The 72,089-nt window shown below is 35.5% G+C and overlaps 3 protein-coding genes across 3 annotated transcripts; 1 reads left to right on the top strand and 2 right to left on the bottom strand.

Moving 5' to 3' along the window:
* Positions 1 to 16,390: 16,390 nt before the first annotated feature.
* LOC141724528 (acetyl-CoA-benzylalcohol acetyltransferase-like) lies at positions 16,391 to 17,863 on the top strand. Its single transcript, XM_074526700.1, has one exon. The coding sequence runs from the start codon at positions 16,481 to 16,483 to the stop codon at positions 17,786 to 17,788; it is 1,308 nt and encodes a 435-aa protein (XP_074382801.1). The 5' UTR covers positions 16,391 to 16,480; the 3' UTR covers positions 17,789 to 17,863.
* Positions 17,864 to 17,994: 131 nt separating this feature from the next.
* Positions 17,995 to 21,987, bottom strand: LOC141724527 (protein INCREASED PETAL GROWTH ANISOTROPY 1-like). Its single transcript, XM_074526699.1, has 6 exons — positions 20,775 to 21,987; positions 20,406 to 20,537; positions 20,121 to 20,302; positions 19,918 to 20,029; positions 18,520 to 18,654; positions 17,995 to 18,424 (listed from the first exon to the last, which is right to left on the bottom strand). Exons 1-6 carry the CDS (start codon positions 21,762 to 21,764, stop codon positions 18,332 to 18,334), a joined length of 1,644 nt encoding a protein of 547 aa, XP_074382800.1. The 5' UTR covers positions 21,765 to 21,987; the 3' UTR covers positions 17,995 to 18,331.
* Positions 21,988 to 28,911: 6,924 nt separating this feature from the next.
* Positions 28,912 to 30,182, bottom strand: LOC141660402 (uncharacterized). The gene is made up of 2 exons (XM_074467386.1): positions 29,701 to 30,182; positions 28,912 to 29,356 (listed from the first exon to the last, which is right to left on the bottom strand). The coding sequence occupies exons 1-2, from the start codon at positions 30,180 to 30,182 to the stop codon at positions 28,912 to 28,914; spliced, it is 927 nt and encodes a 308-aa protein (XP_074323487.1).
* Between the last annotated feature and the right edge of the window lie 41,907 nt (positions 30,183 to 72,089).

Below are 72,089 nucleotides of genomic sequence, written 5' to 3'. Positions count from 1 at the left end.
TAATAGAACTTGATTGTGGTTGGTTGAGATGAAGAATCTGGAGAATAAGGACTGGTATAGTATTATTTAGTTGAGGTTTTGATATGTTAATAATTGTGGGTTGTTTGGTGAGGTTTTGGTGTAGTGAGAAACTTGGAAAACTCGTAAACATAGTCGTCGTAATGCCCGTTTTTCTTAGACTGTTGTACATGAATCTCGGACCAGATAACTCACTGACCAATCTGTAAATTTTCCATTTTTAGCTAGATCATGTCGTAAGCTTCATTTTGGTATGTGGTTCGCTTAGATCCGATTTACGGTTTAGGAGAAACGACCGTTTTAAGTTATGGTGTTTCGCGAACGAACCTTTACCCCTCGCTTAATTTTGAAACCTTGTTTAAGGCCCTTAAAAGACTAATTGGATTACGAAACAATTATGTAAGGTGGTTAGACATTTGGTAGAGTATTCGCGAAAGAGTCGCCTTAAAATTCGTAACGGTTAATTTATTAAAATTGGTGGAGATGAGGGTACGCAAGCGATTAATGCAAATCGTTAAGTGTATAAGCGACCGTAAGCGACCGTTAGGGTATGAGTGAGTTTTGACTAGTTTCTTAAGCGACCGTGGTCTAATTCCGGATTATGTTGTTGTTCATAGGTTACCGGACCCAGTCTAAGCTAAGTCTATCCCGGAACACTCAGGCAAGTTTTCTACCTGTTATACTGTTGTTGTGATGTAATATATTGATGCATTATCTTGAGATAAGTGCATGGTTATTATTAGCAAAGTCTTGCGATATATTGGAGCATGTGATATGATATTTATATGCATGCCGGTTTTGTAATCTTGATATTCTATTATCATTTCAAATGCTTATAAGTTGTATAATACCTATGCTAAAGATAAGCAGTAGTTGCATATACCCTTAGTATAGGGGACCCAAAGGTGAACAATTTTCTAAACCGGGAGTCGATGTTCCCGAGTATAATATATATATATATATATTATATATATATATAGTTTTCTATAACTAGTAATCGAATAAGGTATATTCGATAGTTTTGAATAATAAGCAAACTTATTTCGATTATTCCAATAAAGATTGTACTTTCGTATAAGTATATCTTTTGTTATTTTTTATTCATTTCAAGTATGAGTTTTAAAACTTCTACTTCAAATATTTTTATAAAGATTATCCTTATGGGAATATTATTTAAATAATAATATTCAGATATTTCCTAATATATCGGGATTGATTTAATTTTTTTTATCATCATTACTCTAAACATTCTTTAAAATGTTTTCGAGTCTTCAAAATGATTTTAAAAGTTAGAGCGGATCCCAAAACTCATTTTCAAATTTAATATCTTCCTTTCGAAGGGGACTTGAATACTCGCTCAAAAAATCTGAGGGATCCGGCTCTGTGGTGTATTTTATATTCGCAACGAGGTTTTTGTTTTGAGAAAACAATTTGATTACTTGCCCAACGTTCGGTAATTAAGTCCATCTAATTGAGTCGGCATAAGCGATAGGCCGGGGTACGGTCTATGAAGGTGTAAGAGGCTGGGTGACAGTCCATCCACGCGTGAGTAGCCGGTTAACGGTCTAGCGCGAGGTCCTAATGCGGCCAGGGTGATGACCGGCGAGAAATTCATCCATCTACAGTAGAAAAGGTTACTTAATGGGTATCTTTGCCTGATCAGCAAGATATCGGGTTTATGCCAAAATTCTTTTCTTTCCAAATTCATTGGATATTACAACTCTGTTCTTACTTTACATGACAGAGGTTTTCAGGAAATGTATGAGAGATATATATGGATATATATATCGGGACTTAATGAAGTATCTCATAACTTCATTTCTTTCAAATGATATTTCAAAGATTGGATCTATTCAAGTCTTATCTTGTAGTCCCATCTATGTGATAAACTTTTGAAACTAATTATAACTTGAACGGTGGTAGTTTAAGTAGTATTCGGAAGAGATATAAGTATATTGGAGTATCTTGTAACTTCATCTTTTCAACTTATATCTAGTAAATGATTATCTTATGCATGACAAAGATTTTCAGAAAAATGTTGAGACAAGGTTAGATATATGAGATCACCTTGCAACGATATTTTATACAGTTATAAACTGGAACTTTATGTATATTATACATGTCAGAGGATTTTAAAAATTTGAGAAGTATATATGTATATATATACTGAATATTTTGCGACTTCGTCGCATTAAGATATCAAACTTGGTTCATTTCTTCTTGACCAAGACTTTTATGAGTACTATGAGAATGCTCATATATTGTTAGTTACTATACATATTATTTCGGTGGGTTTGTTGCTCACCCTTGATTTCTTCTTTCATCATACAATAACAGATAGACAAGATGAACAAGATCAAGCTCCCAATTCGTGAGCGGTTAGGAAACGTTCCGCAGTTTCCTGTAGGCGTTGATGCCGTTGTAGCTGAGGTAGGAACTACCAATAGGCTAGGATTTCAACTTTTGTTGTGCCAGACTTATGTATATTTATGAATTGTAATAATGGCAAGGAATATGTAAATTTATTTAGAAACCCTTTGAGGTGTAATGGCTTATAATTATGGAATAAAATGACTTGTGTTATTTTTGGATATTCATCTCTGAGACTATAACTTGTGGTGTGTGTGTATATTGTGAGGTCACAGTACGTAGTAGTTGGTTGATTATTAAGATTAAGTATTATTAACGGAAATGGAACTCGTGACAACCCGGATCCCCGACCCCGGATTTGGGGGTGTTACAGAAATGGTATCAGAGCTAAGCGTTATAAACCTCAGAGATGAAGTGACGTTAAAATAATAAGTTCACTAAGATAATAAGAACTCTTGCCAAGTTCATAGTCGGACTACCTAACATAGTACTGATAGTTAAAACCCTTATGGGAACCCTTATAAATATTGTGATAGAAGCGTAATTCATTATCGTATATGGTAGCGGGATTCCGAACCCTGAGGTTGAGGAGCAACAACACGATGATGTTTTATTAGTTATTGGAGATCAGATTGTGGATCTGATAGAGCGTCCTAACACGGGACTGGATGATGTTCATATTGAGGATATAGCGGTTGAGGATGTTGTCCTAGAAGGGATTATTGCTGAGAAGGATCTCGTGGAGGATCCTGACAAGAATGAATAAGGGACCACTGAGGAATTGATGACCATGGTTAGGGCGACTACCAGAGGTAGGATTGGCAGGTCACTACCGGAGGTTCGTTCAAGTTTGTAAAGATAGTAGCCCCTTTAACGCGGCTTACTCATAAGACTGAGAAGTTCGAATGGACAGAGAAATGCGAGAACAACTTTTAAGAACTAAATCAAAGGTTGGTGATGGCCCCTATGTTGGCGTTGCCGGATGGAAAAGGAGATTTTGTGATGTGTAGTGATGTTTCGCATAAGGAATTAGGGTGCTTCTTATACAGCACAGCAAGGTAATCGCGTACGCGTCAAGAAAATTAAGGGAATATAAAATTCGATGTCCCCACCCATGAGCTTGGGCTCGTGGCAATAGTTTTGCCCTAAGGATTGGAGGCACTACTTGTATGGAGAGAAGTGCGAGATTTACACAAGACATAAGTGCTCTAGTGCATTTTCATGCAGAAAGAGCTCAACATGCGCCAGAGTAGGTGGTTAGAGCTAATCAAGGATTTCGATTATGAGATTCTTTATCATCCAGGGAAAGCCAAAATGGTGGCTAATGCCCTTAGTATAAAAGAGAGACTCAAGATGAAAATGTCTTTGGGAGAGTTGATAAGATATTTTGAGAAAATGAAAATAGAAGTGAAGGTAACCGGAGCCGGTACCGAAAAGCTGTTTGAGATTGCAATACAGCCCGAATTATTGGAAAAGATCATATTGTACCAAGAAAAAGTGATGAATGAAGGCAGAGAGCCAACAAATAGAGAAGAGATTAATACCGAGAAAGATGATAAGGGAATAATGAGGTATTCTTACAGAATTTGGGTTCCAAACGTTCAAGAGTTTAAGGACGGAATCTTAGATGATAGCCATAGTTTGAGGAATAAGATTAAGGGAAAACCCTGAATGTGATAATCAGGGAGGTCGCAATCAAGATGTAAGGAACCCAGAACATAATGAAGTGGAAAACAAGGATTTTTAACGTATAAGATAACCCTAATTATGGGAGAAGGATGAAACATTTCATACTGACAAAACAGAAGTCGAGTAAGGAAAGGAGACCCGAGACGGTACTCATATACGGCAATTCATGGACCTGTCTAAACAGAACTTAGACTATTATCCCCAACGACCACCCTGAGGAAACAATGCGGTGGGAAATTCTTTCAGGACCTTTAAGTCGCTAAGCTCTCAGAGTTCCAAGGAACAAGTTGACCCAGTCGAGGCAAGAGCCTGGTCAAAGGAAATAGAGGAATTAATTGAGATTCTAAATGATTGAAGGAGCGCAAAAGACTATTTTTCCACTCACCTTCCTAAGAGAGAGGCCACCCGCTGGTGAAAGGCCAAGGAAGGCACGGAGCCAGAGGTTATAATTAACTGATTAAAGTTCAGTCAATTGTTTTCGGGAAAGTTCTTCCCAAGGATAAGGAGATAGTGTAAAAGCTTTAGAGCTGGAATAAAGGCGGACAAGTATGATGAATCATGAATCTAGGTTGTGAAAGTCATCAAGGTTCGTCTAAAGGACACGAATCCAGAATGACAGGATGTTTGAAATCAATGCTTATATTGTGTTGGTTCATGAAATGATGGTAAGAGAAAGGAAAATAAAAAGAAACTGAAGTGGAATGGAATATAAAGGCAATAGAGTTTGAGGAATGATAAGGGAGTTGGGTATGAGGAAACCCTAAAGACTCATAGCAATAGAAATAGAAAAGTATGTAATCGTCAGGATGAGCGTGATTCACCATGAGTTAAAATTGATGGTTGAAGGCATAAGAGATACATATATTTTATCCCCTTTAAGTTGGGAGGACTCGAGGAAACTTTGAGATAGATCAATGGATTAATAGGGAAACACGAATGGACTGAGGAGACATGATAACAAGAAATAGGAAAATGGGATGAAGGAAGTGACCTTCAAGAATGTGAAGTGTATGTAAGACCTGTGACTTGATGCCCAAAAAGAGAAACACCAAGTATAGAAGATATCTCAACATTGAGATGACTGTTGAGATAAACAACAAAAATAAATGAGGATTTAGTGAAAATAAGTTCACATTGAACACGACCAATATCTTCCAGAACGTCCCTGCTATCATTACCAAATTGAGCAAGAAAAGTGAATAACCATTGTTATCTTTTGGAGGCCATATGGATTTACCTCATTTTGAATAAGGATGTTATTGTGAAATTAGGCATAGACTATCAAGGTGAGAATGATTCAATAAGATACCCTTATCAGGGATATATGACTTGAATTATCTATGGAATGATGCAAGTACCTTTTAAAGGTGGAATTAAGGATAGAACCTCGATAACTTGAGATGAACCATGGGGGGAATGCATAAAGGTTGGCATTTCACCCTTAATAGGGACATTATGAGTTTGGGTAGTACAGAATGAATTATAAGGAGAAAGGTAATATTCAAAATTCTGAAGAATATAAATTTTGATAAAGTAAATATTACGTAATTATAATAATGCCAGGTGGGGCACGTGTTGAACCATAAGAAAGTATAGATCGACCCAATGAGGGTTGAGATTGGTGAAAAGAAGAAGGACCCAAGATAAGAGATGTCCTAAGTATGATCGAGAGTCAGTCGTGGGAATGCTCACATCTAAGCAGTGATTGAAATGAGGTAAAAAATTTAGTTGGAGGTGGTTAAAATGACATTGATTGTAAGGAAATTTTACTATCAGGAAAGGCCAAAGAGGTGGCCGACACTCTAAGTATAAGAGAGCAATTATAGGCGCTCATGCCAAAAAATACAGTGATGATTGTTAAAGCCGTGAAGGTTGTAATATAGTGTGAAAGATTGACATTCCTTCTGATGATTGTGCGATACTCAACCGTAATAGTAGTTTGGTAAAGATTTAATTCTTGTAATCGCCGTGAGCGGGCTATCTATCTTAGAAGGTCCTATCTACTGAATAAGCCAGGACCATGTTACGAAAGGACTAAATGAACCGTTGAGCTTCATGTCTCCTAATAAAGATATATGGTTAATAATGGTATTAACCTGCTATCGTTGCTTTCATTGAAACTCTTCTGTAATTTTATCTGCTTCATGTCATATGTACATCAAGTTCAGGAGTGTTCTTCATGAATCATGAACGGTGATCAGGTTACCTCCTTAGAAGAATTCAATATGACAGGTATGGACTCCGTATGGTTAGCTATTAAGATTCCAAGGAAAACGAATGATTACAGTAGGTCAACGGTGGACCATAGTAATGCAGCAATGATTCTACGAGTAATGAGCCGATTACAACCGTGAGAGTTATTTAGGAATGGATGTTGAGATTGAGTACCACTAATCGGGTCGTGGTGATATATAAGTCATCATTGATGGACTAATTAAGTCGATTATCTACCTATGATATATTTATTCCTTCTTATCGATAAAGAGTAGTATTACTATACGAAGAAGGTTGCGGTATAGAAATGGATTCTAGTAACGATGATGTCTAGAATGAAATCCCAGATTCGATTTTCACTGTCGAGGGAGTTTCAACGGTGATTGTTTATAAGCTCGAGCAAGAGCATGGGTTCATAGAATGATGGACGGAATAGCAAAAATATTCAGGCACGTGAATTGCGATGCGATAATACTGGATATTGATATAGATACTTATGTTTCATTCTCCTTTGATAAACCTCTATAGTTCAGAGGTAGATTCCAAGCCAGATATTTTGTGGGAGTATATTTTTTATATAATGCTCTTAAATTCGTTCTTTTCTCTCCTTTTCATTTTGTATAAGCTGAGAAGAACAACCCTTCCAGAAGGGGAGGTATTGCCGAATGACTATCTATCTGTGTGATAGAAGCCTAGTAGGATACCATCTATTATTTAATTGCTTGTCAAGTACTAAAGGCTGGCCACCTTCTGTACTAACTATGCGATGTAACAAGTGTTCATGATCATAGTGATCTCTCAATAAATTCTTTTACTTTTATATGATTGATGAAACTTTGGAAGATGGAGGCAGCTAGAGATGAAGTGGTATTAGTACGGTGGTATTCCAAATCTAACGCGTTCGTGATACTAAGGTTGACGCGGTTATTAAAAGGTTATAGAACACTAATGAGCAAAAGTGTAACCAGTATAATATTAGGTACGAAAGATAGTAACAATTACGAACTGGAAAAGAGTGGGTATTGAGAAGCAAAAGCTATAATGCTAGAAGCTATGATGAGAGTCTGTGCAATAGACTTGAAAGAATTTGGAATGATCACTTAACGCGGATTGAGTTTTCTCACGATAATAGATCGTATGTCAGGTATCGAGATGTCGCCTTATGAGATCCTTGAGGGAAGACAATGTCGATCTCCCTTATGTTAGGGTGAAGTTGTAGAGCGCAAGATGCTCAGACCAGCAGTGGTCCAAAGGACCAAGGATATAAAAGATCTAATCAGAGGAAGGCTGGTAGTAGCCCAAGATGGACATAAAAAGTATGATGATTTGACACGAGAGGACAAAGAGTATGAAATAGGGGACCTAGTGTTGTTAAAGGTATTCCCTTGGAAAGGATTGATGAGGTCTAGAAAGAAAGGAAAACTAAGTCCACAATTTGTTGGACCCTTGGAGATATTAAGACGTATTGTGAAGTTAGCATATGAGCTAGCCCTACCCCTGAACCTGCAGCAAGTTCATAACATATTCCACGTATCAATGTTAAGGAAGTGTAATCCGGATGCCAGACAAATAGGGGCATATGAGCGCATAGACATGCAACCAGACGTAACCTATATGGAGCAACCAGGAAGGGTTATAGATCAAAAAGGAACAAGTGCTTAAGAGAAGGGTTATCAAACTAGTCAGAGTTTGGTGGTAGAACCACAATGTGGAAAATTTACTTGAGAGTTAGAAAGTGCAATGCTAAGAGAGTATCCCTCTTCATTTTCTATTTGATTCCGGGACGGAATCCTTTTAAGGAGGGGAGATTGTAATAACCCCAAAAATTTTGAACTTTTTGTAACCCTTATGAATAATGATCTTGTTGATTATGCTGATTAAGAAAACTTTTCATGCCACACTATGTAGGAGTTCTTTTATTGATATTCTGAGATCTTATTAGTACTCCATATGGTATATAAGTGTATGTAAATATCGTCAGAATCCAAATTCGAACACTTTGATTTTTCCCGAAAATCTACCAGATACCGAAAGAATTGAATATAAGGTAACATGATTAAAAGGATTTAAATTCAAGGATTATAAGAGAGGATCATAAAAGAAATATAAAAGATTGTAAAAGGTTTAGGGGAACCCAAGTAATGAGATCTCGGATATGATCCTTCAAACGATCAATGAGAACGAGAGTTAAGCGAACCGTAAAACAAATAGATGACCAAGGGGAAAGCACATACAAGTAGAATGGGTAGGAATCTTCCAAGAGAAGCTAAAATATGTGGTTAAAGGTTAAGACACCCTTACACCACAAGAAGTGGACATGTGGCATATTGATGATGCAAGCAATGATGTAATCAAAAAGTAAAAGCAAGACATTTTGCAAGGTTGATTTACAACCAAGTAAATTCATCTCACTTTCCAAAAAATCAACCAAGCACCATTCATCTTCTCTCCCCCATTCCAAGCTCCAAAGCTCTCGGCCAAAATAAACCCAGCAACTTCAAACTATCATATATCCTTCAATACTCACTCAAATGTTGTGTTCTATAGCTCGTTGGAAAGGTATTGAGATGGCCTACAACTCTTGTTCACAAGTCTCGTCCAAATAAGCATGTTAAGACCCTCATTTTTACAGTTATTTCAATCATACTTTTAGAAACTTCAAAACCTAACTTTGTGTTCTTGATTTCTTTGGAAAGATCAAGCTTGTAGGAGGCTCCCTAAGGTTTCCTAGCAACTTAACACCTCCCAAGGAAGGTATAAAATTCAAACCATAGCCTTTACTTTTATTATTAGTGAGTTTGATGGTTGGTTTTCTAAATGAGAAACATGATCTTTGATTATTAGTAGTTTGATTTGAATTTGGAGTGATTTGGTGAATGAATCTTGTTATAGTTAATAGAACTTGATTGTGGTTGGTTGAGATGAAGAATCTGTAGAATAAGGACTGGTATAGTATTATTTAGTTGAGGTTTTGATGTGTTAATAATTGTGGGTTGTTTGGTGAGGTTTTGGTGTAGTGAGAAACTTGGAAAACTCGTAAACAAAGCCGTCGTAATGCCCGATTTTCTTAGACTGTTGTACATGAATCTCGGATCAGATAACTCACTGACCAATCTGTAAATTTGCCATGTTTAGCTAGATCATGTCGTAAGCTTTATTTTGGTATGTGGTTCTCTTAGATCGGATTTACGGTTTAGGAGAAACGACCGTTTTAAGTTACGGTATTTCGCGAACGAACATTTACCCCTCGCTTAACTTTGAAACCTTGTTTAAGGCCCTTAAAAGACTAATTGGATTACGAAACAATTATGTAAGGTGGGTTAGGCAGTTGGTAGAGTATTCACGAAAGAGTCACCTTAAAATTCGTAACGGTTAATTTATTAAAATTGGTGGAGCCGAGGGTACACAAGCGATTAATGCAAATCGTTAAGTGTATAAGCGACCGTAAGCGAACGTTAGGGTATGAGTGAGTTTTGACTAGTTTCTTAAGCGACCGTGGTCTAATTCCGGATTATGTTGTTGTTCATAGGTTACCGGACCCAGTCTAAGCTAAGTCTATCCCGGAACACTCAGGCAAGTTTTCTACCCGTTATACTGTTGTTGTGATGTAATATATTGATGCATTATCTTGAGATAAGTGCATGGTTATTATTAGCAAAGTCTTGCGATATATTGGAGCATGTGATATGATATTTATATGCATGCCTGTTTCGTAATCTTGATATTCTATTGTCATTTCAAATGCTTATAAGTTGCATAATACCTATGCTAAAGATAAGCAGTAGTTGCATATACCCTTAGTATAAGGGACCCAAAGGTGAACATTTTTCTAAACTAGGAGTCGATGTTTCCGAGTATAATATATATCGAATAAGGTATATTCGATAGTTTTGAATAATAATCAAACTTATTTCGATTATTCCAATAAATATCGTACTTTCGTATAAGTATATCTTTTGTTATTTATTATTCATTTCAAGTATGAGTTTTAAAACTTCTACTTCAAATATTTTTATAAAGATTATCCTTATGGGAATATTATTTAAATAATAATATTCAGATATTTCCTAATATATCAGGATTGATTTATTTTATTAAATCATCATTACTCTAAACATTCTTTAAAATGTTTTCGAGTCTTCAAAATGATTTTAAAAGTTAGAGCGGATCCCAAAACTCATTTTCAAATTTAAGATCTTCCTTTCGAAGGGGACTTGAATACTCGCTCAAAAAATCTGAGGGATCCGGATTTGGTGTATTTTATATTCGCAACGAGGTTGCTGTTTTGAGAAAACAATTTGATTACTTGCCAAACGTTCGGGAAGTAAGTCCATCTAATTGAGTCGGCATAAGCGATAGGCCGGGGTACGGTCTATGAAGGTGTAAGAGGCTGAGTAACAGTCCATCTACGCGTGAGTGGCCGGGTAACGGTCTAGCGCGAGATCCTAATGCGGCCAAGGTGATGACCGGCGAGGAATTCATCCATCTACAGTAAAAAAGGTTACTTAATGGGTATCTTTGCTTGATTAGCAAGATATCGGGTTTATACCAAAATTCTTTTCTTTCCAAATTCATTGGATATTACAACTCTGTTCATACTTTGCATGACAGAGGTTTTCAGGAAATGTATGAGAGATATATATGGATATATATATCGGGACTTAATGAAGTATCTCGTAACTTCATTTCTTTCAAATGATATTTCAAAGATTGGATCTATTCAAGTCTTATCTTGTAGTCTCATCTATGTGGTGACCTTTTGAAACTAATTATAACTTGAACGGTGGTAGTTCAAGTAGTATTCGGAAGAGATATAAGTATATTGGAGTATCTTGTAACTTCATCTTTTCAACTTATATCTAGTAAATGATTATCTTATGCATGACAAAGATTTTCAGAAAAACGTTGAGACAAGGTTAGATATATGAGATCACCTTGCAACGATATTTTATACAGTTATAAACTGGAACTCTGTGTATATTATACATGTCAGAGGATTTCAAAGATTTGAGAAGTATATATGTATATATATACTGAATATTTTGCGACTTCGTCGCATTAAGATATCAAACTTGATTCATTTCTTCTTGACTAAGACTTTCATGAGTACTATGAGGATACTCATATATTGTTAATTATTATACATATTATTTCGGTGGGCTTGTTGCTCACCCTTACTTTCTTCTTTCATCACACAATAACAGATAGACAAGATGAACAAGTTCAAGCTCCCAATTCGTGAGCGGTTAGGAAACGTTCCGCAGTTTCCTGTAGGCGTTGATGTCGTTGTAGCTGAGGTAGGAACTACCAATAGGCTAGGTTTTCAACTTTTGTTGTGCCAGACTTATGTATATTTATGAATTATAATAATGGCAAGGAATATGTAAATTTATTCAGAAACCCTTTTGAGGTGTAATGGCTTATAATTGTGGAATAAAATGACTTGTGTTATTTTTGGATATTCATCTCTGAGACTATAACTTGTGGTGTGTGTGTATATTGTGGGGTCACGGTACGCAGTAGTTGGTTGATTATTAAGATTAAGTATTATTAAGGGAAATGGAACTCGTGATAACCCGGATCCCCGACCCCGGATTTAGGGGTGTTACATGAGGCTAGGTCACATACCTGATAATATACTTAGTCATATTCCAATTTCTGTTCAATCTGAACCTTGTAGCAAAGAGTGTCCTGTATGTCCTCTTTCTAGACAATATAAAATACCTTTTCCTAAGTTCAGTGCTTCTGTTTCTACTGAATCTTTTGCTTTAATCCACATGGATATTTGGGGGCCATACCATATAGCTACAAATACAGGTTGCAAATACTTTCTTAAGATAGTTGATGACTATACTAGGGCAAATTGGGTATTCTTAATGCCTAACAAGCAACATATTCTTAGTATATTTCAGACATTTGTGAGTCATGTAGCTACTCAATATCATAAATCACTTAAGGTGATAAGATCTGATAATGGTAGTGAATTCATGAGTCATTCTTTCAGCTCTTTCCTTTCTAATATTGGTATCATTCATCAAACTTCTTGTCCATACACTCCTCAACAAAATGCAAAGGTTGAAAGGAAACATAGACATTTATTAGAAATGGCTAGAGCATTAAGATTTCAATCAGGCTTACCCTCTAAATATTGGGGGGATTGTGTTCTTACTGCAGCATATCTCATAAATAGAATTCCAACTCCAGTTCTACACAATAAATCATATTTTCAGATGTTACATGGTAAATTACCAAATTATGATGCACTTAGAACCTTTGGTTGTCTATGTTTTGCTTCTGTGCATCCCTCAGATAAATTTGCTTCTAGAGCAATAAAATCTGTGTTTTTAGGATATCCTTTCCATCAAAAGGGATATAAACTTCTTGATCTTTCTACACATACTATTTTTGTCAGCAGACATGTTAAATTTCATGAACATGTGTTCCCTTACACTTCATCTTCATCTGATTTCAATACTGATCTACACACATTTAAAGATTGGTATTTGGCTGGTCAAGATTTATCTTCTTTAGTTTCTTCTAATGGAAATGATTCATCCATTTTACCTATTAATACTTCTGTTGACAACTCAAATCCAACACCAACATCAACATCTAGGAGTGAGCATTTCCCGGTTCGGAACCGAGAACCGAATCGAACCGATCAAAAATTGCGGTTCTGGTTCGGTTCTTAACTAATACGGGTCCGGTTCGGTTCTTATTTTTCTAGAAATTTCGGTTCTTGGTTCGGTTCGGTTCTTAACATACTAGAACCGTAAGAACCGAACCGAACCGTATATAAATGAATAAATACAAAAAAATATATAGATATATGTATATATATTACGTATTATGTTTTCTTATTTATAATACTTTAATAAATTTTAAGAAAATTATGATTTTTATTGTATTACTCGATTCTTTAAATATTTATGGAGTTTTGAATATTTTTATAAATATTTTTCTTCATAAATATTAGAAAGTAATCAAATTCAAAATGATTCACCACTAATAAGAATCTTCTTTTACTAAGTTACCCTCAATAAATAATAAAAGCTAGTCAAAATTTAAAAAGTTAGAATATAAAATAATATAAAAAGTAAATATATATGAAATAAAATATAAATTCGGTTCTTTCGATTAAGAACCGAACCGAACCGAAATTTACGGTTCGGCACCGGTTTGGTTCGGTTCCGGTTCGGTTCTTACATATAAACGGGTCCGGTTCGGTTCTTAAAATATTCCTATTTCGGTTCTCGGTCCTTTCGGTTCCGGTTCGGTTCGGTTCGGTTCTGACACGTTGTTCACCCCTATGACAACATCAACATCTGATGTTAATTCTTCAGCTACTAGTATACAGTCTAACCCTGTTTCAGACTCCAATACTAGTATCAGTACTGATTTAGTCCCTCATTCTGTACCTGATCCAGTTCTTAGGCATTCTACTAGAAATATTACTAGACCGAGATGGTGGTCAGATTATCAGCTATCAAATCAAGCAAAACCATCCTCCATCAATGTTCAAGCTTCTAAAGCACACTTTACTACTCTCTTATCATCTTTTCCAACAGATGCAACACAATTTGCTTTTCTGACAAATTCTAGTAAAGTTGTTGAACCTCAACACTATTATCAAGCTGTGTCTAATCCTTTATGGGTTCAAACAATACAAAAGGAATTATTAGCACTTGAACAGAATCATACTTGGGATCTTGTTCCCCTTCTTCCTGGTAAACATGCTATAGGTTGTAAGTGGGTCTACAAAGTCAAATATCTAGCAAATGGTGAGATTGAAAGGTACAAATCTATGTTAGTAGCTAAAGGGTACACACAGACAGAAGGGGTTGATTACCATGATACATTTGCCCCTGTAGTGAAAATGGTCACTGTTAAAAGTTTATTTGCTATAGCAGCTGCTAAAGGATGGATCATAGAGCATCTTGATGTCAATAATGCTTTTTTGCATGGGACTTTACAAGAAGAGGTTTATATGACATTGCCTTTGGGATACATCAATACTTCTGGAATTCAAAATTTGGTTTGCAAATTAGTCAAATCCATTTATGGGTTAAAGCAAGCTTCTAGAGAATGGTTTGCAAATTTAAATGTTTTCCTAATTCATGAAGGATATGTTCAATCCAAGACTGATTACTCTATGTTTACATTGCATCAGAATGACTCTTTTGTTGTGGTACTCATCTATGTAGATGACATCCTCATTTCTGGTAATGATGCCACATTAATTGCTCATTTGAAGTATTTGTTGGATATTAAGTTTGGAATAAAGAATTTAGGTGATGTTAAATATTATCTGGGATTGGAAGTATGCAGAAACAGTACAGGTATATTTGTTTCTCAACAAAAGTTTATTACTGATCTTGTTTCTTCAGCAGACTTGCTGGATTGCAGACCTCTTTTTGTTCCTTTGGATCCTCATCTCAAGTTATATGATCATGAGGAGTCTGGTCCTTTGTTGACCAATCCTTCTATTTACAAAGCTTGGGTTGGAAAACTTATTTACCTTAATACTTGCAGACCATATATATCTTTTTATGTCCAACTTTTTAGCCAATTTATGCATGCTCTAAGAGTTAAGCATCTAGAAGCTGCAGTCAGAGTTCTCAGATATCTTAAATGTACAATAGGCCATGGTCTTTTTTTCCCAGCTGCCAATGATCTACAGTTAAAAATTTACAGTGATAGTGATTGGGCAGGTGATCCAAATGATAGAAGATCTGTAGGAGCACATTGTCTGGTTCTAGATCCTGTTACTATTTCTTGGGGATCCAAGAAACAGCAGGTGACTTCCAAGAGTTCAGCTGAGGCAGAATATCGTGCTCTTGTTGTTGCATCTTGTGAGATTTTATGGATTCTTAATTTGTTACGAGAACTTCATCTTTCTTTCTCAGGTCCAATATACTGTGATAGTAAGGCTGCTATAGACCTTACTACTAACCGTGTCTATCATGCTCGTACTAAACACATAGAGCTTGATGTTCATTTTATCAAAGAAAAGGTAGCTGTGCATCAGATTTCTATTGGCAGATATATTTATCAAGGGTCTGGGAAAGTTGCTGCATTGGAAGTTTGCACATAAATTGGGTCTATTTCCTCCATCACAGTCTCCAATTTGTGGGGGGCATAATGCTGATGATGTACAGGCACAAGCTTCAAGTGTTTGTTCAAGGGGAGGTTAAAGATATTATGCAGCGTATTGAAATGCCAATACAAAAGAAATTGGCAATAGCTTTTAGTTGATTAGTTAGTTATGGTCAATATTTAGTTAATGAGTACAGCTGTCATAATATTAGAGGTAGTATCAATTGTATATAAATAAATAGATATGGAATCTTACAGATTAAAAAAGTTAGTTAGACATTTCATTTCTATTTCTCTCTCTCTCAGATCTCTCTCTCAATCTCTCTAACTGTTTTTTAGTATGAATATACATTAGTCAATATCAAATTTGAATTTCCTATAATAAAATTATTTGGTAAAAGAAATGAGAGCCATCTAAGAGGATATTTAATAACTGCATTTAGATACCTTTTCTAAAAGAAATTTGATCAATTTGTGGTGGTTCGTAAAGTGTAGGTTGTAAATTGCTTGCTTTAACATATAGTATGCTCAAGGAACATTGTAAAACATATAATTCAGAAACTTTTCCTCAGGATGAAATTGCTGTGGTTGACACAATTCGAACAAATTAAACAGCGACAATAAGATCTTTCTCCTTTGACAGAACCCTTGACAATCAAATTAATGTGGTTTTGGGTGAAATTTACTCGCTACACACACACAAGGAATCAACTTGTCTAAAAAAGTGAAGGCTTGTGATCATAAAAATTTGATCATCGAAATCTCGAGCTGTGCATCTTCAACAATCGCTTTGCTTCAGAACTTGTGGACTTTGCAAATCGCAACACAGGGAAAACGTTTCCATGTAACTTGAAGATTTCATTCACATAATCTAACAAACTATCTTAATTTTAGCAGACAAAGAGCTCATGCAAATAGTGTGAAGTTTCAAAGCAATTTCGTTTGTGTTCTTTACTTGATGAATACTTGACTAATATAAATAGGAATGTAGAGACCTGAGAGACATTTTAATTTCAGATCTCATTTTCACTTTCAATTTTCTGAAATAAACAGAGTCCCTGGACTTGCCCTTTCTATAGATTTCAAGGTTGCAATGGAGGTCAAGATGTTATCTCGTAAAATGGTGAAACCAGCAAATCCAACCCCAAAGAACCTTTTAACCTCTGAACTGTCCTTTTTTGATCAGATGCAACCTCCGGTTTACATTCCCACAATTTACTTTTTTCAATCTGGGAGCACTAGCAGACGCCGCTTAGAAGCATCATTATCTGAGACCCTGATTCGATTCTATCCACTAGCCGGAAGATTCTCCATTGATGGTTCATGTGTCAATTGTAACGACCAAGGGGTCGATTACTTGGAAGCTGAAGCACTTGATGTAACACTAGCTGAATTGCTTGACAATGCTTCTACAAATCTTGAACTTTTACATTGCCTTGTTCCATGGGACATACAAAAGCCTAAAATGGACATCTCTCCCATTGTAGGCATACAACTGACCACGTTCAAGTGCGGGGGACTAGTAATATGTGGACTTTGTTCACATATAAAGCTAGATGGATTCTCTGGATCTACATTCTTTCGTGAATGGTCCATTGCATGTAGAGCTGGACTTGATGAAGCAATGCTTCCGAATTTCTGCATACCTTCCATATTTCCAAAAAGAGATTTATCTGGGATGATCAAGCCTAGTGGTTCTCCATTTTTGAGGAATATAAAAATGGTTACAAGGAGGTTTGTGTTTCCTCAGAAAACTATTTTGAACCTAAAATCAGAAGTAAGGGCTAGTACTGGAAATGTTGTTAACCCTTCACGTGTAGAGGTTTTAGCTTGTACTTTATGGAAGGTTCTAATCAGCATTGATCAAGCAAAACATGGAAGTTTAAGAGATTCAACGCTTTGCACTTCTGTCAACTTGAGAGGAAGAACTGGAATCAAAGACATTCCCCAAAATGTTTTTGGGAATTTTTACTTTCAAATTCCTATCAGATTTAAGCGAGGAAATGGTACTAAACCTGAGAATTTAGAGTTGCATCATTTGGTGAGCTTGTTTAGTAAGACCATAAAGAATGAAATAGGGGAATGTTCAAAAATTTCTGACCCGAATGAGCTGATGACAAAGGTGGCTAAAAATATTAACATTATACGCGAAGAGAAGGGAAACGATGGAGTGAATTTCAGGTTCTTTAACACATTATGCAACTTTCCGATGTACGATGTTGATTTCGGGTGGGGGAAGCCGGAGTGGGTGGGTGTCACAAGTGTCCCCGTAGAACTTGTTGTTTTAATGGACAGCAAATGTGGGACAAAGGTTGAGGCAACGGTGAGCTTAACTGAAACTGATATGCATGGGTTCCAGAATCATCCAGATATTGTAGCATTGACGTCCTTGATGGAGTAGTGTGATCAATATCTTTATGTTTAATTTTTCTATGTCTACTATATACCAAGTCCATTAGTGATTTCTATATTTTTATGTGGTGAAAACCATTCGAGAAGAGTTGCAAGTTCTCCAGACAACTAGTGTCTAATAATAGCACCTAGAAACCACCTCCATATTTTACAGATCTAAAAGAAATGGGGAAAAGATAAAAAGGCTTGTTGGACTACACAAAAGGAGATGCTTACCTTACATTTCTCATTAACTATAAATACATTATGACAGCATTTTCTAGTAAGTGTTATATTCTAAGTCTTTACAACAAAATGTGATGCCACACTTCTGTGATATGAAGCTTGGCAGTTACTGTTTTCTCTTGGCATTTAGATAGTAGGTGTTCTAGCAAGAAATGATAGTTGAACATATTCAGGAATGATCTTCGACTTTTCTCATTCTTTCTTTCCCTTCTTTTTCTTTCGAACCATCATTGATCTTCCACTAAGTTTGTAGAATTCAGAAAGTTTTATATATTCAGCAAGATGTAGCGTTGCAAGCATATCTCTGTTACTGATTTTGGCATTGGTTACGACACAATTTTACTTTATCTCTAAGCTCTTGAAATGCCCTCATTGTTTCCGAATCAAAACCTCCTGCAAACTGCCAAGACCAGGATACAAATTATTAAGAATCTACAACAAAACTTGCAGGAACCAAGCTTCAATATTATGCAAGGCCAAGATGAAAATTTATACCTGATGTACCCGAAAGGCGAACTTTACTCCCTGAACTATTAATTCTTCTTCTTCAGAGCCACCACCTACCATTTCAAGCTCCGCTGAGACTCTTTTCATATATTTCATTGCTAATTTTACAGATGCTAGCTTTATCTGCCCAAGGCCACAGAAATATTAGTTTTGCCATGTTCCTGACCTAGGTCTACATAAGTTTTTCTATTGAGTATAAAGTTACAAGCAGTTTAGAAGCACAAGCATACAACAAGAAGATAAATGAAGTCAAAGATATAGAAACATAAAAAAGTGCTTCTATTTCCGATGATTGGGTCCAAAGTGCCTGAATTTCATTCAATCCAATTATGTTTGCATGTTATAATTACGTGTTTAAGGATCATTTTTTGGCCCTCTCAGCTACTCAAAAATAGAAAAACTGGTGAGTTGGGAAGAATCAGTTTCACTTAGTTATAAAGTGAGGGTTTCCATAAACACGAGCTAATACTTAAGAAAACCTAAATACATGGAAGAAAGTAACAACCTTCATTTTCTTGGGGAAAGCTGATTAAAATGGTATCTTTTACCTTCTTCAAAGTAAATGACAACTTTAAGTTTTATTTGTTGATAATATGAGCAAGATATCTTGGTATTAGTACTAAATTTATTGGAATGTAGAAAAGGTCAACTAGGAGAATCTGATCCTCTATTTACTCACTAAACAAACATAAAATAGTAATAAGAAAGCAGATGCCTATTTGGAAATATGGGTACTTCTCAATGTGCGCATGGAGGTATGGCCAAAGAAACTAGGACTAGACTTTTCTAGCCCTTTGGCATCTAGTTCATAGTAATGTTAATAAAATATATTTTGCAAACTATTTTAATATTTTGTATACCTGTCTTTTTAAATTTGTTTTTTCCTCCACTAATTTATCAAGTACATGACTTGCCAACCACCTAGTAAAATACTAAAATAGTTTTAGGCTTTTAGCAACCACTGACAGAGTTCTTAAAAGAGCTTCCCCAACTCCGGTTTAATGGTCTGTGTCCTACTAATAGGTTATCCCCCGAATTAATTGTATGCATGGATCCAAAATGCCAACATGGAGGGAGAAATCGATACGGAGTAATAATAAAAATTAACACTAACAAAAGGGTGAACACATCAAGTGAAGCTGACCACTTCTTTTGTATGCTATGATATACCACCAAAGCTAGTTGGTGTCTTTGAACTATAATGCTAATCAGTAACATACTCACATTACACGTATCTATATGCTACATAGAGAAACATTCATTGCAATATGATTGCTTTACTTGAGCAAAATTTGAAATATGTGGCAACAACATGATTAAATTTACAAAAAGAGTGGAAAGCATCAGGGTCTGTCTTTAAATTAACACTGGAGGAAATTTTGTTACCTGACTTGTAATTCCAGAATTTAGCATCCAATCAACTGGAATTTGGAACCCTTCATAGCGTTGAGCAGCCAATTCCCTAGTGCGTGAGAGATCGTAAGCACCGTTCTCTAGTCTGCAATCACAGTTGAGTACTAGTTTAGCATGCAATAATCATTATTACCATGTAATTGCAGTATAATATACAAAGCAAGTTGTTATCTTACTTGTCAAATAAGGTTTGCATTTTTTTGAGAGCAGGGGCAAAAGGTAGTTGAGGATCATCCTTAAAAGAAGATGCCTCAGATACCAGCTTATTGACATCACAATACCCAAATGCTGCTTCTCGTAACGTATCAGCTTTTTTCTCTGGCCATTGGAAGTGTTTAAGTACTGCTCTCTCGTCAACCTAAAAGTAAGAAGTCCTCAAAGTTACATATGATTTCCGACATTGTGCTACAGCACAGCAAGATTTAGACAAGTTATAATAGTAGTAGAAGCGTTTTTGTTACCAGGTAAGAAAGCTCTTCATCAAGCCATTTAACAAAAGCAACAACATCTTTAATGTCTGTAAATTTAGCCTCCTCAACTTCTTTGATCAAATACCTAATAAAATCGCTTTGCGTTTCAACATCTGATTTAATCTGAATTGAATAAACATAATAATTAGTAACAAATACAAAAAGTCATCTCACGGTATTATAATGCATCCCAAATCTTACAGTTCCAAAAAAAAAGATATGATTTAGAACTAATTCCCCTAAAATCAAGATCATAATCAATCAACAAAAATACTGTATTGCATAAACTAACACTCAGCTAAGAGAGGCAAAATTTGCAGAGACGCAAAATATAAAAACAGGACAATAAATTGTACTTACAGCAAGCAAATGGGCTGAACGGTTCTCGATCTCCCCGATCATATTCCTTGTTGTGGCAGTCACCGGCATCCCATCGCCCCCTCCACCTCCAGGATCTCGCCTCGAATCTCTCCTCATCAAAGAGTGATAAAACTCAACAACCTCCGGCACTCTCCTCACCTTCCCCGCCCCTGCCAATAACCCCTTTGGTGGCGGTGGAGGAGGCGGAGGTGCCACCTTCACTGATCCCGGGCCTGAAACTAATGTCTCAACACATTCCGAAGAAGTAGAACAAGAAACATTCAACCTAGGTGGAGGTCTTGGAATTCTAGGCAACCGAGATTCAGCTGACACAACAAATTCAACACTCTCTTTTGTACAATCAGGCAATGTAAGTTCTAATTCTACAGCCTTTTCCTTCACTTTCGATTGCTCTAAATAATCAAACTTCTCAAGAACATTCCCATTCTTTTTCACATTAAATTTCCCCTTAAACCTCTGTGATTTCGACAATTCTTGAACATCCTTCATTCTACTCAACTCCGAAACCTTATCTTCCAAACCCTTAACCCTCTCCCCATTCTCTCTACTCTGCTCAGACAATTTACAATGCAACATCTCCACTTCTTGTCTCAACCTCTCATTCTCATCCTGTAAACACCCCACCATCTTTTCAGCTCTTCTAACCTCACTCTCTTTCCGGGCAAGCTTATTTTCGAGACTCGAAACACTCTCAGCACTCTCCTTAAATTTCCTGAGCTCAACAATCTCTGCCATCAAAAGGGTTTCTCTCTGGCGCATTTCATCAAGCAGGTGGTGAAGCTCAGCTGCATCAGGTGGGCGTGGCTGCACTTGGGCGGAGGCGCGTGGGAAATAAACGCCAAAAGAGCGTGAAGGGCCCTTTTGGGGTTGCTTATCTGAGCTTAAAGAAGATGATATTGGCTTTCTAGGTGCAGTTGGTTTAGGGTTTGCTGATGTTCTTTGAAGCCCCATTACTTTCCCAGTAACCATTTTTTCAAAGGGGTGTGTGTATACAATAAATGTATGTATAGATTTTGGGATTGTATGTATTCTTACATTGATGTAATGTAGATGGTTATGGAGGGGGATGGAGTGAGTTGGAGGGAAAATGAAGTAGCCAAACAAGTCTCTGTCTACTGAGAGAGAGAGAGAGAGAGACTGGCAGAGGGAGAGTTAATAGAGTAGACTGAGTGGGAACAAGAAGAGTTTAGTCTGACAACAAGACAACATTTGTATAGCACGCTTTATATATTTTTATTTTATTTTATTTTATTGTGGTTAAGTGTACTAATATGCTTTGATGCTTGAATTGTAGCTTTTTGTCACTGCTTAACTTTTTCTGTTTAGGTGGAATAATCTTTTCCTTGAACATACATGCTACATTATTCAATTCGTGATTAGTGAGCATGACAATTCGGATAATTAGATTAGTTTGATCTGATTAATTTTGAATAATTAGTCTGATTAATTTTGAATCTCGTCTATTTTCAAATTATAATATTTTGAGAGATTATTCGGATAAGATCAAATCGAATATGATTTGGTATGAATCTAATTTGAATCAAAATCTGATAAAATGTTAGAATAAAAAGTTGGGGAGCAAGTGTTGTTACAATAAAATAGGGATGTATTGAACAAATGATGCAGAGCAAGTGTTATGAACAGTTTAAAGATACTTGAAAAAAAAAAGGTTAAAATAAAGCAGGAATGTATTGGACATTGATACGGATATGATTACAAATCTAAGTTTTTGTAGAGTTTGGGTTTTAAAATGAATACTCTAATCATAAAACTTGGATGATTCTTTTTAGAATGTGACGGACATCGGAGTCAAAAACGCCTAAAGACTTTGGAGTCTTTTGTAAAAAAATTAGAAAGTAAATCATAAGGTTGATGAACATGGATAGCATCGCCAAGATTCGAAGCACAGCTGTATCTCAAGCTCTTCATGCTTTAAAATGAGGAAGTTGTTTAAATTTTTTTAACAGTATATTGTTGTTTAAGGCCTGCAACAAGTATCCCAAGACTCCGTTGTTTCTTCTATCCCAAAGTGGTCGTACATTTTGATTTATGATAAATGGATACACCATTACTTTTGGTAACTAGTGTTGAATAATATTCTTATTTCAAATTTATACTTCTTTTCGAATGTTAAGACTTTTTCATGCTTAAAAAAATCGGTTAATTTTTAAAAGTCGTTAATAAATTATTTAAAAATATTTGACTGTTTCGATAAATTGTTGATAATCATCAATAAAAAAAATTATTTTATTTTCTTAAAAAAATCATCGTTAGATTACAAATCAATATTTTCATCAATTATTTTCAATTTCCAAAATAATCATACTTCTCCTACTTAATTATGAAGAATGAAAACCATGTTTTCTTGCAATATGCTATTAGCATTTTTTTAGTTTATGAGCAGGGGCGGATTTAGTGTGGGATGAGTCAGAGATTTTAAAAATATATATATATATGTATATATTTTACTTTTTACAAATACAAGATGTTAAAAAATGTATTCTAGCCCCCTCTTATTTTAAGAAAAAAAGTTAGATATGTAAATAGCATAAAAATAATTGAAATTTTTACTTATTTATTATCTTTTTGTATTCTTTAATTATAATAAATTTCATATCTAATTCTTACTTTTTTTATTTCATTGCATTTACTTTACTTTGAGTTATTTATAAATGTTTGATTTATACATTAGTTGTGTGTAATTCCTTTTTCTTTTTTTTATTAATTTGGCTTGTATGTCATGGAGTATATGTCAACCAAATTTCGAGATAAACAAAAATCAAACTCAAATCTGGACAATAAAAGATGAGTATTTAATGATATTTCGTTTAATATAAAAAAAAAATATTCCGTATGCTGGTCTTTTTTTCACCTCCACTATCTTGTCGAGCTATCCTTTTTCCTTTTTCATTCAAAATCGAATTTCGCAACCGATTTGAGGATTATTTGATGAGTGACTCTTCAGATGCGTATATTGAAAAAGATGTAGTGAGTTCAATTACTCTTTTCATGATATTATTATAAGGTTTCATGACACTTAGAAAACTGTTATTGTAATTGAATTGCTACGGAGACATTGTTAATTTGTGTTTTTTAATTTGTTTGTTGGAAAAATATTTTAACATAATTTTTTAGATAATCCACATGATGATTCCGGTGAGCGGGCGGCTCCGTCCGACGCCGTTCCTGGACCTTCTGGACGTTAATGAGGTGTAGCTGCTGGTTGGGTATCTGCAAAACAGCACCAGAAGGGGGTTTGGCTCTCACGGCGCCTCCGGTGTAAAATTGATAATAGGGTTTTGGAGAAGATGAAGATGTGTATGTGTAATAGAAAGGTTGATGTGTGTATATATGGATGTGTGAGAGTGAGTGTGCCAAAGTGTGAATATTTTTCTAACCGCTAAATCCTTCATCCTTGGGGGTATATATAGCCCAGAGGTAGGGTTTAGGGGTTGTTACCTCTAAATCAGGGCCGTTGGATCTTGGGAGCAGAGAACGCCTGACTTGGATGGATTGCTTACACGTGTCCAGGGGAGGACCACCTTCAGGGTGTCCTAACGGCCTTCTGACACGCGTCATGTTTGTCTGGTATGTTGGTTGTTGATAGCTGTCATCGTCACGTGCTCACGTACCCTTCCGTGGCGGGTTGTGAAATGTGCATGTGCTTGCAGGGACCCCCCTTGATGGTGATCTTGGCCCTCATCTGGATCAAGGTAGGCAGATGATCCAGGTCATGGGCTGGATCCTGGTAGGCAGGTGATCCATGTCCCTGGTTAGAACTGGGTTGGCAGATGACCCGGGTCATGGGTTGGACCGGGCCTGGTCTCTCCACTTGGTTGTTCTGGGAGAGGGGGGTCTTGGTCCGTCGGTTGAGCCTGATACCCTTTAGATCCGGATTGTATCCTAGCCAGGTCGTTTATACCCTATCATTTGCCCTCCACTCCCTTATGTCGATTTTCTGGATGAGGGAGTAGAGTATTGTCATATAAATGTTGCTCTAGGAGAAAAATTTATGCTCCTGGTTGCCCCCCAATCCGGATCTGGTGTAGTAGATACAAATTCGGATTAAGATAGAAGAATTTTGGTGTCTTAGAAAATTTCTGCTCCTGGTTGCCTCCCAATCCGGATCTGGTGTAGTAGATACCAATCCGGATTAAGGTAGAAGAATTTTGGTGCCTTGGAAAAAATCTGCACCTGGTTGTCTCCCAATCCGGATCTGGTGTAGTAGATACTAATTCGGATTAAGGTAGAAGAATTTTGGTGCCTTAGAAAATTTATGCACCTGGTTGCCTCCCAATCTGGATCTGGTGTAGTAGATACCATTCTGGATTAAGGTAGAAGGATTTGGTTGCATTAGAAAAAATCTGATCTTTTTCCAGTTTTCTGGTCCTGATCCTAATCCGGATTAAGAAAGATCCGGGTTGACTTCGATTTATTTTTGCTCCGAAACCTGGACTTCGATTTATTAATTAATTAATGATTAATTAATTAATCATATTTATTCTACATCGTGAGGGATACTTCTCAGCATATCGCGACTATCCGGATAATACAAATTCACTACTTAGAATACCAAGAACCTATTCATTGAGTAGTTACCGTACAATTAATTCCTTCTACCCTGCAATGTCATGATTAAATACAAGGCATGAAACTTGTGTCAAGCCTATCTTATTTAATCACGTGTTATCCCATTCACTATGCTTAGTTCTATTTAATGTAAATTAGAAACTTCTTTCTAATTTCATTCACTTTGGACAGAGATTCCTGAACTAACATAAGTGGATCAGCATTGAACATTCTCTTCCTACACTGGAAGGGGTAGATTCTTTATTGATCATACACTATCTTCGTGTACAAATTCCTATACCCAGTAGAGCCCTTATAATTGTCCCTTGAGACTAAGAACTAAACCAAAGCATAGTTCAGTGTACACAAGATGACTATGATGACCTCAAGTCTAAGGATACTTGTACAACTATCACTACGTGAACAACTCCAGACACGTGAGTGAACTCCATCAGTTGTTCAGTTGTGTGAGTCATGTTCAGCGAACTTATTCTATAATAAGCACCTACATACTAGCTATAGTGTCACCACACAAATGTCTATGAGAACAGACATCCTTCATAATGAAGCAAGCATAGTATGTACCGATTTTTGCGGATTATTAATTACTAGTTAGTAATCCTACGACCAGGAACTATTTAAGTTTAGAGTTATCATCTTTTAGGTCTCATTATTATGATCTCATCACAATCCATAAAAAGCTTTACTCTAAATTGTGGTATATCTTATTTAAACATTAAATAGATAGAGTCCACAATAAAAACAAAACAAGCCTTTTATTAATATCAATGAAATAAAAATAGATTACATAAAAGTTATTCCTAAATCCTCATACATAATTGGACTTAGGAAAACAAAGTTCAACCCAAAAATCTTGGAGGGGGAGGTTGTTGATCAAATAAGGAAATTTTGTGGTAGTCTCGGGTTCCAGCCAACCCGGGACACTTTTATGAATCACAAATTGTTGTTCCAACTTGGATGTAAGTTCCTCGCCGATCCGGATTTTTCCTTTCCTGTCGACCCGAATTTCTTGCTTTGCTTGTTGATCCGGATCACGGCCTTATTTGCTGTCCCTTGACCCGGGTTTACTGCTTTGCGTGTTGATCCAGATCTTTTCCTTATATGCCTTGTAATACATTTAGAAAAAGTGATTGCTTTTGATCCGGATCTCTTGCTTTGCTTGTTAATCCGGATCACGGCCTTATTTGTTATCCCTTGATCCGGGTTTACTGCTTTGCGTGTTGATCCGGATCTTGGAATGTTTCCCCTTTTAGATTATGCTGAAAAATGCTGTTAATTGGTCCGGGCCCTTGTCGCATTTGCTTTCCGGTTTTGGTTGCTTAGTCCAGTGGATTTATTGTCTCCATCCTAAAAGTTCTCTTTTTTTCTTGTAGGTTTGCCGCATTACAATCCTTCCTTCAGGGCAATAATGTCTTCTTCAGCTTATGTAGCAGCTTTCAACTCTTTGGGCCTGGCTTACAAGACAACAAAGGGGGGCTCCTGAGACCAGATCCAGATCCGCAGATGCTGAGGGGGGATCCGAGTCTTCTGCCCCCGGAACGTGGCCGATTTGGCCAATGTGCCATTGACTGATGAACCGGATGTCCAGGAGATTTTTGGGGATGAGGCCCCCGCTTCTAAAAAGAGAAAGTCGGTTCCGGGTAAGCCCCCTGAGGCAAAGCTGTTGTCCCCGACCGGGTCATCTGCGACTCGGAAGGTAAAGGACCAGACGGGGGCGCTGTGAAGATAGGGACCAAGACTTTGGTCGATCTAGCCGGGTTAATGTCTAGCATCCTCTCTGAGGAAGACTGGGAGGAAGTTGAAGGATACAACATGGCTGCTTCTTTGAAGAGGGTAACTGGACAGTGGGGGCAGGTAATTAAATTTCCATGGTTTTAGTTCCGGGTTGTGCCCCCCAATTGATTCGGTGCTTAGTTTCTTTTTTTGTCTTTTCTCATCTCGGGAGCGCCATATCCATCTGTTCGGACGTTGCTTTCACAGAGATCCGGGAGGCCAACAACCGGACTTGGGATGAGAAGTTGCGGGCTGATAACTTGAAGGATGAGCTGGACGAGGCCCGGGAGAGCTTCCGGACGGTGGAATCCGGATTGAATGAGAAGCTGAAGGAAGAGCAGGACCGGGCTAATGGTCTTGCTAAGGAGGTGGAGAAGCTGAAATCCGAGCTTGCTGCTAAGGAGGATTTGAACAAGGAAGCCATAATTGCTGAGTTCAAGGCCAGTGATGTATATGACTTTGAGGTTGCCCAAGCCGGGGTGCCCGAGGTTCGCAGATCCTGGGTTGTTGCTGAATGGCACATCAAAACCGATCCCTTTGCTTCCTATGACAGCTTTATTCAAGAATTCTTGGCGGCCAAGGCAGCTGTTGAGCAGGGTAAGGGCGAACCAGAACCATATAATGGGCCCAACCCTAGTTTCCTCTAGGACCAGCTTTGCTAAGCTTCTCGGGCCCAACCCCTGTAATGTCTTTTTCTAGGATTTCCAATTGTCGTACTTTGATTTGAACTATTTGTAATGTTTGGATTTTTTTCGGATCTTGCTTTAAGTTTTACTTCCGTTTCCTTTTACTTTTCTTCCATTGTAGAAGATATTTGCTTGTCTTCCGGTCCGGGTAGGACACTTCATCCGGTAGTTTTTACTTTTATGAGCAATCCAGATCCTGGCTCTATTGCACAAATGATCCTGATCCGGGCTGTGGCTATGGCCCCCAACCCGGATTGGGTTTATAGCCGGGTTGTTCCGGGTATGAAGCCTTATCCGGGTTGACTTTGCTTTTGGTATGGTATATCAATCCGGATTCGAATGCTTATCATTCTTGATTTTTGATCTTGAATTTGCTTTCAATCCGGGTATGATACCAACTCGGATTGATGTTTGCTTGTTTTATGTACTTAAAAAATAATCTTAGTACGTAATTGTTGTTTTCAACCCGGATTCGAATGCTTATCCGGGTTGATTTTTGCTTTTAAATTGGCATTCAATCCTGGTATGATACCAACCCGGATTAATGTTTGCTTATTTGCTTTATGTACTTAGAAAATAATCTGAGTACATAATGGTTTTTTTCAACCCGGATTCAAATGTTTATTCGGGTTGATTTTTGCTTTTAAATTTGCTTTCAATCCGGGTGTGATACTAACTCGAATTGATGTTTGCTTATTTGCTCTATGTACTTGGAGAATGATCTGAGTACATAATGGTTGTTTTCAACCCGGATTCAAATGCTTATCCGGGTTGATTTTTTTAATTTTGGATTTGCTTTCAATCCGGGTATGATACTATATCTGGATTGATGATTGCTCTATCTACTTAGAAATTTTCTAAGCAAATAGTGGTTGCTTTTGTTTTTTGCTTCCAACCCGGTTATAAGACTATATCCTGATTGTTTTCTGCTTTCTTTACTATTAATTAAAAAGTAATAACTTTCTAAGAAAAGGAAATTATTTTCATTGACTTGAAATTTTCTTCATACAAAATATAGGATGATAGATTGGTTGCTTGCCATATGCTACAAGTTTTGGTTGCTTCTTTTACTGGTAAAATTTTCTGAGCCTGAGTCCATGCCAAGTATTTGGGATCTCAGATTCATCCATGTTCATGAGCTTGTATGTGCCTGGCCTTAGGACTTCCTTGACTTTATATGGGCCTTCCCACTTTGACATTAGATTCCCAGTGTTGGTGGGATCTGAAGCTTCCGTGTCTCGAAGGACCAAGTCTCCAACTTGAAAGTTTGTGACCCGGGACTTCTTGTTGAAGTGCTCTTTAGTTTTTTCCTTGTACTTTTCCATTCTTGCCACCGCCTGGTCTCGGACTTCATCAATTAGATCAATATTTGTTCTGAGCCCCTCCTCATTCGTTATCTCATCAAAATTGATTACTCGATGGGAGGGGGATCCCACTTCAATTGGTAGCATAGCTTCAGTTCCATAAGCCAGTTTGAAGGGGGTTTCCCCTGTGCTTGTTCGGGGGCTTGTTCTGTATGCCCAGAGTACATTAGGCAACTCTTCTGGCCATTTGGTTATGCTTTCCCTGAGCCTCTTCTCGATCCCCCGAGAAGTATTCGATTGGTTACTTCGACTTGGTCATTCCCTTGAGGGTAGGCTATAGACGACTTCTTGTGCCAGATACCCCGTTCTTGAAGGTAGGATTTAAATTCTGATCCGACGAACTGTGACCCATTATCCGAGACCAGTACTTTCGGGATCCCGAACCTCATCAAGATGTTGTCCATGAACTTGATGTAATCTTGCTGGTTTATCGTTCTCATAGCTTTTGCCTCTACCCATTTGGTCATATAATCGATTGAGACTAGCAAGTACCTGAGGTCTCCTTTGGCCCTGGGAAAAGGTCCCATGATGTCAATACCCCAGACAGCAAAGGGAATAGGTGTCAGGACTGAGGAGGGTAAGACTGGACTGATCCGGGACACATTGCTGAAGATTTGGCATTCCTTGTATTTTTTCACAAAATCTATTGCATCCCGGTGAATGGTTGGCCAGTAGTACCCTTGTCTTATGATCTTGTGAGCTAGGGCCTTTGCGGACATATGATCCCCGCATATCCCCTCGTGGACTTCCATTAGACAATACTGTGCCTCCCCTGGGCCAATGCACTTTAGGATCGGAGATGAGAAGGTCCGACGGGAGAGTATTCCCTCTTCAATAAAATTTTTTGTTGCCTTGGCTTTTAACCTTTGAGCCTTCCCTTTATCTTCCGGGAGCTCTCCCTTCTCCAAGTAGTTGATAAATTGAGTCATCCAATTCGGGTTGTTTTCTATTTCTAGGACCTCTTCAGACTCCATGCTTGGTCTCTGTAATTCTTCAAAGTAGACAGAGCAATCCAGGTCTGATGAATTTTGAACAAGTTTAGATAGTGTATCAGCTTCTGAATTCTGCTCTCTACAGATTTGAATGACTTGTGTTTTTGGTATCGAGGCGAGGGAGTTTTGGACCAGAGTCTGGTACTTGGCTAAAATTGGATCATTGGCTATGTACTCGCCATTTGTTTGTTTTACCACAATCTGCGAGTCGCTGTAGATTTTGAGATCCTGGATCCTGGTTGGATCCTTGCTGGGAGATGATCTAGGTCCTGGGTGGGATCCTGGCTGGGAGATGATCCAAGTCTCGGGTTGTATCCTGCTCGGGAGATGATGCAGGTCCTGGTTTGGATCCTGGTTGGGAGATGATCCTGTTTCTGGGTAGGATCCTGGCTGGGAGATGATCAAGGTCCGGGGTTGGATCCTGACTGGGAGATGAGCCAGGTCCTGGGTTGAATCCTGGCTGGGAGATGATGCAGGTCCTGGGTTGGATCCTGGATGGGAGATGATCCAGGTCCGGGGTTGGATCCTGGATGGGAGATGATCCAGGTCCCGGGTTGGATCCTGGATGGGAGATAATCCAGGTCATGGGTTGGATCCTTGCTGGATGGGAGATGATCCAGGTCCTGGGTCGGATCCTGGCTGAGAGATGAACTAGGTCATGGGTTGGATCCTGGATGGGAGATGACCGAGGTCATGGGTGGGATCCTGGCTGGGAGATGATCCAGGTTCTGGGTGGGATCCTGGCTGGGAGATGATCCAGGCCCTGGGTTTGATCCTTGCTGGGAGATGATCCAGGTCCTGGGTGGGATCCTGACTGGGAGATGATCCAGGTCCTGGGTTGGATCCTGCTGGGAAAGTGAGTGTGCCAAAGTGTGAATATTTTTCTAACCCCTAAACCTTTTAATCCTTGGGGGTATATATAGCCCAGAGGTAGGGTTTAGGGGTTGTTATCTCTAAATCAGGGCCGTTGGATCTTGGGAGCAGAGGACGCCTGACTTGGGTGGATTGCTTACACGTGTCCAGGGGAGGACCACCTTCAGGGTGTCCTGACGGCCTTCTGACACGCACCGTGTTTGTCTGGTATGTTGGTTGTTGATAGCTGTCATCGTCACGTGCCCACGTACCCTTTCTTGGCGGGTTGTGGAATGTGCATGTGCTTGCAGGGACCCCCCTTAATGGTGATCTTGGCCCTGATCCGGATCAAGGTAGGCAGATTATCCAGGTCATGGGCTGAATCCTGGTAGGCAGGTGATCCAGGTCCCTGGTTAGAACCGGGTTGGCAGATGACCCGAGTCATTGGGTGGACCGGGCCTGGTCTCACCACTTGTTTGTTCTGGGAGAAGGGGGTCTTGATCCGTTGGTTGAGCTTGATAACCTTTAGATCCGGATTGGATCCTATCCAGGTCGTTTATACCCTATCACCCCAATTGACGAAAATCCTGACTCAGTAACTGTTTATGAGTAGTATATTTCCGTAATATACGGCTCACATATCCATAGTTTATGAGCGGTTTTAGGTACTCAATCAAATTTCTTAAATTTGTCCAAAATGAGATGGTTTGACAAATACCTAATTTTAATTTATAAGCGCCTGTATAGTCTCGTATTATTATTAACGAAGTCACCTGATACACAAGTGACAGGTTGGTATTTTGAAAATAGTTTGGGTTTTCTGGCATTTTCTGTACTTTACACAGCAGCGAAGAAAAGGTACTGCGGCTCTTTTCAACGTTTGCTAAACGATTTTCAACAGTTGATCAGTTTTTAAAAAGCCGAGATTACTAATTTTCAAGAATTATGACGGCAGAGTATATCGAGAATTAGGACGGACAGACAGACAGACAGCAGAGGGAAAGGAATGTAACAATATATAGCGATGGAAAGTAATAAATGAACTGTGGTCCTTAATTTAATTTATTTACTCATTTATTTAATTAAGATAGAAGATGACATCTCAGGTACACACATGCCAGAAGCTGTGACACTGCTATACATACCAAAATTTCCAACTGAACCATCACATTCATCTTGATGAAAGGAGCTGTTGTACTGCTATATGATACACATGCAACCCAAATCAACAAAAAGGGCAGTTGTGATAGTATGTATTTGTGCAAATATATTGCAAATTGCAATCACCATCTACTTGTGCTAACAAACAATGATACGTTTTGGCTGTTTGTAAATATTTCTCAAGTCCTGTTTTTGGTTTGTAGCATGTTAAACTAGGATTTAAGAAGTTATCTGGATAGGATTCACATGTTTCTCTACTTATTAATTAGGGTTCCAATTGTTCCAAAATCGCAAACCTTTATTGTCCATTCAATCATTCATGTTATAGCAGCAGGATCTTATCCAGGTGAAAATAGTATGGTGTTCAGAGAATGTAATATTACAGCTCTCTATTCTTTATGTTTTATGCATATCATATGCAGAAAACACTTTGAGAAAATTCCACAAACTGCATCACAACGCTCTCCCAATATTCTCAGCCTTCCAAGGACTTGGTTATTGTTGTCCTAGTTTTAAAGTATTTTTTTGTAATTTATAATTTTATATTACTGCTGTGGAAATACATGAATATATAATGATTAATGACTACTAAAACAGAATTCATACATAATCATTTGTTGAGATGATAGTTTTAAGTTGTTTACTTCTTTTTTGTGACAACTGACGGGAGAGAATGGCATCATGCATTTCGGTCGATGGGTCACTCTTTATTCTGGACTAGGCCCAAATTTGGGTTCTCAAAGCTCAAATTCATTTCATTATGTATATCCGTGCAAACTGGGCTTCCCAATTTCAAATATACGCTAGGCCAATTTGAATATATTTTTGCAAAATTAAAATTTGAATAGAGAATGTTGGACTAAAATTTTGAATGATATTTTTAAAACTATTTATAACATTAGAAATTCAAAGAATAATATTTGATACTATCAAATTGTGTAGTTGATAAGAATAATGTAATGATACGGAATTGAATTTGAGAGTAAGATGAAAATATATCTGAGAAATGAATAAAATTATTTAATTATGTAATGATAGGAAATTAAACCGGGGTGAAATCAAAATACCAAAGGATCGTTTGGTTGGCCAGATTCTATGAACAATTATGGGTTTCAGTCATTTCAAACGTTTGGTAAAAAAATAAAATTTCATATTTATTCCTCAAACCGGCGATGTTGGGTTTTTCATATCCAAATAAGAGGTGGATATGAGTGAGTATTGAGGGGTATCAGTATCAACTTGTATTTTATTATTTTAATTTTTATTTAATCAATTAAATATAAATGTTGAGTATTAAGAGAAACTATGAACCTAAAAAATATTAAAATAATTATACAATTAATATATTTAATTAAACTAAAATTATTGACTTAACATAATTTAAATTAAAAAAATTTATTACAACACTCAACCAATGATATCACACATGATACCTGATACTCATACCACTCTAATTCGATTTCTAATTACAAGTCTATATTACATCTTGAACCAAAATACCCCTAATTTGATTTTGTAGTTATAGAAAATCAAACTCGGGATGGAAGACAAAGAACTGAAATAAAAAGGTCGAACTTAATTATGTTGTTACGAGAATTCGAACTCGGGATGAAAACTAAACAGTGAAATAAAATATATAAATCTTGTATAGTAATGAGTTCACTGAGTGAAACTAGTTAATTATATTATATAATAGTAACCAAAATTTGATTATTTTGATATTATTGTATTTTTTGAAAAGTGAGTTTTTTCTTATTAATTTTTATTCTTTTCTAAGTTGAAATTATTTCGTCCACTTCCCAAAATGCTATTCAAGCTCAATTTTTTCTTGTCCACGTTATAGCAAATTTAAGTAGTGGTTCACGGAAACATGTCCATTCATAAAAAATTACAAATTTTTGTAGGTAATTTTCGTTTTTTGTCGAGGTGTTTACTTTTCTTTCTATTTAATGTTGCACTTGTAAGTTGTAATTGTAATTTCTTAGTATTTATTCCTCCGCGGAGCAGGTTGGTTGAATTATGTATACATATTGCAATTGACTTGACTTTCAACTGTCGGAGTCACTTTTGGGTGACATTCCGGTTTAATGGAAATTGTCTTTTGCTCAAAAAAAAAAATAGAAAGTGACACATTTCTGCATATTGTACTTGCTAGTTGCTGCTATATACAGTTTTCCTTACTTATTTTTCATTTCTTTTGGGCTGACCCTTAATTAAATCAAATTCCATAAAAGATTCCCCTTCACAATAAGTTTTCAGGCGAAGACCTCATCTTCCAACTATAGAAAATGCCTTTCTTCAGCAACTTTTTCTGATTCAGTATATTCTTTTAAAACGATCCAAATAAGGGATTCGGTATATTCTTTTCAAATGATCCAAATAAGGGACGTCTTCCGGATTTAAATTAGAATGTTTATGACTTGTTCAGATTCGACTCAAATTTGAATATAAATATTTATATTTAATTTAATTCAATTAAGTATCGAATTACTTAAATTTATATATTTGAATTCAAATTCATCTAAAATAATACTAAAAATTTAATAATTACTTGAACAAATAATTACAAAATTAAAGCGGGGACATTTTTTAGAATATTTTTAGTAAATATTTATTCCATGTAATACATATATTCTAAACATAATTTACGAATTAGAATTGAATATCTTTAATAAATATATATTCAAGTAATTTAAAAATTATTTAAATTACTTTATATAAATATGACTGCAGTCTACACATGAGTGATGAGATTCAACTCGATATTCGTTCGAATTATAAAGTATAATTGTTCGCTCATTTTTATACGAATATGAATTATATTCGTTATAAACGAATCGAATCCAAATTCAAACCCAGATTCCTCAAATTCGGTTCCAGTCTTAATTAGGTACTTTGATCATATTATTTAATTATAATTTTTTATTTTTCTAATAAGGATCACAATTCATATTTTTTATGTTTTTACACATATTTTAAGACACTTTACTTTGAAGACCTATTTCTATATAATATTTTCCCATTTTGTTTGTTTCTTATAAAATAGAAAGCTTATCTTTTTATGCAAAATACAAAATTAAAAAATAATATATACAATTACCTCTCCCGAGCAAATTGAAATGCATTAAAAATACATAATTTATATAAAACATAACACGAATACTTTTATTTGTGATAATAAAATCATAATTAAATTATCAAAACAAATCTAATTGCATGAAAAAAATCACGTATTTTACAAAGTCGACGGGAGTGAGTAAGAATGACAAATTAATTTGATCTGGATACCCGATCTGAAAGCCGAAATTTTGAATATACCGAAATTAAAATTTTGGATTTGGATTTTAATGATATCGATTCGATACCTAATCCGAAATTCAAAATTTAATTCAAACCCCAAAACGATAAATAAACTAACACATAATTGATATATAATATTTACATAATGCATTATATATACTGGAATATATTAGATGTAAGACATATGATTTATATTTTTTATTGTATTATTTAAGTATTAATATATTAATGTAAAGATTGTCAACACTTGTTTAATCAACTTTTTTCCAATCTCAAACTTTTATTTTACTTAAGATGTGCTATATATTTATATTAACAAAATATATTTTAATTTGTGATGAAAACGGAATATTATGTAATTAACATATCTTAGCATCTACTAACTCGTGTAACATAATTTGTTTAACTACTTAATAATTTATTATTTTTTATTATTATATAAATACAACTAGTCGTATTTATATGTATCAGTGTTATTAAATTTGATACAATGTTCATAATTTAGAATAGTCTAAAAATATCCCATCCAAAACCTTACAGATTTAGGTAATCCAAAATTTTTTAAACTTGACTTTGAATTTTATAAATCCGAACAGCTTGTTGTCATCTCTAGGGGTGAGTATCAAATTTGCAACTTTGTTAGTTGGTTTGCTTACTTCTTCAACTTTGAAGGATTCAATTTCTACGCTTATCATTTTATTCAATTTCGGTAGCAAATAGGAATATTAAGTACTACTTGTGCAACGGACATCACAACCAAGAAATCCTGGCAATTTGTGCCACCGCGTTTCAGTTAATAAATTTAGAACATATAGTAGTAGATACGGTTTTTCTAATGTGTGCTCAAATGCATATAATAAGCACTAACTCTCATAAATTTGGTGTATTTTAATTGGTGATCTAATTATAAATATTGATGGACTCCCGCATTTACAACAACTCCATCAATAAAAATACATCAAATTTATAAAATTTAGTGCTTATTGTTTGTTCTTGGACACACATTAAAAAGACCGTAGTAGATAATGGTGTATAAATTGACTGAGATTCCAAGAAGAAGAATGAAATTTGTTTGCAATTACTATACCGGCATTTACATATACTATTTCATTCTTTCTTGCACGGTTGGATAGCTCAAGTGGTAAAGGGCTTATCCTCTGTCGTCCCAGATCGTGGGTTCGATACTGGCTCACCCCGAGAATTGTTGAGAACAGATACTCATTTATAAGACTATAAGCCAAAATTAGTCAAAAAAAAAGATTGCTGTTTCCGAAGCAAACGAAACATTGATAAATGTTTGAGCATTTAAATTACGCAGTTCTTGACACAAATAATTTTCATACATTTCATTATGTGCATAAACTTTATACACATCTATTTAAAAATTTGTACGCACTATACTTGTCGTTATATGCATTTGTGTGTTAAAAGGGAGATTTTTAATATTTCCATCATTGTTAACATATAAATTATTATAAAACAAATAAGATGAGCTATTTTAATTTCTATTAGGAGTAAAATATTAAGAAATTATTTTATTATTGATTACATGTAGACCATATAAACAATCGCTATAATAAAATAAATATTTGTATTTTTTATACTCTTTATATTTAAAATAACTGGTGTGAATGTGTGATTAAAAGCCTTACCACCATGCTAATGGTATTGATTTGTCATCTATAATGTAACAACCTCTCCTATCATCTATAAATCTGTAAATAAAACACTAATATAATCTCTAATAAATATTTAAATTTAAATAACGCTAAAAGTACTGAGACCTAATTAATAAAATGCACGGTAACTCTCCATCACACAGTCTCAGATCCCCCTAAACACCTGCCAGAAAAAGAATACGGCATGAGTCAAATGCCTAGTACGGATTGGAATACATTATATAAAATAAAAAAACAATTATAATATTTGACAATTTATAATCAAAGAAAATTTGTAAAATAAATATGGCTGAAACAACGAGGGTTAGAATATTTCATATCGAAATTAGAACATATACAAATACATACATCATAGAGTACTGTAATGTATGCAACAGAACGAATAACGTGTACGGCATATATAACGTCACCGTAAAATCGAATCACGAATCAAACTCTGGGTGCACCCACGTATCCTGAAACAAATATCAAATGCGCAAAGCTAGTCCAAAGAGCTAACAGAAGGATACGTCGTGACCAATCACACTGTCACGAAAGTGTCATGTCACTGGTGCCCCAATGACATGGTTGTAGTATCATTATAACTGGTTAACTCGTATACCCTATATCACTAAGAGTTCAAATAAAATAATTTGGTAAAATTTTAAATCACCTGATGCAGATTTATCAAATATTCTAACAGATTTATAACATGAATAATTTCTAAAATCACTGAAACAGTATGCAAATATTTTGAAACAGAAATGAGACAAGTATTTAAACATTTATAACCATAACTAAACATATACTTTAATATTTTGAAACAAAGATGTGACATATAGACCGAAAGATATATTCGAATATTTTAAAAAATTATTTAAGATTTTTGTATTTTTGAAAATCTCGGATGAAATAGATTTTTAGATAGTTCAAAACAGGTTTTAAAATAGTTTTAAAGAGTCAAAACATTTGAGACGAATAATAACAGAACAAACAGAATAAAGAACTAGACGATAAAAACATATATAATCGTAACAAGAATAGCGTTGAATAAAAAAAGATAGAATTCGTACCTCAAAACTCGCTAACAATAATGCTAACCAAATTCTAAACGATTCTCTAAATTCGCTTCCCCCGATCTAAATACAAAATCATAATTTATTATTAACGATCAATTTATATTTGGCTTATATTCATTTGCTAAAAATAATTAACTAAATTAATCATAACTAATTTATTATTTTCGGTTGTAATTGTTTGTACTGCTTAGACACTAAATGCTCTGTGTTTTGTTCACGTACAAATTACAAAATCCAGAAAAGCCAAACAAGTGAATGTAATTTATATAAATAATGTACATATATATACTCAACTTCCAATAATTTAAAATAACAAAATAACACATATAGCACAACTATATATATATATATATTTAGTACAATATACACATTATCTAAATAGAATTTTTAAGGTCCGGCAACCTCGCATGAATATTTTATTAATTAAAATATATTCAAAAAGCACAGACTATTAGACTATTCAATAAATATGAATCAAATATAAGTATATTCAAAAAATATTATATAGAATTTATTCAAAAATAAGGCTAATAATTGTACAATTAAATTGACAAAGCCATAACACAATCATATAAATTCAAATAAAACTTACCTAATGCATTATTGTCCCAGCACACAAACATGTTAAATATATCAAACAAAACTTCAATATTATCAATTTATAATGTTTAGGATTAAACCCAATCAAATATACATCATAACTAGTATTTGAATTCATAATCAATTATGGGAATAGTTTTATACGAATAAATATAATAATATGTCTAACATACAAATGGTTTAGACTTTTAAATTCACAAGAATGTACATGACCAGACTGATAGTAAAACTTCGATATAAAATCTATGTACATCAACACTTCAAGTTACCCTTTTTATTAGCGTGACTATCTGACTTAATAAATCAAACAAAAGTATGTATGTACCTGTTTGTTGATAGTTTAGACTTAAAAGACCTTAAGAGTGGAACCCCTCTGTTTTCGTCTCCCAGCCTTTCTTCTTTTTCAATGATTTTCTGATTGTTGACCCCTATATTTTATAATAGTTAGAATTTTAATAATAATTAACTTAACTAAACATCTAATATTAGTTTTTCTTTCTCTTTTTTTTAATTAAATATATGGAATTACTTGTTCTAATTCTAGTCAAAATCTTATTATTATTATTATTATTATTATTATTATTATCATTATTATTATTATTACTACTATTATTATTATTTAAAATAACTAAACTTCAATAATATTACATATAACGTCGTATGCCACTAAAATTATCAATTTAATTAAACAAAAATAATAATATTAATATTACATTTCTACAACCTTTATATTAAAATAAAAATTCTCCTATGAATGATATGATGTGCCATGTAGCAATATTCCACTAAAAATATTAATTCAATTTAATTAGTATATTAATATTAATATAATAATATTAAAAGTGAAAATCTTCTACTAACGTTATGATTAAAAGTAGGAACCCCACGTAATGTAAAAGTTGAAATCCTTTCTTAATGATATGATGTATACTATAGTATTGATGGAATATATATATTTGATTATTTTATTCTCATAATAATTATATTTTACATCAATTTTCATGCTTATTTAAAAGATACTTATATTTTTATTGTAGCAAATAAAGAATCTAGAAATATAATTCGGGTCGGGAAGTTCGAGAGCTCGTACTAGTTAAAATGGCCTCGACTCGGCTAGACCCGTTTAGTCAAACGAGCTAAGTTTGAGTAAAAGATTTAAATGATCCAGCTTGAGTGGTCTCATGAAGACAAACGAGCTGATTTTGGTTACAAGTTTTGACTCGATTAAGTGTAAAATTAAACGAACTGACTCGTTTGACTCGTCAAAAGCAGCTCGTTTAGCTGAAAAAGTCGCCTCGACCCGACTCGTGAAATTAAACGAGTTGAGTTCAGGCAGAGGTTTAGGCTCAATTAGTTAAACGAGTTGGCCGACTCGACTCGATTAACCTCGACTCGAATTACGCCCGTGTTAGCTATGAAGTGCAACATAGAGGGGGGTGAATGTGTTTTCTTGTTTACTCGATTTATCTTTGAGTGCTTATGGCTCTTGGAACTTAACAACTAGATAAACTTGTAGTGATAAAAGACTGAATGCAAAGACACAAGTAATTTATCAAAAATTCACTTGATTTATATTAAATCAAATTTGTTTATACTACAAATCCGTGTTCTTGAAAATAAGAATTCAGTTACTTCTCTTGAGAAAATACAAATTTTTCTCAATTTATTTGTTACATCTAAACAAAGGACCAGTAACATGTTTTTTAGATCACCATGCACGATTTACAGAACTTGCACTAAAATAGACTAACACATTTTCTAAAACTCCTTTGTCTGTTTCTATTTCTAGCGCATCATATCTATGCAGAATCTCCTAGGTCTGTGACCCTCCTTTGTCCAGTTTATCTTGGCCCTTGATCTTGCATCCTTCAAGCTGCATTTGTAGGCTTTCTAATTCAGTGATAAAATTATTTCTTGACTAACAATCTTGGATCTTCAAATTGTCTATAATTTGAGTTCTGGGGTTGTTTGTCGAGATCTCTTTTATTGTGTAGAGATGTCACATATCGATAAGTAAAATGACTTATCGATATCTCTAGTTCTCTACATAAAATTTTGACTTGTCTATATCTCCAGTTTTCTACAAGTAGAATGACTTGTCGATATCTCCAGTTCTCTACATAAGCTTTTGACTTGTCGATATCTCCAGTTCTCTACAAGTAGAATGACTTGTCGATATCTTTAGTTCTCTACATAAGTTTTTGACTTATTGATATCTCCAATTCTTTACATGTAGATTGACTTGTCGATATCTCTAGAGACTTCTCTACAAGACATTTGTGACTTCTCGACATACATCTCTATATTCCTTGATGTGTGACTTGTCGATATCTAACTTTGAACATTTTTCCTAGAACAACATTATTCAAATCCAAGCTTCTATACTTCTCTCTGAGACATGATCAAGATTAATCTTCTTCCAGAGTTTATTCCTTAGCTTGAGGACTGTTCATAGAAAAATCCTCCTATCTAATCTACTTAACATTTTTACAGACTCAAGAAATACAAATACGGAATACAATAAAATTTTCATACAATTGATTCTTAGGGTTGCTAAATGACTTAGTCTTGTTATAAACATGAACGCCTTGCACAACAATCTCCCCTAATTTGTGAGAAGATTACTTGACACAAATTCATGCCTGATAACAAGACTAACCCCAAACTAAAATTAAAATGAAAATTGACAAATTTACAAAGTACAAATTTTATACATTCTTGCAGTTACATTCAGAGTTGAGTTTACATGATTATCTGAATTTCTCATAACCTGGTTGTTCTCTAATCAGATCCTTGAGTTTGACAAGAAACTCAAGTTCTTCAATAATTTCAATTCCTCTTAGAGCTTCTACCAGTTTGATCCATTCACTTAGGGAGTAACTGTCAAGATGCTGTATTCTGTACCTTGATAATATATGAGTCTTGACATTCATGAACATACCATTAGGAGAAAATCTGCTCAACCCTTTAGCCTTTAGCTCATTAGACCTCTGCTCAAACATCTCAATTTCCTTGGCATATTTCATCTCATCTGCTTACTTCTCAGTCTTTTCTCTAACATGCCTTTCATTTCTCTCTCTTAAATTTTCAGCTAACTCAACCTTCCTCATCCTAGTAAAAGCATCAATTGCATTCATCAAAATGATTATCCTTTCAAGCTCTACAGATGAGTAGTTTTCAATAATTTATTTGTTGAGCAAATTGAAGGTGCCATCCTTAAAGTAAATTCTCACTTCTCCCAAAGATTCAACACAGACTTTGACTATTTTTTCAGCAAGTTGTTTGTGGTAATCATCATCTGTTATATTTTATGAAATAGGTAGAAAATCATCCTGATTGAAATAGTTTTAAAGAGCACCAACTTCAACTTTTATTTGCCTTGGTCTTCTCCCATTAGATTTGAAGTGAGTTTTAGTTGGAGGTTTGAACGAAGGAGGTTTGAGGAGTTTTCTTAAAGAGGTTTGGTTGGCTGTGATAGGTATTTTGAGTAGAGAGTTGGCTATAGGTTTGTATAGGTACTTAGGCTTTGAGGTTTGGATGTTTTGAGTTTGTGTTTGGCTAGGTGTTTGGGTTGAGATTGGTAGAGTTTTGAATTTTTGGGTTATTGGTGTCTTTTCCATTCTTCCTCTCCTTCTTACCTTCATCCTTTCCCTTCTTCTGACTATTCTTACTACCTTGAGCATCCTTATGACTCCCACTACCTTTTCTTGATTGACTGGGATTTGAGCCAAAATATTTATGCTCGTATTTCTTTTGCTCATCATCATCCAAGTCATCATCTTTTTCATTAAATTTGGGTTCTTGGTAGCATAGTGTGTTCATTCTTCAAGTATTTAGCAAGAATTTTGATCATCTCCACATCTTCATGAGTTTTGTTCTTCTTAGTCTTCAAATCTGTCTCTATCATCATCATCATCAGCTTTTTGTTTCCATGACACAGTGTTTGGGTAATTGAAAGTGCTTGCATCTCCTAATGTTGGGGAAAATGTAGGTCACTCCTTTAATTGGATGTAAGTAGACTTCGGATAAAGCTTCTATTTGACCATTCTTTAGTTTATGTAGCAAAAGAGCGTCCTCTGGACTCATTACTTTTACTTTGTTGATGAAGATGTCCAGTCCTGAGGCTCTCTTGATTGTAAAAATGATAGAGAGACCTGCATACACCTGTCAAAACCGGAATCATTTACATTCATCACAATTCTCTTTTCTCTGAAGTTATATCTTGTGACTAGCACCACTCTCAGGAAATTTACATTATTGTTCACAACCTTTTTATAGGTGAAGTGATTTAAGTTGAGTGAGACTCTCAGGCCTTCAAGAAAATCAGCAAACTCTTTGTCAAGAAAAGGACCTTCATCTACCATCTTGAGTCTTTCAATTCCAACATCATCTTCATTCTGGATTGATTTTAGTTTGGGCTCCATCATCTTCCCCTTAGGCTTGGTTGCAGGGAAAATGACATGTTTAGGGATTCGGGCCCTTACCATTTGTCGATTTTCCTCTAGAGGGACCTTCAAAACACCCATGATAGCTCCCAAAGACACATTTGTTTGCATTTGAAAATATTTCTGAGAGTCTATTAGGGACTTGATATCTTGTTGTTGACTTTAAACCAAAGAGGTGAGCTGAGAGACTTGTGTTGTGAGAGATGCATTGGAGGTTTTGAGCTCAGCTACTTGATTCTGTAAAGCTTGAACTTGAGCAAATGAAGAAGTGAATGGGATAGGTATTGAACTTGTAGAATCTCCTCCAAAAGATTCTTGAACCACCTTTCTAACTTCATCCATCATCAAGGCAGATGGTTCATACCTGGCTTTGTATAGTTGATCTAGTTTGACCTTGGTGTTATTGTGTTGAGAGATTTAACCTTGGAAAACTATATGAAGAGCCACAAAGGACTCCCTTAGCTGTGTTAGACTTGCTTCCATAAATATGAGATCTAGCTTGGCCATCTTTTAAGTAAATTTGCAGAAGTTATTCTTAATTTCCCTTTGACTGGGTAGAACTTCATTTATTTTAGCATTCACCATGTGCTTGACTTGTTCTTGATGTATGTCCAGTGTCTTCTCTAAGGCCTTACCAATGAAGTTGAATGCCTTGAGTTGGGCTTTGTGAATCTTTGGAAATGTGCTATTGTACTTGCCTTCCCAATAGCTGGATCATTGGAAATTGGACTCCTAACTTCCATTGTTAAGGTAATTTCAGCTAGGATTTTGAAGGGGGTTATTTCTGCATGAGAAACCTCCAATTGAATTGGAAATGATTTGAGTAGCTCCCCCTCAAAAGTACTACCCTTAAATCTAGCAGTCTATAAAGACTGTTGTGCACATAAAGGTGCATTGGAAACTTTAGGCACATGATCTTCAGTAAAAAATGATGAAATCTATGTGTTTGTGATGGTGTCACCAAGGTCTACCTCCGCATATAACCTCTCACCATCTAAAGGTAGGAATCAACCATGAATTTCACAAAGCACTTGAAATTGTCAGGTTCCTGTGAAGGGCCAATAAACACTAAAAAGTTAGTTCTCTCCTTGGGGATGGTTGCTCTGACAGTGTTTGTGTTGGATTCCAATAAAAAGTATTTTGAAATTGAGTGGGTAAGTATTTTTTAGAGAGAGAAAGCTAGAAAAGTTTGAGAATCATGAAAACTCGCAGTAACTAGGTCAATTGAGATCTCGAAAGCGTAATGAGGGGTTATGTCGAGATGTTTGGGTAGTTATAGGGTAGAGATGTGACTTATCGACAAGAGAAGAAAGAATGGTTGAAAATTACTTGTAAAGAAGTCACATGACTTATAGAGATCTCATGTCAAGATCACTTTCCTGACATTTATCGAGAACTAGATAGTGACTTATCAAGATGTTGTACAAATACCCAGTTTTTCCTTTTTGGACAAAATATTCTAATTTATATTGAAGAATTCAACATAAAATTATAGTTGATTCTATATCAGAAGTATTTTACTGAAGTAATTTATCGGATTAAATTGTTTCAGTTTGAAGTTATCGAGAAGTCTAAAATTTGAATTGTAGAGAACTCCATATCGATAAGTATATCAAGATCACTATAATACTTGTCGAGAAGTCATAAAAAAGACTTGTCGAGAAATTTATCGAGAAGTCATGAAAAAGACTTATCGAGAAGTCATGAAAAAGACTTATCGAGAAGTCAATTAGGGCCTTCTCGACAAGTCATTTAGACTCATCGAGAACTCAGTTCTCTATATACTTTTGATCTGTCTTGAATATGTCTTATGTCAGTTTCACATATTAATAATGTGAACTAACATTTGAACAGTTTTTCTTAGAATTAGAAAAATTCCAAGTTAGATTTATTGTGAGAAATAAATATATAGAAAATTCTGAAATATTTATAAATTATATTCCAGTTAATCCCTAATTAAATCAAATTTATTTTAATTTATCAAGAATTAATCTGTTATAACATATTAGCTAAGTTCTTGCCTTTAGGATGAAGAATTTAACATACCAATTTCACTTACAAGTCTAGCGAAAGTTACTTCATCCAAAGGTTTGATGAAAATGTCAGCTAACTGTTTTTTGTTGGAACAAAAACAAGCTCAATAGTACCATTAGAATCACGTTCTCTAATAAAATGGTACCTTACATCAATGTGCTTAGTTCTAGAATGGTTAACTGGATAAACAACAATAGATATTGCACTATTATTGTCATACATGATTGGAATCTTTTGTAACACTAGACCATAATCCATTAGTTGATTTTCCAATCCAAAGCACTTGAGCACAATAACTTCCAGCAGCTATATATTCTGCTTCAGCTGTGGAAGTTGACACATATTGATATTTTTTATTATACCATAATACAAGCCTTTGACCAAGGAATTGACAGCTTCCACTTGTACTTTTTCTGTCTACCCTGCATCTAGCGAAACCTGCATATGTGAATCCAATAACTTCAAAACCATTTCCCTTAGGATACCACGATACCAAGTTTGGTGTTCCCTTCAAATATCTGAAAATCCTCTTGACAACCATTAAATATGATTCCTTAGTATTTGCTTGAAATCTAGCACACAGACTTGTAGCAAACATGATAGTCTACTTGCAGTCAAGTAAAGTAAAGATCCAAGCATTCCCCTGTAGGTTGATATGTCTACACTTTTTTCTTTCTTATCTTCATCCAATTTGGTAGCTATAGATATAGGGGTAGATGTAGGTGATCAATCCACCATCCTAAATTTCTTCAGAAGATCTTTGACATACTTAGTTTGACTGATGAAAATTCCATCACTTCTTTGGCTAACTTGAAGGCCAAGAAAGCAACTCAGTTCTCCCATAATTCTCATCTCATATTCACTTTACATGAGTCTTGAGAATCTTTGACATAACTTTTCATTAGTAGAACCAAAGAAAATATCATCCACATAGATTTGAACTAGGATAATGTCATCACCATGTTGCTTGTAGAATAGAGTTTTGTCAATTGTACCTATAATGAATCCATGTTTGATTAGAAATTCTGATAAAGTGTCATATCATACTCTTGGTGCGTGCTTCAATCCATAGAGAGCCTTCAAAATCTGTAAACAAAATTTGAAAATTCTAGAACTTCAAAGCCAGGAGGCTGTTGCACATAGACTTCTTCCTCTAGTTCACCATTAATGAATGCACTTTTCACATCCATTTGATACACCTGGAAATTGGTGTGTGCAGCAAATGCAAGGAAAATTCTTATTACTTCAAGTTTTTTAACTGGAGCAAAAGTTTCATCATAATTAATTTATTCTTATTGTGAGAAACCCTTGGAAACCACTCTTGCATTATTTCTTGTTACAATACCATTTTCATCCATTTTGTTCCCGTACACCCATTTTATTCTAATGATGCTTCTGTTTCTTGGTGCAGTAACCAATTCCCAAACTTTATTTTTTCAAATTGATTTAGCTCTTCCTGCATAACAGTTATCCAATCAGGATCAAGTAGAGCTTCTTCAGTTTTTTTAGGCTCAATTTGAGACAGAAAACATGCATGCATGCATTCATTTGCAGTGGCGCTTCTAATCCTTACTCCAACATTATGATCACAAATTATAGTGTCTTTTGTATGAATTCTATCACATTTCCAGTGTGATGATTTTGATGACTAGAATTGTCCTATTTATTGGCATGACTTGTAGAACTATCATCTCTTTCTCCACATGAGTTTGTGCCATCAAATCCAGGTGAGCTTCTTTCTTGAGATGAATTCACATTATCAGAATCCACTAGTTCACTTATTTCTTCTTCCACTCTATTGTCTGCATTATTTTCAACTTCATTTTCAAACTATCAAGGGCCAGCCATCTCCTCAAACTGTGATAGCAGGGCTTTATCACCTGTCATATGTCTGGAGCATCCATTATAAATGATCCACATGAATTTATTCTTCTTGGCCTGCACATAATGAGGTTTAAGTGTGTTTAGCTACCCAAGCAGTGTTGGGCACTTTCTTCTTCTTGTAAAAGTTAGAAGAAGTAGAATTTAAACATTCAAAAGAAACATCATTTTTAGTTTGATTAACATTTTCTTCTTTGTTCACATATCTAAAGTTAACTTCTTTTAGATTCTTTCTCACTTTATGATAGCTGGTCATAACTTTTATATTGCATGGAATGCAATCAAACTTGTCACAGAAAGAGTAGGGGTTATTGGCTTAAGCCTCATTGTATTAGAAAGTTTCATACTTTGGCTCACTAACAACCTTTTTATAAAGATGAGTTAGATGATTTGTTGAGCCACATATTTGACATTACTTTATGGGTGCATCTGCAACATATGCATAATTCTTGCTTTTGTTGACACCTATCTTTCCATTTCTATTCTTCTTTTTCTTTCCAGTGCTTTCATTCTTGATCTCATTTACCGGTGTCTTGATAACTGGACTAGCTTCAAGTATCTTCTCACATTCAGTATTGAGAGTGGATTTAGCATTTTTCTTTTCTTCGTCTTCATCTGCAATTTCTTGCTTGATGATAAGCTCCTCTTCACTCAAGTTCACCTCACAAGATTTGAACAATGGTGCATTCACCTTTTTAAGCACCACATGAAATTCTTTGTTCACACTCTCCTTTCCCTTGTCAACATCACTTTTCTTACAAGATGCACCAACCTCATAGTCCAAACCAATAGCTATGTTAGCACAAGGCTTGTTCTTTTCATGGTACTGACCAACTAATTGAGATGCATTTTAAATGACTTGAGCTTAAGATCATTTTTCTCAACTTCGTCTCTTAGAACAACTTCTACTTCCTTTGCACATTTTAGCTTGTTTTTGAGATATTCATTTTCTTGTCTAACTACTTCTAGAATGACAAGTTGCTACTCTAATTCTTGTTTCTCAATCTCAAGTTTCAATTCTTGTTTCTCAATCTCAAGTTTCTAATTTACTTTTGACAGCCTACTCATTCCTTCAATAGCTCCCACCATTCTTATGTGAATGTGAAACATTTCTCCACTCATCTTTTCAAAAGTTTCCTTATATTGTGAAGCATTTAAATCAATGGTAGTTAGGATAGGTACCTCCGATTTTGATGTAGATGACTCTCCTTCCTCCAAAGTCATGAGAACATAGTTTCCATATTCTTCAACATCATCTTCATCCTCCGTATCATCCCAACTTTTACCTTCAGCAATATAGGTTTTTACTTGTTATTTCTTCAGAAGTGCTTCATACTTAGCTTCAAGCTCTAAATAAGCCTTATCCTTCTTCACCTTCTTTAGCTTCCTGCATTCTGTGGCAAAGTGACCAAGTTCATCACAGTTGTAGCATCTAATATTTGATTTATCCACGGATTCTGACTTGTAACCACCTTTGGTTGCATTTGTCTGAGTCTTTCCTTTCCAGTTATTGTTGTAGGATGTTTTACATTTAACCTTGAAATACCTAGGCTTCTTGACTCTGATGTTTGAATATTTTTTTTGCTAGATAAGCCATAGGCTGGTCCATTTCATCCAACTCATTAAGAGTATAATACTCATCCTCTTTCAACTTCAGAATGACTTATTTTTGAGGTTCCTTGTTCTTCTGCTCAACAGCTTGAATAACTTTAGTCCGGGGTTCAATTTAATCGTCAGTTATCTTATTGTCATTGCCTATCAAGGCACTTGATACATCCACAACATGCCCTTGACTCACTTTTAATGACTTTTTTTGCACCATTTCAAGCTCATAGATTTTGAGAATGCCATACAAAACCTCCAAAGTTATTCTCCTTAGATCTCTTTATTCTCTTATTTCAGAGATATTTTGTTCTAAATGGCCAGGAAGAGTGAGTAAAAATTTAAGGTTAACTTCCTCAGCTGCATAGTATTTTTCATAAAGCTGCAAGTCATCTATCAACTTGTTGAATATTTCAAAGACTTCAATAATGCCTTCTTTAGGTTTAGCCATGAAACCCTCATATTGTGAGACTAGAATCCTTCTTTGGTTTAATATCACCTCTTCAGTACCTTCACACAAGATCTCTATCATTTTCCAGATCTTCTTAGCTGACTCACAGTTGATAATGTTGTTGTACATCACATTATCAAGAGATTCAATGCGAAAGAGTTTCAAGCTATTGTCAAGTAAAACTTTCTCCTTTTCTGGTTCAGTGTATGTAGATGGATCTTTAGGAGCAAAGTGACCAGGAATGACCATATCACCATCTGTTGCTTCAGGCACCCTTACCATAGGAATGAAGAATCATTGCTTAAGAATTTCAATATACAGTGGATTGGCCATCTTAATGTACAATATCATCTTCTTCTTCCATATGGTGTAGTTCACTTTATCAAAGACAGAGATCTTGATACTGCTAAGTTTCTTTGAACTCATACTTCCAAGATCTAATCTGTTTACTTTTAGATTTTGCTCTGATACCACTTGTTAGGTATGAGTGTAACACAGAGGAGGGGTGAATGTGTTTTCTTGTTTACTTGATTAATCTTTGAGTGCTTATGGCTCTTGGAAATTAACAATTAGATAAAATTATATTGATAAAACACTAAAAGCAAAGAAACAAGTAATTTATCAAAAACTCACTTAATTTATATTAATCCAAATTTATTTGTGCTACAAATCTGTGTTCTTGAAAATAAGAACTCACCTACTTCTCTTGAGAGAATAAAAGATTTTCTAGACCTGTTTGTTACATTTAAAAAAATGAACCATGACATGTTTTATAGATCAACATGTACGGTTTACAAAACTTACACTAATATAGACTAACACATTTTCTAAAGCTCCTTTGTCTGTTTCTATTTCTAGTGCATCATATCTATGCAGAATCTACTAGGTCTATAACCCTCCTTTGTCCAGTTTATCTTGGCCCTTGATCTTGCATCCTTCAAGCTGTATTTGTAGGCTTTCCAATTCAGTGATAAAATTATTTGTTGACTAACAATCTTGGATCTTCAAATTGTCTATATTCTGAGTTCATGGGTTGTTTGTCGAGATCTCTTTTATTGTGTAGGGATGTCACATATTGATAAGTAAAATGACTTATCGATATCTCCAGTTCTCTATATACAATATTGACTTGTCGATATCTCCAGTTCTCTACAAGTAGAATGACTTGTCGATATCTCTATTTCTATATATAAGCTTTTGACTTTTCGATATCTTCAGTTCTCTACATACGCTTTTGACTTGTCGATATCTCCAGTTCTCTACATGCAGATTGACTTGTCGATATTTCTAGGGACTTCTCCACAAACCATTTGTGACTTCTCGACATACATATCTATATTTCTTGATTTGTGACTTGTCGATATCTAACTTAGAATATTTTTCCTAGAACAACATTATTTAACTCTGTTAGGAATATGTTATGTACTTGATGATAAGCTAAACAAAACACCTTAGTAGATTTAACTTAGTGAATTTTGTAGCACCTGACGGATGATCAATTATAGTCCCGACGGATGATTCAATATAGTCCCGACGGATGACTAATAAGTACTGTAGCACATTTCTGCAAACAACTTTGTATATATTCTGTAGTAGCTTATGAATCATGTAGACTGCTAGTAGATGTGCATAATAGGTTGATTAAATGTAAATATAAGATGTCTTGTAATTCTGCACAAATGAAATAGAGTCAAGTGATAAATGGCTACCCGACGGATGATCAACAAAGCTACCCGACGGATGATCAACAAGGCTACCCGACGGATAACAAGCATGTACCCGACGGATGATCAATTCAAATATCTGTTAACATTGACAACACATTCACATGCGTCGAGTGTTTGCAAAAGGAATGTGGCAGCCTGTTTAGCAGGGTTTTGAGAAAAAAAAAAGCATTACCATTTTCATGCTATTATGAAGATATTCAAAGATGCTGGAATAGAGTAGTGAAGCAGCATGGAGTTAGACTTGATAGGTTTTGTTTTACTGACTTGTCTAATTATCATATAAACTTGGTGATATATTGTGGCGCCCCAAAATCCGGGGTCAGGAATTTCGGAGGCCAGGCCATCTTAATCACCATATACCATATACCTCCATCACAATATATAAATACTCACACTTTACGACCCCACACTTGTCATACACACACATTTATAGGTTATTGTCTTGGAAACGAACCATTCATTACTAGAGTAAATCAAACCACAAAGTGATAATTATTACAATCCAAAAGTAATTAAGTCTTACCGGGGAATAACCTTTAAGTAAGGCTAGTCCGTCGGCCAAATATTTGTTTCTTATTTATTACCTTACATATGTCATACTTGTAAATAAACCGAACTAAAAACAACTGAAAACCAATCCAGCTTATTCGGTCTACCTGTGATACAACACCAAACAACCTACAGAACAGCTGGCCGTTTCCTGGCTGTGAGTTTCATGATAGGCATCTTGATTCACTGTTGTGTTGTGTCAATTTAAGAAAACAAGCGTGAGCTATAATGCCCAACATAATAATGTACAGTATGAAATGACTGTATGATAAACCCAAGTAAAACGTCATATATAATATTTATGTTTTATTCAAAAATAGTTTTCATTGGTGATACACACCTTCTTTTGAAAACAATTCTTTAGTGGATTTATTATCCTGCAAATACCTTAATGGTAAACCCAACACTAAGCTCGGGTTATGGTATTGCATTACAATTCCAGTTGGAAAAATAGTAGGACGTTAATTGGAGCCGCCGCATATGTTGATCAGTCGTACTACGGGAAAATAGTAACATTTTCTACTAGTAGAAGGATGACACCTTCGTATCCCAGTTATCACCCTGGCCGCATTCGAGCTACGTGTCCCATTTTGGGTATACAGATACTTCACAAGTTCCTGAGTACACAGAGTACCTTCGCCTGCGGTACCTTTGGTAGTCCATCTAGCACACATAGTACTAGATTCTACCCCTCCCTTATCCTCTTAAAAGAATTCTATCATATCTCGAGAACTCGAACCACATCGAAGTTCCTCCAAGCGTTTTGCTTGTTGATAAACAACTTGTTTTATTGGCGTATATATGTATATGTATACGTACTTCCGAATTTTTTGGAGGAAGTACTAAGGATGTGAGTTGACCGTTGTCAACAGATAATTAAATAAGGGGAAATTTCTTTCGAAACTATATTCAAAATATTTAAAATAAGTTGAGATAATATTCTTCGACGATCTGAAATTATTCGAATGATTTTCTCAAAATTAGAAAGTATTTTAAATCGGGGTTTATGATTTTTAATCATAAATAAATTATTTAATAAATAATAATTAATTAAATATTAATCGATAAATAATTAAACTTCGTATAGTTACACTTTAAAAGAATATTGAAATAATATTCCCCAACTTATCTATGTTTAAGTAATTTAGTAAACCTTAATATTTAATCGAGTCTAAAATAAATACTCACTGGAGAATACTTCTCCCATAATAAATGAATAGTTAATAAATACTTATTAATCGAACGATAAAGTATAGTTGAGGGAATACGATCTTTGGAAATCATATTTAATAAAAGTTCGAGGTGTTTAATATTTCGTAAGTGGACGTTGAGTCCTTTAAAACGTATTACTATGGACTTTTAATCGTCATATCATATCACCGGAATAATTTCCGGGTTTTTATCTTAAAATCCCGACCGAATCTTGGTCTTTTAATTATACGTCACGCTTATAGCGGAATTAAACATTTTACGATATATGCTTATCGTACAACATCGCTATATTATGCAAAAATTCAATTACTACGTATCATGGTAAGCATGGTATTTTTGCAATGATAATAAAACAATACTTTCACAATATAACAGTACATGGAGTTGGGTTCGTAAACTTGCCTAGGTATCTTGAGGTGAAGGATACTCTAGGTTCCGCTCGGAAATCTATAATCATAAACATAATTCATTTTGTTAGGTCACGTTCTAATTTACGGCGACTCGCACTCACGTGCTACTTATTATGCACCCTCTCAACTTATATTATCCTTATTATTTCCTTAAGTCCTTTTTCTCATTACGGTCATTTCCTTTTTCGATGTGTCTTAAGTCCGTTTTCATTTTCCTCGTCGGCTCCGCTTCTGGATTCTACGGTTTTCTAATCGCGCGGTCTCGGCTCCGATATTTTTATAAAATTGAAAAATCATTATTTTCATTGGAAATTTTTATAAAAGTTAGGGAACTCAATTTACTACTCTCTTTAAAAATTTCATGATTTATGAACATTTTTAAGTCGATCCTTTTTATTTTTAAAGTTCGTAATTCGTAGCAGTTTTTGTCGCGTAAATCACTTTTAGTAAAACGGTCATAACTTTTGATCCGTAAATAGGATTCAAGCGATTCAAGCGCCTAAACGATCCTTATTAAATTTTCTATCATAATCAAGGGTTATTTTTCAATAAACTACAGTTTACATCTTCGGGACTTTCTGTAGAAACTTAAAGTTACGTTTTGTCTGTTTTAGCGAGATTACGGTTACGATCGGAGTTTCGTTTATTCCTTAAATCTTTATACTATCACCAAAAATCAACATATAATCATCATCATACTAAATCCTCTCAAGAATATCATGTTCTTGAGGCAACAACAATCAACCTTAAATCTACTTAGCTAAACATCAAGATTACAATAATACTTTACGATCGGAGTTTCGTTTATTCCTTAAATCTATATACTATCACCAACAATCAACATATAATCATCATCACACTAAATCCTCTCAAGAACATCATATTCTTGAGGCAACAACAATCAACCTTAAATCTACTTAGCTAAACATCAAGATTACAACAATTTTTTTACCAAAACTAGGTTTACAACTATGTCCTAAAAGAATCTTGAACTTAAATCTTAAGTAAGGTTAGGTCAAAGATTTATACCTTTCTTAAGAACTTGAGATGTGTACTTGATGATGGTGAAGTCTTGGGAGTGCTTGTAATGGTTTTTGGAACCTAAAACAACCATTAAAATCAAGAAACCAAATAAAAGTTACTATTCATACTATTAACTATTAAAAATAAAAATACTTACACTATATCACATATAAACACCCAAATATAAATATCAATCATCAGATAATTTACCAAAACTCCCATAATAATCACATAATAATTATTTATTGATAAAAAAATAATTGCACGATATTTCGCGGATATTACAAAATAATTTCAATTTACCGATATCAATAAGATCGGCTTTCAAATAGCTTTAGAAAATAATATATTTAAGAAAATATTTCAGAAATTAATAAGGATCAGTATAACACTTAACAATTAGCACATTACCATTTAATAACACCAACTCGTCAAACAGGAATAAAATATCCACCATTTTATCCCTTATAAATCATAAAAGCACACACACATATATATATATATATATATTCAAATAATATTTATAATAATTCTAAAAATACGGGATATTACAATCTACCCCCTTATAAGGATTCCGTCCTCGGAATCAGAAGAAAAAAACACTAAGGGTCTTGTTACTAACTTCCCAATCTTGCATACGCAATTTTTCTCAAAATTTCAGATGAACTTGGATTCCTGGTATAAAATAATGATCACAGAGGCTTCACTCCGCACCACTGTTCCATCCACATCCTTTGACCAATTCCTCAATAGAATCACTTTTACTGATTGCGAGAGAGAAGAATAGAGAGAAATATAGAGAGAAAGCGAAAGAAAAAGAAAGAGAGATAGAGTTAAATAGAGAGAGAAATAAAGAGACATACTGACTTCGTTATATGCCACCGATATTCTAATCGCATTGCAATCCACTGTTGCTGTTGGTAATCCCCTCACCTAGCCTTATATTGACTTGACCAAGGTAACTCAACCCAACTTGATTGGCATACCTTCGAATATTTCAGATGATAAAATCATGGAATTTCAAAGTGAAAAGAATTTTATATCATAACGAGTGTTTCACCATTGTGGTTACTAAAATCTGAATTTCTGAGAAAGTATTGGTGAAATGAAAGGATAACTGAGAGATCAATATGATCAAATGAACTTGGTATTGCGTGTCCAAATTAAGACACTACTAAAGGTTGTTAAACTTCTTGTAGTCACAACACACACAAGTGATGGCGTCCCATCCAACTCCTATCACGCAGACAGGTATACCTTGTGTCCCCTATAGTTAGGGTTGTTCATCTCAGTCAGAATAAAAAAATATCAAAGGAATCCAAAATCAAATGAATAAAATTGAAAAGATTTCAAAGTTGATATTTCTGAAGGAAATGAAATCCAGAGAACAAAATTCTGGCACCAAATGAGCAAGTGGTGTCACAACACCAAGAAACTATCCACCATATAAGAAAAGTGGAAGTTAAATTATCATAATTTGGCAGAGCTATCAAAACCTGAAAATAGGTTTCACGACAACCTCTGGCACAATACGTGATTGAAAACGGGTGTTATGGACTATGTCATTTAACATATACCTCTTTTTGAGAGATGACAAAATAATTTATAGAAAGAGAAGGTATTGCCAAAGTCTTAATACTTATCTTCTATTTAAACTCTTTTGTTGAATCGCCATCCGATTCTAGACACTTCTTCACGTTCTAAGGATATCGATAATCTTCATCATCGTCGAATCGTAGTAGCCTCGGAAGATTCCCCAATAAAACTTTGCAACTGTCAGGAGTCTGGTCTAGCTCATCACAACGAATGCGCCTATCTTAGCTTACTCGTTGGTACTATATCCAATAGTCCAACAGGAACTCGATATGAGCTCAAGCGTCCTCACATAGCTATACACACTCCTACACACTCTCGTTTCTAGTTTACTATAACCTCATATCTGATACCAACCTGTAACGCCCCCAAATCCGGGGTCAGAGGATTTGGTCGTCACTATGAAACCTCAATCCAAAATAACCTGTTAAATCAATAAATAAATGCCAGCAGAAGATATTTAGAATCTATGACCCCAAACTAATCCAAGATCTTTTAAGGTTACAGTTTTAGAAACAAGAATTCCAAATTCCACCAATAATTTTTTTCACTTTCTTTTAAAACTCTTTTCAATACTTTACAAACTCAAAACTAAACCCGCTAGTATAACTTCGAAAAGAAGTATACTAGTCCCAACTATACAATACACATCTATAATATAATATAATATAAACAACTTTACACAATAGAACTTACACTAGTCCGCAAACCATGGACCAACCACCTTCCAAAAGCTTCTTCTTTGCTTCCTTGAATTACACGGCTAAAAAGCGCAAGCTAATCCTCACTGGAGGTTAGATTTAAAAATAGGCAAGTATGAGCGAAAGAAATGCTCAGCAAGATCATTATAATATATATATGGTCGTTTTGATATAAAACTGATATCTGCAATAGCGCAGAACATTTTAAAATCATAATTGCTGAAACAGAAATTTATTAAAGAATCGGATAATTCTTTCTCACTGTATTAAATACTCTTTTTGATATTTTCGAGCGAAATGCTTCAACAATACTTTGAATCTTGACGAGAATAAAACTCGTAAAACCGTGTTTACGAAAATATCGTAAACAACAATAACAAGAAGCAATGATTATGGATTGAATCATAAACTTTATTCAAAACCGAACTCTTGATATTAATACTCATTTTGTTGTCATATCAAATTAGATATCAATACGAACTTTGATGCTCACAATATCCCATACTGAAGTCAACATCACTCATCTATACTAATACCACCTTTGATATTTAACAATAAAGTAAGTATCAGCATAAATCAGAAACTGAATCAAAACTGCGTTTCACCATTAGTCCAAAACAGAAACAGTTGATAAATCATTTATTCTATGATTATCAAAAACAATATAATAATTTAGATTGAGATCATTCACCGACGGACGTACTATCACATGTTGGTCAACCCGTGTGATAGCACAAGGTCATGATTCATAGAAACATGTCCCCAAAACACGAGTACTCAAATAAATAGGCAATATATCTGCCCGTGGCACAAATTGTGTCATAATATTATATATGACACTTAACAATAGCCCTCCGCTGGACCGTCCGCCCCGGTCACTTATGCATTGATCCAATCTTAAAACCTTTTATTGAAAATGGGTCATAATAATTGACACCCAAAATAATTTTATTCCTCCATTTACTTGGGCAGGAATATTCACAACCAAATCATTTTTTTTAAAGTCCAAAACATTTATAAATCCAGTAATTTGATAAGTAAAATTACTTAGATATTCAGAACATAGAATAGCATAAGAGTACTTGTATAAATATAATCATTTAATTCAGCGATATGTAAAATATTTATCTATTCTAAAATGAGAATAGGCAAAACAATATTTGTATGATAAGATTCAAAATAAATATCACTTGAACAATAAGTGATGATAGGGATACCTGCCTTTGAGATCTGGCAGTTAGTCACACTCGCAAAGACGCATCTATTATGACATTCTGTCTCAAAATATCACTGCCTTTATTCTACTAATCCTTTGGCCTGCTTCTCATGCAGTGCTGCAACCTAATATTCCATACTATTCAACTCTAGCCTTTATCCACTTCATCTGATCCTGATCGTCTTGAAAGACTCGTATCTATAATTAAAAGATAGAACTTTAATCGTCTAAATGATAATCACTCGACGAACTGCGCATCAACACCCTATCATCTACCCATACGATAACCCACACATAATTATAACAGCTAAACATAAGAATTCGGACTCACATACGCACATAATTCATACAACACATAAACACATAATTCACATATCACATAATTCATATTACATATGACTCGGTTCGCCAAAAGGTTCGTCTCGATACGTTTAAAACTAAAATCGGGTCAAAAATATGATTTATTGATCAAAAATCGACTAAGAATGATTCGTAAAACAAGAGACGGTTCGAAACAAAAGAATTTGGGTCTCGAAAGTATTTTTAATGAAAGCAAAATATTTTTCTGAGTCTAGAGGCGTTCGTTTCGTATTAAACGGACGAACGGTTTATTTAATAAAAAATTTTGAACATTTTTTGGAATTAAAACGGGTCTCCGAATCATTTTATAATTAAATAATAGGCTCGAACACCCGAATCTGACTTTAAAATAATTTAATAATAATTATCGAGTTTTGAACATAATTTTAAAATAATATTTTAAAGCTCAAATATTTTTCGGAAATTTTAAATCAAAATAATTAATTAAATGTAATTAAATAATCAATTAAAATTAATTAATAACTAATTAAATTAATCAATCAATTAATATTTAAAATAATTGACTAATTAAATAATTAATTAAAAACTAAAATTAATTATTTAGTTAATTAAGATTTATTTTAGAATTAAAAAAATTTTTCGGAATTAAAAATAAATTAATTTTGGAATTTAAAATAAATAACAACAATTCCTGAAAATAATTAAAAAGGAAAATACAATTTTTGAAAATAAAATAAGATTTTGATTTATTTTAAAATAAAAATTATGTACAAACAGAATTGAATTGGGGAATTAGGTTTTTAAAGATAAAAACCGGGTTGTAATCGGGTCGGGTAATGGGTCATGGGTCGCCAAGAACACGAAGAACACTCAAGAGAATCAAACCTACATTTCTATATGATATTGAACTCAGAATTCGACATATAATATACCAAATTGATCAGAAAAATGTTATCTAAAACATGGTATCATCAAAACACAGGAATCATAAAGTTTTGGATTTTCCGGAAAATTAAATAATTAATTCAAATTATGAAAAATAACTCAAATTTTGAAGTTGGTTCTGCACCAAATCTGATGAGTATTTTGGAAGGGTGGTGATGAGAGTTTCGATTTGGTTACAAGAGCGTTTAAAACGGAGTCCGATAACGCCTCCAAATTTCAGTTTGATTCTCAAGAACACGAAGAACATTCAAGAACTTAATCCGAAAATCAAACAACCTTTTGAGAATGTTATGGAACTCAAAATTCAACATATGATATATGAAATTTAATGGCAGGAGATGCTCTACAACATACAATCATCAAATCAGACAAACGAAATCGTTTACGAAAATTCATATTTTTACTAAATAATTCGATTTTTTGTAAAATTCATAGAAAAATACCGATGAAATCTGGGATGATATGGATGATTAAACTGTATTCTACGCGCCGAGAGCTTCGATTTGACTACTTGTACGTCAAAATCCGACTTCGGTAACACCTCCAAATCTTGGTTTGATTATGAAGAACGCCAAGAACACTCATAAGTCATATGTTTCTCTCGATAATTATGAAATTTTACTGACTGATTATGATTATACGAATAAAATGAAATAATAAAAGGGCTATATATATTTATGGAATATTGGTTCGTGTTGGATCGTATTGGATCGATAAATTAGTTACTTAGCCGCTAAGTAATTGCAAAACAATCCAAAAATAGATTACTTAGCCGCTAAGTAACTATAAAAACGATACAATTTAATACCAGATTTGGATAATTATCAAAATCTAGCCTCTTATAAAACACCATATAAGAAAATAATGTAAAAATATTCCGTCTCTCGAGAATACGAGTTTTATTAATGTAACGAAATGATTATCGTAACGGAAAATTTCAGGAATTACCAGATTCGGTTAGGAAGGAGTTTTTGGATGAGTTTCGGGTTGTAAAAACGTAAAAACGGTTGAGGTTGGACGATTCCCGGTTTTATAAAATAGTTTTGTAATTATATGGAAAATAATTATTAAATCTGTAAATCATTTTAAAATCATATAACGATCCAAAAATTACTAGAAAAATACCATAATTATCTATACCTTATTCTGGACATATTAAAAATAAAAATACTTACACTATATCACATATAAACACCAAAATATAAATATCAATCATCAGATAATTCACCAAAACTCTCATAATAATCAAATAATAATTATTTATTGATAAAAAAATAATTGCACGATATTTCGCGGATGTTACAAAACAATTTCAATTTACCGACATCAATAAGATCGGCTTTCAAATAGCTTTAGAAAATAATATATTCAAGCAAATATTTCCAGAAATTAACAAGTATCAATATAACACTTAACAATTATCACATTACCATTTAATAACACCAACTCGTCAAACAGGAATCAAATATCCACAATTTTATCGCTTATAAATCATAAAAGCGCACACACACACATACACACATATATATTCAAATAATATTTATAATAATTGTAAAAATACGGGATATTACATCTACCTCTGCAGCTATGGTACCCATGATATCAACGGGAAGACGCGGGACGCTTACCACGCTCTTGCGCTGGGTCTACTTGAGTCTGGCCATCCTTCTTAACTATTGTTGTGTGATGAAGAAATGAAGTAATAGTGAGCATTACAGCTCGTAAGATAATATATAGTTTAATCAATAATGCAAGTATCTGAATAGATAACTTACTGAAAATCTTTATCAAGTGTAAGGTAATTATTTACTGGATATAAGCTTAAAGGAAGATGAAGTTACAAAATACTTCAATATACTTATATCATTTTAGAAAACTACTTGAACTGCCACTATTCAAAGTATAATAAGTTTTCAAAGGTTCATCACATAGATGGGACTACAATCTAAGACTTGAATAGATTCAATCTTTGAAATATGATTTAAAAGAAATAAAGTTATGAGATACTTCATTAAGTCCCGATATATATATATATATACCTATGTATATCTCTCACAGATTCCCTGAAAACCTCTGTCATGAAAATTATAAATAGAGTTGTAATATCCAATAAATTTGGAAAGAAGAAAACTTTGGCATAAACCCGATATCTTGCTGATCAGGAAAAGATACCAATTAAGTAACATTTTTTGCTAGTAGATGGATGAATCCCCCACCGGTCATCACCCTGGCCGTATTAGGACCTTGTGCTGGACCGCCACTCGGCCTCTTACGCGTTGATGGATTGCCACCCAACCACTTACACTTTGATAGACCGTACCCCGGCCTGTCACTTATGCCGACTCATTTAGATAGACTTACTTCCAGAATGTTTGTCAAGTAATCGAAAGCTCTTTATCAAATCAGCAACCTCGTTGCGAATATAAAATACACCATAGAGCCGGATCCCTTAGGTTTTGAGCGAGTATATAAATCCCCATCGAAAAGAAGATCTTAAATTTGAAAATGAGTTTTGGGATCCGCTCTAACTTTTTAAAATCATTTTGATGACTCAAAAACATTTTGAAGAATGTTTAAAGTAATGATGATTTAATAAAATAAATCAGTCCCGAATGTTAGAAAATATCTGTATATTATTATTTAAATAATATTCCCATAAAGGATAATCTTCATAAAAATAATTGAAGTAGAAGTTTTAAAACTCATACTTGAAACGAATAATAAATAACAAAAGATATACTTATACGAAAATGCTATCTTTATTTAAATAATCGAAAATAAGTTTGATTATTATTCAAAACCATCGAATATACCTTATTCGATTAATAGTTATTGGAAACTATATAATATATACTCGGGAACCTCGCCTCCCGATTTTAGGAAAATGTTCAACTATGGGTCCCCTATACTAAGGGTATACGCAAATACTGCCTATATCTAACATAAGTATTATGCAGTTTATAACAATTGAATTGACAATGAAATATCAAGATTACGAAACAGGCATGCATATATATATATATATATATCATATCAACATGCTCCAATATATCGCAAGACTTTGCTAATAATAACCATGCACTTATCTCAAGATAATGCATCAATATATTACATCACAACAACAGTATAACGGGTAGAAAATTTTCCTGAGCGACTGGGGGTGGTAAAAGGCCCGGGGTGAGTCTGGTAACCTATAAACAACATATAAGTTGGAATTAAACCACGATCGCTTAAGCAACTAGACTTTAACCAATTAGACCCTAACGTTCGCTTTTGCGCTTAACGATTCACATCAGTCGCTCGAGTACCCTCGGCTCCACCATTTTTATAAAATTAACCGTTTAATTTTTAAAAGGAGAATCTTTCGCGAATACTCTAACAACTGACCAATTAATCTTACATAATTGTTTCGTACTCCAGTTAGTCATTTAAGGACCTTAATCAAGGTTTCAAAGTAAAGCGAGGGGTAATGGTTCGCTCGCGAAACGCCGTTACTTAAAACGGTCGTTTCTCCATAACCGTACATCGGATCCAAACGAACCACATATCAAAATGAAGCTTATGCCATGATCTAGCTAAACATGGTAAATTTACAGATTGTTCAGTGAGATTTCTGTACCGAACACTAAACACAAGCAGTTGAATGAAAACGGGCATTACGACGGCTATGTTTACGGGATTATCAATATTTATACTACTCCAATTAACCACCAACCAACTCATAACTATCAATACAACAAAACTTCACCTAAACCATACCACATCAGTCCATGACCTCAAGGTTTTCCAACTCATTCAACCACATACATGAACTACTAACTATAACTTAAGATTCATTAACCAATAACCAAGATTCATAACCCAAAATCACTACAAATCCAACCAAACTTTTAACAAACAAGGATCATGCTTCTCATATACTATATCAATCATAACAACTCCTAACTACTCAAAAGTAAAGCTAGGGTATGAGGTTTTATCTTCCTTGGTGAGTGATAAGTTGCTAGGAAGCCTTAAGGAGCATTGATCTGACCTCCTACAAGCTTGATCTTTTCAAAGAAATAAAGAACACAAAATTAATTTCAAGAAAGTACTATTCACCATCTCCTTTCATAATTTATTGGAAGAGATTTACAAGGAATTAGAAGCTTAAACTCCTATGATATACTCATCTAATCATAGGGAAGCTTACATAATTACCTTGAATTTGATTATGGAGTGGAGCTTGGAGTTGCAATTCTTCTTCCTTGAATAGTAAAAGAGGCCGAGAGCTTTTGTTCTTGAAAGAAAAAGTGAACTTTTATTTATGTGTTATGAATTGTTGGTTGCTTCTCCTTTTTGCTTTGCTACTTTTAGAATTTACCATGGTAAATAATACTTGGCTAATAATCAACCAACTAAACATATCTACTTGTCATGCTTATGTCATCATGATTGTGTCATCTTTTAACACATGTCTCCTGCTTGTGGTGTGATGATATCACCATCCACCAACCTCTTTGATTAAACCTTAATTACTTGGCTAATGACCACTTATCTGTTATACGGTTCGCTTAACTTTCGTTCTCGTTCGTCGTTTGAGGGATCATATCCGGGATCTTATTACTTGGGTTCCTCTAAACCTTTCTCAATATTTTATATTCCTTTTATGATCCTCTCTTATAATCCTTGAATTTAAATCCTTCTAATCATGTTACCTTGTAATCAATTCTTTCGGTATCTGGTGGATTTTCGGGAAAAATCAAAGTGTTCGAATTTGGATTCTGACGATCTTTACATACACTCATATACTCTATGGAGTACTAATAAGATCTCAGAATATCAATAAAAGAACTCCTACATAGTGTGGCATGAAAAATTTCCTTAATCAGCATAATCATTAAAATCACTATTCATAAGGATTACAAAAAGTCCAAAATTTTTGGGGTTATTACAGTCTCCCCTCCTTAAAAGGATTCCGTCCCGGAATCAGATAGAAAACAAATGGGGGTACTTTTCTAGCATTGCGCTCTCTAGTTCCCAAGTTGACTCTTCCACATTATGATTCTGCTATAGCACTCTGACTAGCTTGATCACTTTGTTCCGAAGCACCTGCTCCTTTTTATCCATGATCTTCACTGGTTGCTCCACGTAAGTCAGGTCTGGTTGCATGTCCACATGCTCGTATTCCACTATGTGTCTGGCACCCTGATGATAATTCCTTAGCATTGACACATGGAACATATTATGAACTTGTTGTAGGTTCGGGGGTAGGGCTAGCTCGTAAGCTAACTTCCCAATCCGTCTTAGTATCTCAAAAGGTCCAATGTATCTTGGGTTTAGTTTCCCTTTCTTTCCAAACATCATCAATCCTTTCCAAGGGGATACCTTTAGCAGTACTAAGTCCCCTACTTCATACTCCTTGTCCTTTCGGGCTAAGTCTGCATACCTCTTCTGCCGGTCTTGGGCTGCTACAAGCCGTCCTCTGATTAGACCCACTATGTCTTTGGTCCTTTGGACCACTTCGGGTCCAAGTGTCTTGCGCTCTCCCACTTTATCCCAGTATAAGGGAGATCGACACCTTCTTCCGTACAGGGCCTCGTAAGGCGGCATTTTGATGCTGTCATGAATGCTATTGTTATAAGAAAACTCGATCAACAGCAACTGATCATCCCAACTTCCTTTAAAGTCTATTGCACAGACTCTCAACATATCCTCTAATGTCTGGATGGTCATTTCACTTTGCCCGTCCGTCTGGGAATGGTAAGCGGTACTCATGTTTAATTTGGTTCTCGCACATTCTTGAAAGCTACTCCAAAATCTAGAGTTGAATCTGGGGTCTCGGTCTGAGACTATGGACGCTGGGACTCCATGTTGCGTCACTATTTCCTTAAGGTAAATGTCCACCAGTCTATCGACTATGTATCTCTCATTGATTGGAATGAAGTGAGCTGACTTGGTTAGTCGGTCTATAATTACCCATATGGCATCGTGATTGGCTTTCGTCCTTGGTAAGCCTACAATAAAATCTATGGCTATCTGTTCCCATTTCTATTCGAGAATCTCTAGGGGTCGTAAAAGTCCACTGGGTCTCTGGTGTTCCGTTTTTACTCTTTGGCAAGTCATACAGTTGCTTACCTATTCTGCTACGTCCCTCTTCATGTTGGGCCACCAGTAATATTCCTTCAAATCCCTATACATCTTGGTGCTCCCCACGTGAATGGAATACCTTGAACTATGCCTTTCATCCAAAATCTCGTCTTTAAGCTCTTGAACATTCGGAACCCAAATCCTGTAGGAATACCTCATTATCCCCTTATCATCTCTCTCGGTATGGATCTCTTCTCCAGTCATTGACTCTCTGCCTTCATTCATCACTTTTTCTTGACACAATCTGATCTTTTCCAATAACTCTGGCTACATCGCGATCTCAAACAGCTTTTCTGTTCCAGCTCCGGTTACCTTTACTTCTATTTCCATTTTCTCGAAATCCCTTATCAATTCCTCCGAAGACATTATCATTTTGAGTCTTTCCTTCCTACTAAGGGCATCGTCCACCACATTCGTTTTCCCTGGATTATAGAGAATCTGACAATCATAGTCCTTGATTAGCTCTAACCATCTTCTCTGGCGCATGTTGAGCTCTTTCTGCGTGAATATGTACTTGAGGCTCTTATGGTCTGTGAAAATCTCGCACTTCTCTCCATACAAGTAGTGCCTCTAAATTTTTAAGGCAAAAACTATTGCCGCGAGATCAAGGTCATGAGTAGGATATCTAATCTCGTATTCCTTCAGTAGTCTCGACGCATACGCAATCACTTTACCGTGCTGCATAAGCACACACCCTAATCCTTTGTGCAACGCGTCACTATATATCACAAAATCTTCTTTTCTGTCTGGCAACGCCAACACAGGGGCCGTCACCAATCTTTTCTTCAATTCTTGAAAACTGTTCTCTATCCATTCAAACTTCTCTGTCTTACGAGTAAGTCGTGTCAAAGAGGCTGCGATCTTTGCAAAATCCTGTACAAATCTACGATAGTAGCCGGCCAATCCTCAGAAACTCCTTACCTTTATGGGTGTGCTTGGCCTTTCCCAATTTGAGACCGCTTCTATCTTGGAGGGGTCGACCAATACTCCTTCTTTATGGATCACATGCCCTAAAAACTGTAATTCATTCTGCCAGAATTCACACTTCGAGAATTTGGCATAAAACTGTTCTTCGCTGAGTATTCCTAGAGCTATCCTCAAATACTCTGCATGTTCTGCCTCAGTCCTTGAGTAGATTAAAATATCATCGATAAAAACACTCACACACTTGTCCAAGTACTTCTTGAATACTCGATTCATTAAATCCACGAAAGCCGCTGGGATGTTGGTTAATCCAAAGGACATTACCAAGAACTCATAGTGCCCATACCTGGTACAGAACGCAGTCTTTGGAATGTCTTCAGGTTTAATCTTTAGTTGGTGATATCCAGTTCTCAGGTCAATCTTGGAAAAGTAGACAACATCCTTTAGATGGTCGAACAGATCGTCTATTCTGGGTAACGGGTACCTGTTCTTTATGGTTAGCTTGTTCAACTCTCAGTAGTTGATGCACAGCCTAATGCTTCCATCTTTCTTCTTAACAAATAATACTGGTGCTCCCCACGGAGACAAACTCGGTCTTATCATACCCTTATCCAAAAGTTCCTGTAATTGGGTAGCCAATTCCTTCATTTCTAACGGGGCTAACCGGTAAGGTGCCTTTGAAACTGGCGCCGTCCCTGGGGCCAACTCAATAGCAAATTCAATCACTCTATCGGGTGGTAGTCCCCAAAGGTCTTGTTGGAACACATCTTTAAATTCGTTAACTACCAGAATGTCTTGCAAGTCGGGCACCTCCTTCCGTGTGTCCATCACATAGGCTAGGTAAGCCTCATTTCCTTTTCGTAGCATCTTATTGGCCTGGGCCACGGTCAAAAGTTTATGCGTCTGCCTCTTCCCTCTAAATATGACTCCTTTCTTCCCTGGGATATTCAACTTAACATTTTTCCCTTTACAGTCTATCTGAGCATCATTGCTAGATAGCCAGTCCATTCCCAAAATTACATCAAATTCCCCTAATTTAAAAGGAATTAGATCAACACTAAAAGATTGTTCCCCTATGCTTAACTCACAGGCGGGGTGAATCTGGTTAACAGGGATAACTTCATGGTTGGCTATTTCTACTTGTAAGGGTTCTATCAAGGGTTCAGCCTTAAGTCTTAATTTAAGTGCAAAGTCCCTCGATATAAAAGATTTAGTTGCTCCCGAATCAAATAAAACATTTGCATTGACTGAATTTAGAGAAAGGGTACCTGCTATCACATCTGAGTCTTTCATATCATCTTGAACTTTCATATTGAAAGTCCTTGCAATAGGTGACTTATTGGAAGCAGCCCAGCTCGCTCCTGAAGCCGCTGGTTTGTTCATTGGGCATTCCCGCTTCCAATGACCCAGGCGTCCACACTGATGACAAGTGGTGGTTGGGCGGGCAATGGGGGTTGGCGAAGTGCACTTGTCCGAATAGTGACCTTCTCGACCACACTTGAAGCAGATTACCGGCTTCTCTTTACACTCCCCAGAATGCATCATTCCACAAGTTTTACAGGCTGGTAATGGGGATCGAGACTGGTTGGAATGGGACAATCCTGACTTCTAGCCGCTCTGGCTCACGTTCACACTCACGGGCCGCTTAAACCCAGTACTTCTTCCCGGTAGGGACACTGCTCCTCGATTAAATCTAGTTGGGAAGCTCCCTCCTGCGGAACCTCCGCCCATGCTCATGCTTTTCCTCTTTATTCCTTTCTTCTCTCTTTCCTTCTGCATCTGTTCACTTCCGGCTTCCGCAATTATTGCCTTTTGCACCAGAGTGGCATAGTCTGTAAGCTCAAGGATTGCCACCCTATTCTGAATCTACGGTTTCAGTCCCTGGTGAAACCTCCTAGCTTTCTTTTCCTCGGTATTCACAAACTCCGGCACAAACCTTGATAACTCAGTAAATTTTGCTTCATACTCTGCTACATAGAAGTTATTCTACTTTAACTCCAAGAACTTGAGCTCCATCTGGTTCTCCATAAACCTCGGGAAATATTTTCCCAAAAGCAATTGACTGAACCTCTCCCAGGTTATGATAGCATCTGTCTCCATGTTGCATCCCACCAGTAGTCGGCCTCTCCCTTCAGAAGGTAGGTAGCAAATACAGTCTTCTGTGCCTCATCGGTACTCAGAATCTCAAAGGATTTCTCCATTTCCTTTAGCCATGCTCTTGCCTCAACTGGGTCGGCTGATCCGTGGAACTCAGGGGGCTTAAGGGACTTGAAAGCCTTGAAAGAGTTTACCACAATATTGTTATTTTCTTGAGGGGGTGGGTTTGGTTGACGTTCCAAGTTCTGCCTTAGTAGTTGCATGAACTGCCCCATGGGATCCATGCCTTGGTTTGGTAACTGTTGCTCAACCTCAGCTTCTCCTTTTTCAGCCTCTATTTCAAATCCTTCAACATCAAATATTTCCTCCTCCTCTTCATACTGGGAGTCATCCTGATCAACATAATCATCATCTCCCTCTTCACTGTGTTATTGGTTTCTACCATCTTGGTTATGGCTTCACTGGTCCTCAAATCCAGGGTTCGCCCTAGTTCCAATCCTTCTTGGCGGCATGATACTGATAAATTTTGGAAAATTCAAAATTAGGTCACAATTATACATAAGATTGTGCCTTGCACAGTTTCTATAATGGGAAGAACGTATCTTGCAATTCCATTATATTATGACAGTTCTAATCACAAGAAGTGCAGTAATAATAAAGATAAAAACAGTGATCTCGTCACCAAGGAACTGAACTGAAAGGAAACAAATATATACATAATGTGAGAAATACATAGTTTGATCTAGTTAAAAGTACAATAGTTCTATAGTCATCTGCCCAAAAGTGAAATACATGAGTCTATCTGTCTAGTCAGAGAAATGGATACTATATACAAGTCAACTATCCCTGAAAACTGGCTCTTACTATGGCCTCAACTAACTAGACGACTAGACTACCACATCACGGGTCTTGAATCAATCACGAGAGTGGGTCAACTCCCACACTCTCTCCATCGCACGATGGAAAATGTAATCATCCTGCCTCTTGGATATACTGCCAAGTCTGTCTCCATGAAGTGATCGGAGTCTCGCACGGGCCATAAGCTCTATCCTAGTCAGCTCTCTCTTAAGAGATTACGGTATGGTAGCTCTAGCCTCATGAGCCCGTGCATGTCTACCAGCTCTCTCTGCATCTAACTCTCTCCTGGCCTCATCCAGCCGGGCCTCAGCAACAGCCAATCGTGTCCTTAGAACATCCTGAACATAGCCGTGAGCTAACAAAGACTGCCTATGGGCAGGGTCGAGGGGTGGTGAATCTGGATCCGCTGGGGGTGCCTCTTCGGTCTGCCCGGGCTTGAGCGTATAGGTCTCATAGCCATCATCATAGGGGCTCCAAGGTAATGGTGGAGGGGTAGGAGCTCTGACCATGGGGAGTGAGGGTAGGGGGTACCAGTATACTCCACGATAGCACCGACATGCTCCTCAACTACTGGGACCTCATCCGGGTCCTCCTCATCTAAAATCACAATAACCTCTGTCTCTGACTCCTCTAAGGGGTCCTCCTCATCTGTATCATCCTCCTCAGGCTCCTCCTGATCCTCGACATCTAGCAGTGCCTCATCATGCTCACGCTCGAACATCTCTGGGTCCTCATCTCATGCGCCTACACATTAAACGAGCTCAGTCACTATCATGATACTTATAAGAATTCCCGTAAGGGTTTTAACTGTCAGCGCTACTTTAAGTAGTCCGACTATGAACTTGGAAAGAGTTCTTATTATCATTTTGAGTTTATTATTATATCGTCGCATCATCTCTGAGGTTTATAACGCTTAGCTCTGATACCATTTATGTAACACCCCCAGATCTGGGGTCGGAAATTCGGGTCGTCACGGTCTTTCTTTCCATAAATATCACTTAAGTTAATTAAAAATAAACAACCTCATGCTTTGACCCCACAATAACACACACCACAACACGTTATAGTCTCAGAGATGAAATTGAAATAAGTACAAGTCCTTGAATCCATAAATTAAAAGTTATTACAACCCAAAATGATTACTTAATAAGTTTACAGTTAGTTGCCATTATCCAACACAAGTTATAATTATACATAATTAATTCCCAAAAGTAGAATGCCTGGCCTACAAATAGATCTACCTCTGTAGCTATGACAACTATGATATCAACGGGAAGACGCGGGACGCTTCCCACGCTCTTGCACTGGGTCTGCTTGAGTCTGGCCATCCTTCCTAACTGTTGTTGTATGATGAAGAAATGAAGAAAGAGTGAGCATTACAGCTCGCAAGATAATATATAGTTTAATCAATAATGCAAGTATCTGAATTGATAACTTACTGAAAATCTTTATCAAGTGTAAGGTAATTACTTACTGGATATAAGCTTAAAGGAAGATGAAGTTACAAAATACTTTAATATACTTATATCATTTTAGAAAACTACTTGAACTACCACCGTTTAAAGTATAATAAGTTTTCAAAGGTTCATCACATAGATGAGACTACAACCTAAGACTTAAATAGATTCAATCTTTAAAATATCATTTGAAAGAAATGAAGTTACAAGATACTTCATTAAGTCCCGATATATATATATACCTATATATATATCTCTCATACATTCCCTAAAAACCTCTGTCATGAAAAGTATAAATAGAGTTGTAATATCCAATAAATTTGGAAAGAAGAAAACTTTGGCATAAACCCAATATCTTGCTGATCAGGAAAAGATACCAATTAAGTAACCTTTTCTACTAGTAGATGGATGAATCCCCCACCGGTCATCACCCTGGCCGTATTAGGACCTTGTGCTGGACAGCCACCCGGCCTCTTACGCGTTGATGGACTGCCACCCAACCACGTACACTTTGATAGACCGTACCCCGGCCTGTCGCTTATGCCGACTCATTTATGTAGACTTACTTCCCGAATGTTGGGCAAGTAATCGAAAGCTCTTTGTCAAATCAACAACCTCGTTGCGAATATAAAATACACCATAGAGTCGGATCCCTTAGGTTTTAAGCGAGTATTTAAATCCCCCTCGAAAGAAAGATCTTAAATTCGAAAATGAGTTTTGGGATCCGCTCTAACTTTTTAAAATCATTTTGAAGACTCGAAAATATTTTAAAGAATGTTTAGAGTAATGATGATTTAATAAAATAAATCAGTCCCGAATGTTAGAAAATATCTGAATATTATTATTTAAATAATATTCCCATAAAGGATAATCTTTATAAAAATAATTGAAGTAGAAGTTTTAAAACTCATACTTGAAACGAATAATAAATAACAAAATATATACTTATACGAAAGTGCTATCTTTATTTGAATAATCGAAAATTAGTTTGATTATTATTCAAAACCATCGAATATACCTTATTCGATTAATAGTTATAGAAAACTATATAATATATACTCGGGAACCTCGCCTCCCAGTTTTAGGAAAATGTTCAACTCCGGGTCCGCTATACTAAGGGTATTCGCAAATACTGCCTATCTCTAACATATGTATTATGCAGTTTATAATATTTGAATTTACAATGAAATATAGAGATTACGAAACAGGCATGCATATATATATATCATATCAACATGCTCCAATATATCGCAAGACTTTTCTAATAATAACCATGCACTTATCTCAAGATAATGCATCAATATATTACATCACAACAACAGTATAACGGGTAGAAAACTTGCCTGAGCGACTGGGGGTGGTAAAAGGCCTGGGGCGAGTCTGGTAACCTATAAACAACATATAATTTGGAATTAAACCACGGTCGCTTAAGAAACTAGCAATTAGACCCTAACGTTCGCTTTTGCGCTTAACGATTCACATCAGTCGCTCGAGTACCCTCGACTTCACTATTTTTATAAAATTAACCGTTTAACTTTTTAAGGCGACTCTTTCGAGAATACTCTACCAATTGACCAATTAATCTTTAATAATTATTTTGTACTCCAATTAGTCAATTAAGGACCTTAATCAAGGTTTCAAAGTAACGCAAGGGGCAATGGTTC

Source organism: Apium graveolens, chromosome 5 (assembly GCF_009905375.1).
Source record: "Apium graveolens cultivar Ventura chromosome 5, ASM990537v1, whole genome shotgun sequence".
NCBI lineage: Eukaryota > Viridiplantae > Streptophyta > Magnoliopsida > Apiales > Apiaceae > Apium > Apium graveolens.
The sequence above is the reverse complement of the archived record's forward strand: the minus strand, read 5'-3'. Positions and strand labels throughout refer to the sequence as shown.

What these genes read in the sequence shown, in the direction of transcription:
- LOC141724527 (XM_074526699.1), bottom strand. Translation starts at nt 21,764, where the DNA reads ATGGTTACTGGGAAAGTAATGGGGCTTCAAAGAACATCAGCAAACCCT. An exon ending in ATTCTGGAATTACAAGTCAG is followed by an intron (nt 18,655 to 19,917) that starts GTAACAAAATTT and finishes GGCCTTGGGCAG; the next exon opens with ATAAAGCTAGCATCTGTAAA. An exon ending in TCGCCTTTCGGGTACATCAG is followed by an intron (nt 18,425 to 18,519) that starts GTATAAATTTTC and finishes TGGTCTTGGCAG; the next exon opens with TTTGCAGGAGGTTTTGATTC.
- LOC141660402 (XM_074467386.1), bottom strand. Translation starts at nt 30,182, where the DNA reads ATGGAGTCTGAAGAGGTCCTAGAAATAGAAAACAACCCGAATTGGATG. An exon ending in AGGGCCAAAGGAGACCTCAG is followed by an intron (nt 29,357 to 29,700) that starts GTACTTGCTAGT and finishes CTGGGCATACAG; the next exon opens with AACAAGCCCCCGAACAAGCA.
- LOC141724528 (XM_074526700.1), top strand. Translation starts at nt 16,481, where the DNA reads ATGGAGGTCAAGATGTTATCTCGTAAAATGGTGAAACCAGCAAATCCA.